Genomic DNA, 72089 nt, shown 5'->3' with positions numbered 1-72089 from the left:
CATCTAAAAATAACATCAACAAACCACACCAAGTTCCTTGCAATTCTTCCATATTACTAACTTTGCCCTGTGGTTAACGACTCCTCTTCCACAACCTGGAGTCATGTTGGTTTGAATAACTGTATTTGAAGCTTGGGTGGGAACTTGGGCGATATTCTTGAACAAAGCAACTCGAAACATCTCGAGAACACAACACTCATGAGCGGAACCGATGAGATGTCCTGCATTAAAAAAAAAAAAAAAAAACCTTCTTTGTTTAATCATCTGTTGATTTTTGACTCACTTTGCTTGTGTGGGTCCAACCGCAAGAAGACATCATCGTGGGAGAAACCGAGGGGGCCTTGGCTACTGATCATGGGTCATAATAGTGTGACTGTTACCGTGGGAACAGGAAGTACAAGTTATTAAGGATACAGTCCATAAGAGGCTAAAATAATGTAATCTTACTGAGAAAGGGGGATTGTGTGTGCGTGTGTGTGTGCATATGAGGCCTTGTTCTATACTGCTGGGGATGTCAGCTTGAATACACACTGACTGACCTCGAGTAGAAGGGGGAGAAAAAAAAAACAGTTCTTCATTTTGAAGATGATTAGTTTTTTGTGAGATTAAGGGTGAGGGTCAGGAATAATATTAGGGAAGTAGTACTTCCAGCTGAGTATCTAGTCTACAGAAAATGAATGCAAGTCAATGTCCCTGAAACGCAGGAAAACATAGCCGCGTGTGTCTGTGCGTGCATGTGTTCATGTATTTATTTATTTTTTTACTCAAATTGGACAAACAGCAAAATCCCTACATATTAGATAAAGACACGTTTGATGGTATGGCCTGTGTATGAAAACACAAAGATCGTGTCCCATGAGAACGATTGTGAATAATCTAAAACACTGGTTTGTTATAATAATTTATTCAGACTTGTGTCATCTGTCTTCATGATGGCAGTGGAAAAAGCTTTCTCTCATACTGACAGCAGTGTTTATTGTGCAGCGTCTCTCCCTTGTTGTTTTGGCACTGTTTGCATGGTTTGAGTAAGCAGCATGGTGGAACTGACTATTTCAAAGTCACTACTCTTATGTAGAGTCGTTCTGTTTATCTGGAATAGAAACTCGTTAAAGATTACTAGGTGCACTTTGCATCCGCGAACATAAACTGTCCTGCTGTCATGGAATCTGAGTCAGAGTAGGTGCCCTCTTATATGCAGGCTGCAGATGAAAAGAAAAACAACACCACAAAACAGGCATCTTTTTTTCCAGAAAATCCTCTCCTGAGAAGGAACAAGTTTCTCATGGTGACCTCATTCTGGATAAGAACGCATAAACAAAGAGCTCCAACAAGAGAGCCATAGCAGTTTGTTAACTCCATGGGGTGCGGTCCTTGTCCAGATTGAGGATTTAACAGAGTGTCCTTTATAGATTGTGCAACTTTTTAGTCAAATTTCTGGTTTGTAATGAAATGACTTCCATTTCAGAAGACTTGTCTCCAAAGACATATCTTAACACTGTACAATATGACATCCCATCATCCTGCTGAAGCCGTAATTTCATCAAATTAGAAGAAAAGTATTACAATTTCTGATAAAAAAAGGTCTTTAAATTTGGGTCGACTCAAGCAACTAAATCCAGTTTATCTCCCGGTGCCTCAATGGCAGACACTATGGGCAAAGACCTGGAAAGGTGGCAACATCAGCTGGAATCAATTTGTAAACTTTGGCCCAAGCACAAGTCCCATAAACCTACAACCATCTGCACCTGAGCACATTCTCACACTTCTGCAGTCTTGAGCTGTGTACAGGAATGCCCACAGACACAGATAAACCCCAGACTCTAACAGCCATGGAGAAGATTTCAGCTGCACACATTGTCAACTTTTTGTTTGTTTCTGTATCACGGCTCTCCTCTGTGGTTGTTTCAAAATCGTACAACTAAGACCCTTTTTTTCCACATGAATGAAAAAGCAACTGCGGCGGTTCGATTTCACTCGGCTGGCTTTTGAGATGCACGGTTCCTGTGAGCCGAGGTCAAAGGGTTCTCACACAGAAAACTTAAGTATTTTACCACCACTCAGCACCGTTTCTACAAAAACAGGAATTTGGGACAATGAAGAGGCTCTAAAACGTTTGCCTTTTTGAATTCATCACAATCTGCAATGCTTGACATTCACCAAGTTCTTGAATCTTGGACGTATCAGGAGGATGGAGAAACATAATATTTATCCGCTTGTCTTGTTGTTTATGAGCAATGATGTTGGACCAGCCCTTGCGAGGGCCAAGATAGTGACGTATTTCACCCACCCACCCTGAGTTCTGCTTAACATATGCTGCACTGGCATTGATTCCTCCAGGAGAGAATCAGAAACAAAACAAAACAAAAAAAGTGTTGTCCTTGGACACTGTTGCCACAGCAGCATCAGCAGGAAATGCTTGAGTCGAGGAGTCAGGAGATGAGGGGCCAGGAGCCGTTTCATCAGATGATGGGAAGGATTTCAGAGTACTTGTGTTTCTGCTTTGTGTTTCTGTGCATTTCGTTTCCGAGCCGAACCTCTTAACATCTACCTCGGTGCGCCGGCATGCGTCCGCAGATCCTCGTCACACTTTATAATTGGGGCTGAACGTCTGCTTTTCCTCACTCTTTACTTCTGTAATCCACTGCGACACAACCGGAGCTCTGATCAAATATGTGGAAAATGTGCACATCTGGTGGGAAAAGTGCCTCATTTGGAGAAAAGAAAAAAAAATAATTTTATAAAACAGTTTGGACTTGCAAAGCATAGTTAACCTTGAAAATAAATAGAACACTTTATACATTTTTTCCTGTATAGTTTTGCTATGCTATAATTACAGAACCTATCTTCACAGGTTTGCACTCTGTCCTCACGGTGAGGTGTTCCCCATGGGTGCAGGCGTCGGGGCTTTTCTCTGTGGAGTTGCTGTTCCACAGCCCAACGAGATGAGGCAAATTGATGACTCTAAATTTAAGCATGAACACGGGCGTGGCTGTATCTCTCAGTGTTTGTCTTGTGAAGGACTGGTGGCTTATCCAGGCTGAACCCTATAGTCTTTATCTAAACTTTCTTTTTTTAAATTTCATAGCTGTTTAACAAGGATCATCTCCAACCACTGTCGTTGGATGAAATGTGACAGGAGATAGAGGAATAGAATATTAGACAGGTAAACCGGGATCAAAAACAAAACTAACATAAAAATAACAGTTTATCTCCAAGTCATTTCATGAAGGCGACATGGAGTAGCTACACTGATGCCTAAAAAGAGGGGCGCAGCTCCAAAATCGCCAATTGCAGATCTCTGCTCCAATTTGAGAAGCATGACTGCTTCATGGAGTGCAAACTGGATAAGATTACCACGGTTAAATATTTATCTTCCCTCGCAGTCTCCTACGCATTTATAGTGCAATAAGATGCAAGACACCTCTTCATCAGGAAACTGTTTGACATTCCAGCCCACTCGGGAGGCATCCAGGTCAGAGAAATCTTCAAACCCGAGAGAGAGAGGAAAAAAAAAAAAAGCTCATCAGCAGACTGCAGGAAGGATGTGAGGCATCTTATACCCACAAATCTTGTTAACAGTCCTCACTGGCAGTCATGTTCCAAACAGTAAGGTGCAAAAGCTGCTAAAATAGTGACGCACCAAGAGATTGGTTCAAGACAGAGACTAAACAGTAACTGTGAGTGCTCTCACCTTAGTCAGAGTTGCACAGTGAGTGTGTGAAATGGGGCCCTCAGCTGGAGGAACTACAGCAGTCAGCCAGTATTTCTCACTCAGGATCAATGACACAGGATAAAGCACTGCAGTGCCTTTGCAGCAGGGCTTCCTGCCTTTGCCTGTAATTAATCAGTAAATTAGCATTTGATGGTGCTGACTTGTGGCAAGCCAGAGGCCACAAAAGCTGAACATTTCTCGAGGAAGACGCAACAATCACACAGAAATTTCATCAGCTTTTTTTGTTTTTTGTCGATTCCACACTTATTCTTCTTATAAGTAAGCATGCCTTGAGGAATGACTTGATAAATTAGATAAGTTGTGGTTGTCAAAGGTATGACATGCAGCAGCTGAGGTTTTTACACCACACGCTCCTCGAAACGTTCACCTGTTTCTTGCAACCAATTAAAAAAAAAAAAAAGCCAAATAATCAACAAACAATCGACATGGAAATTAATTCTAACTTGCGGCCTTGCGCTGCGTTCAAATTAGCATATACTGTACAGTCAAACCAAAAAACGTCCAGTTAAAAGATTCAATGTCGAAAAACGAGTTACCAAGTTTAATAACTATATTTCACCCCACTTACTCACAGTTACTTCATTACTCCATTAGTCCAGCAAACGGCGCCAGATCCCACACGTGTGTCCGAACGCGAGGCCTGCGTGCAGCCACAGTGCAGAGGCTGCTTGTGCTGCGTTCAAAGACCGTCGTATCTCTCTAAACCCTGCATGAAGGCCGAAGCAACAAGAGACGAAACAACCGCCAATAATATTTTTAATCTATTGCGTCAATCAGACAGAGACCGACTGTCGCATACACTCACATTCACACACGGGTAATTTTGAATAAACAATTAACTTCAAATATGACACACTGTGTGACAACTTTGCTCAGCCCATCGTAGGAACATTCAGAATATAAGTTTTTAAAAAGTTTCACAATTAGGACCGAAGCTTACTACTACGCCAACATAAATCTGGATAAAGAGCTATGGTTTCTCTGCAATTTTTTCCCCAATTAGCTTGGCTATATATAAATAAATGTATTTAATATAATATAATTTTATGTATTAATATAAATAAATAAAGAGAGAGAGCGAGAGAGAGAGAGAGAGAGAGAGAGAGAGAGAGAGAGAGAGAGAGAGAGAGAGAGAGAGAGAGAGAGAGAGAGAGAGAGAGAGAGAGAGAGAGAGAGAGAATATCACCTATATCTATTCTATTGTGTTCAATAGTTAACATAACTCTGACGGTCCCTGAAGGCAGCACACAATGTTATCTTCTTCCGCCTTTACCTGTAGTCAAGGACTTTTTACTAAATGGGCGTTTTCGCCTAAAATTAAAAGCGCCGAAGCGGTTTACAACCATATGTTTGACTTTTATCACTCGTGGGGAGAGAAAAAGTAGGGAAAGGGACATGAATCAAAGAAACTGAAGAAGTTTTATAAAGTTGAAAGCATTTTAAAGTTTAGTTTTCGTTGAAGCGGCGTCTCGTGGTCCACAATAATGGGATGTTGTAGCAGCTCAGAGGTAAGTTTACTCGACTGGACACGTAATAAAAGCTGATTTAAAGTATGAAGGAACACGGATTAGCTGCGGATATTAGTCGGATTTTGTGCAGACAGTGAGCAGTGTTCACGTCGCCTCCTCTGGAGGAGCAGCTCCTGTTATTGTTTTACGCACAGCGGATAGTTTTTCGCGCTGGCTGAGGAACCGAGAGAGAGAGACAGAGAGCGAGAGAGAGAGAGAGAGAGTACTCATCCAACAAAAGAGTTTTGGGAGATTCACTGATCCTTTATCATTTATGCCTTGGCAGAGCAAACGTGACTGGAAACCTCTGGAGGAGCGCAGCTGCACAGACATCCCATGGCTCATCATCTACATTCTGTTCTGCGTCGGGATGGTGAGTACTCGGATACTTGCACAAGACAAGAGGCTTCATCAAAGTTTGATTACGTCGTTTGGCTGCAGATGCTTCAGTTGTGTGTTTACTCAACCTCGCGGTCACGTTTGGAACACGTTTCCCGGAGAGATGTTTAAAGATTTCCTCCCACTCCTCTGCATTTGCTTTTCTTGCAGCTTTTCTTGTAGTCTTCTGCAACAGCATGAATACACGTTAGAAATCAGTTTTCAAAACTTCCCCGAGCCTTGAACTCTCCCATTTTCTCCCTTCTACATGCATTATTATCTGTAATGTGCTCGGGATCTGTTCCGACCAAGTAGTCTTGCAAAAGAACAGTTTTTTTTTTCAAACAAAATGCTATGGCTTGTCACGTGAGTATCTCTGTTATGCAGCATTTAGTCACCTGTCATTGGTGTTAATAGCTTGGACCCTTAGTTCACTTGTGGCTGCTGCAAAATAGAAAAGAACACTACTACAAATTAAAACTTCCAGAGCCGGTATGAAGTTTTATAGGGATCATTGGGTTTTGCAGGTTGTAGTATTGTCATTTTTTTTCCTTTGTTGCTGTGCCATGTGATCTTAATTTACAATTTGATGTTGTTCGCAGGCCTGTATTTGTGGCTTCGCCATCGCCACAGGCGGTGCCTCCAGGATTATCCAGGGATATGACAGTTATGGCAACACTTGTGGTCGGGACAACGCCAAGATCGAAGGCGTCCCCCTCAGTGGCGGGGACATGACGGAAAACAAGTTAGTCTCATGTGTTACAAAATGATTCAATTCAGTGACATAGAAGTTTGTATTGGCATCACATTCATCACTTTTATTCTAACGCTGATCTGCAGTTGAATCTGTGAATTGTCCCGGAGGACGCTGGCGGCTTATGAGCATTTCTCTCTTTATAACATTGGGATGAAGAAAGTCTAAATTAATGGGGTATTTTTATCATTTGCCTTTGAAGTCTGTGGTGATATTCCTCCTTCTGGGTTGTAGCTTTCCATCAGCATGCAGCCTGCAGGCGGAGTTTTACTGAAACAATGGGTCATGCTTTATTGATGGGCTGATTGCCCGTGGACGCTTTGAATAAAAGGCGTTTGGGCTACAAAGACGGATCTGTCTGACAGGGTAGCAAATGTCACTGTCTTTTATTTCTTTGCCCAGGCGGAGCATTCCCAACTGGCATAATAATAACCAAACATTATAGGGGAAAGTAGCTTCTTAGTTTGAATTGGGGGGGGGTAGGGTTGAATAGAATACTGAACAGATTAAAACAGCAACATATTTTCCTTTTTGTTAGGTATGTTTTCTTTCTAGATCCTTGCAACCTTGACATCATCAACAGAAAGATCAACTCCATCGCGCTGTGTGTTTCAAGATGTCCAGCGACTGAGCTGCAGACTTACAGCGACGTCAAGCAGTTTGCTTTGAATAATGGTGAGAAAATGTACAACGTGAGATAGTTTAGGAAAAATGTGCATGAGTATTTTAGCTACTATTTGCATACGGTTTAATTGCAATTTCCATATTTTAGCAACATGAATACAATGCATGTTTGATTTATTTCAGTTTCTGTGAAGATGACCAATTAAAATGAGCTTTTTGTTGACGTTGTGTTAAGGTTCTCACCTCTGCTCCTATGACATTTCTGCTACAAGATACACAAGCCATTCGGACAGATTTACTAAATGTCCAAAACTCCCCGTTCCACCAAGGTAACTCATTCATATATTCAGCTTCATTCATATAAAGAAATTAGTTTATCGAAAGAAAGTTTTTTTTGTTTGTTTTTTTTCCCTTTAGTATTCTGATTATTATTATATCGTTATTGTTAGAGTTGACAGTATATTACCATGGGCACATTGTTTTGACATTATCGAATTCACTTTACATTCAAGGGCAAAATATCAAAATATGAGAGATGAGTCAGTGCTTGTTTTTCTTGTGAATGTTTTCAGTAAGGCAGTTCCACTCCTCCGCCGCTGCATTCCCGTGGACATCGGCTGCTATGCTGAGTTTGCGCAGGCGTTCATCACATTCGTCAGTGACAACACCGCGCTGCGGCGGGTCATGGCTGGAGTGATGGCCAGCAAGGAGATTATCATGGGCCTTTGTCTGCTGGCCTTGGGTATGACACATATTTACGTCTCGCATTGTCCGTCCATCTATTGAAATATCTATGATGTGTGTGTGTGTGTGTGTGTGTGCGTGTGCGTGTGCGTGTGCGTGTGCGTGTGTGTTTGCTTTGTTATGTGGAGAGGTCACCAGTATTTCTACAGAATAGCTGCACATATAAGGACATTTTAACCGAATAATAGGTTTTTTTTGATTGACTGGGGACCCACTGGTATGTCTTAATTTGTTTTACCGCCTCACTGCGCCGCTCTAATTGCTCCTGAGAATTCAGTCGGAAGAGACCCGTCAAAGAGGGAAGCTATTTTTGCTTTAAAAAAAAACAAAAATCAAAACAAAACAGGAAATGTCTGAGCGCTTACAGTCGTCGTATCTACTGAAGTATCGCCCACAGGCATCCATTTAGGTCTGCTCCGACTCCTCCCAGTGGTGCTACAAAGAGACCAGAGGGCTCCCATGTCTGTTTTAGACGTCTTTCATCCCAGGTTTTTGATCTGCCAGGTTTTAGATGTTGGGATCGCCAGGGGGCAGGATTCATGTGTTACCGTTTGCTTTTGTTGTTTTCAAACTTAACCCACAGTTTCATTTTCAACCTCAAATGTAATTGTCAATGATAACAAGATAGACATAATTCTTCTGACCCATTGACAGAACTGTATTAGGTAGTAAAGATTGAGGCATTTCGTTACTTAATGATTGCGATTATTGTATTTGTCGTGTGCCACCTTGATCAAAAATCTTTTGACAGAGCCACGTTTACGCTTGTGTAACATCCTCTCCTCTTGTAAACGTCAGTGAGGGTGTAAAAGGATGCCGTTTTAGACCCGCATGTTGTGGCAGTTTTCATTGTATAATGCACAAAATGTTTTCTACTGGTCAAAGATCTGGACTGCAGCTTAGCACCCACACTTTTCTACTGCAAAGGTATGCCAATTATGCTGTTGAACGTTGTCTTGCTGAAAAATGCAATGACTTTCTTGAACGAGGCATTACCTGGAGGAAAATATACATTGGTTCAAGTCTTTGGATGTGTTCCCACAACACATCCTACAAGAATGTCATTTTCTTTTCTGCAGAATTGTTTTCCTTTGAGCTTCAGTCACTTTGTAAAAGCTTTAACTGTGTAATAACGCAGTGTTTCAGATTGGCTTCTTCTTTGCCTGATGCTTTAAGTGGCCTTCATGTAATACGCAGCGAATTCCTCGTGAATATCAAAGACGCTTGATATTGTGATGTTGAGAACAGTCTTTTGAACTTTTTCCACTCCCGTTAGACAATTAATTTGCAGATTGGGCCCAGAAAGGGCTGTTTTAATTCTCAGTCATGTTACCAAGTCATAACCAAAATCATCTTTGCGCTGATTGTTGTAAACACTTTTTTCCCCAGCCTTTACCTGTCTTTACTTTTTAAAGATGTGTCGCTGTCATCAAATTCAAAATGAGCTAATTTCACTGATTCAAAAGTCTCACTTCAACGTCTGATATGTTGTCTATGTATCCTAACTTTTTTCCCTATAGTTTTATTTTTTTTTCTTCTTTTTTGCCCCTCAAGTGGATTGTTCTTACACCCTTAACCCCATTTTTCCTCTATTCCAGTTCTCTCCTTGCTCATGATGATTGTAATTCGCTACATCTCCAAGGTTTTGGTGTGGATTCTAACAATTCTGGTAATCATCGGCTCGATAGGTAACTGTTCTGATAATCGCTCTGTTTGCGACACTGAAACCAGACAGCAGGACAGTGTGTTTACTTTATTCTGATGTGGAAATATGGATGTGCTCTTCCACAGGTGGTACAGGCGTCCTTTGGTGGCTGTATGCAGACCACAGACAGGCCCTTAATACAAACACCACAACAGTATTTGGAAGAGAAGTGGCTTCAGACAATGTGAAGGCCTTGCTTATTTATTCAATAGGCGCGACGATTTTCACGGTATGTCTGCACGACTGCACGAGTATATCTGCAAAGGCTTAAGAGATATTGAATTACATTCTAAAGGAGTTTTGAAGAAAATGAAGTAGTTCAGAAAGTACAGAAAGTCTTTATTTTGGGAGAATTTGGAAGGTTTAAAAGTCTCTTTCTGTCCGAATTCCTCCATCAAAGCCTCAAACTGAGCAGCTGCATCGAATGATTGACTGAAGTTCCTGGTGCATCTGTTGTTTGACCTCTCAGGTGATTCTCCTGCTGGTGATGTTCTTCATGAGGAAGCGAGTTGCTCTCACCATCTCCCTCTTTCATGTCGCGGGGAAAGTGTTTATCCATCTTCCCCTGCTGGCCCTGCAGCCTTTCTGGACCTTTCTCTGCCTCATGCTGTTCTGGGTCTACTGGATCGCTGTGCTGCTCTTCCTCGGGACTTCAGGTTAGACTTGTTAAGAATGTGTTTCATGGCCGCGTCCTCTTTAAAACTATATCATTCTATTGTTTAGCGTCAAATATCTCTTGTGTTCTCATTCCCAAACAAAGTGTAGGATGAAGATTGTGACATTTAGTCTTGTTTTGGTGGTGTGACTAAACTCCCACATTCAAGCATCTTGGGCCAGCCTCGTGATGTGGGGAAAGCACAACAACTTCTTTCATCATTTCCCGTTTCTTTTTTGCAGCTGGGTTTTTAAATAGAATATACAAATCTGTTCCCCGCAAAAAAGGTTGCAATGATGTCACAGTATCTGGCATCGTGATCTGTTTTGGGTATTTAGTTGTAATGGGTTTAATATGAAAATATGTCTGATCATAATGTGTGTGTGTGAAAAATCGATGTGCCACGAAGCTTCGCAAACAGGTTTGTGTTGTTGGATCCATTAAATTGAATGTTTTCATTTGATTAAGTTTAATTCTCTTTTGAAATGTCTGGGCGGTTAAAGGATTGTCTTTGCTCTCCCGAAAGGCAAAACAAAGATCACAGTGCAGATGAATTGGTTATTTTTTTAAAGCTGAAGAATTTAATTGGCAGCAACGAGGTAATGAGAAGGAACATTTTAACCATGTTAACCAGGTACCCTTATTGTAAACGTTTCTATTTGTGATGTGGAGGAGTAGAGTAGCAAAGAAAAAAAAAATAGAGAGGGGTTTATTACGGGAGGTTTTATTTTATTTATTTATTTTTTTGTCCTTTAAAATGTTGAATTGGAAATCCTCAATTGTGCTTTATTTCCTGACAGGAACGGCAGTAAAAAACAATTCTACCGGCGTGGTTGAATATCACATGCAGGGGCCTCTTCAGTACATGGTGTGGTATCACGCAGTGGGTCTCATCTGGATCAGCGAGTTCATTCTCGCCTTCCAACAGATGACCATCGCCGGAGCTGTGGTCACCTACTACTTCACAAGGTACCGAAGTAGTAATGATGAATTAAACGCAAACACACTTTAACACCTTTTACATATTGGTTTGAAAAAAAAAAAAACTGGATGACGAAACCCAGGAAATAAAACCATAGGAAAACATGTAAGATCTACATAGAACCATAGATCTATATAGAATCTACATTTCTCCTCTCTGGTCTTATGATGTAACTTTAGGAATAAGTCCCAGATGCCTGCAACACCCCTCCTTTCTTCAATGGCACGCACCATCCGCTACCACCTGGGTACTCTGGCCAAAGGATCCTTCATCATCACACTTGTGAAGATTCCTCGTCTCATCCTGACATACATCCACAGCCAGCTCAAAGGAAAGGTGAGTCAGGACATTTCTCCCACAACTCCATGACAATCTTATAATTATGACCATTTTTAGTACAGTTATAGACGTTTTATTGTTCACTCTGTTAAATTTCTTGTGTTTTCTATCGCATAGGAGAACGCGTGTGCGCGTTGTATGGTGAAAGCCTGCGTTTGCTGTTTGTGGTGTCTTGAGAAGTGCTTGGCGTACTTGAATCAGGTAAGTCGTGTCATGTTGAGTGGAGCAAATGCATTAAGCACAGGATACCAAACATTTACCATGTATACCTTTGAATCGTTTCAGAATGCTTACACTGCGACGGCCATCAACAGCACCAGTTTCTGCACCTCGGCCCGCGACGCCTTCATCATCTTGGTGGAGAACGCGCTCCGAGTGGCAGCCATTAACACTGTGGGCGACTTTGTCCTCTTCTTGGGGAAGGTACGGCAAACAAACATCTCGCCGGGCTTTTCTCTGAAGCTGTTTTCTGTTTTTATTAAAACATAAACAGTGGTTTTGTGTCTCTATTCCATTCCTAATCTATATGCACTGCCCCCTAGTGGTGCAACTGCCACATTTCATCTCACCAGGTCAAACAAATGGTGTTTTTTTTTTCTGACAACCTGTTTTGTTTTGTGTTTTTTTGGGTTGTTTTTTTTTAACAGATTCTTGTGGTGTCCTGCACAGCCTTTGCTGGCGTCCTGGCTCTGAACTACCAGAGGGAATACACTGTGTGGGTGCTGCCTCTCTTCATCGTTTGTATGTTTGCCTTCCTGGTGGCGCATTGTTTTCTCTCGGTGTTCGAGAATGTGGTGGACGTCCTCTTCCTCTGTTTCGCTGTGGACACAAAGTACAACGATGGCAGTTCCGGCCGAGAGTACTACATGGACAAGTCATTAATGGTGAGACGGTGGTTCTTCTTATTGCATTTTATATTGACCTTCTTTATTTAGAGGTTTATTTCTTTTAGAAACAATTCAAAGTATTTATTTATTTTGACCTCATGGCTTATATCTGTTGAATGGTTCCCAATGGATCATGACAATAATATGACCCTGGGTGGCATTTTAAGTCAATTAATAAACATTTTAACATTTGCCCACAGACGTCATAACGTCTTAACAAAAAAGCAAAGTTTTTCATATACTTTCTCTCTCTCTCTCTCACTCTCTCTCTGTCAGGAATTTGTTGAGAACAGTAAGAAAGAAGGTCGGTACAAGCCAGATGACGGAGATGGACGGGAGATGAAACCCATGGTGAGTTAAATAAGTTTTCACCATGTCAGTGACAAATATCAACGAGTTACTGCTGTATATATCTTGCATTTCTGTAACACTCAAGCACATTGCTTTGAGTTTCTGAGAGTGAATGATAAGTGGATGATTTCTTTGTTGCAGGCACGAGGGACTTTAGCTTGAACCAAGTTTCAGATGGACTGCCAAAACCACTAAAAATCCTAATTCAGATGTACCAGCTTAACACTCCAGCAGCTTGATAAGGGTGCACTTTGTACAGAAGCCTGATATGGTTACAACTAAACACACACTGGTTCTTCCTGTTTATTTGTCAGAAAGACGGTTGGTAATTTTAAGGTTTGACACTGACAGAATCTAAAGAAAAACCTATTTCGGGTTTTATTTTGTTACTAAGAAGCTAGTCTTCCGAGTTAGTGGTGATTTAACATGTTTGGTTTTAGGTTTTACATACAGTCAATGGGGTTACCTGTAGTTTAAATTGTTAAGGGTACTTTGAAATGGCTGCATCTTTATGTTTTGTCAAAAACTGTGACCTATTAAATTTTTTTATTATAATGAAAATTATTGTTTGATTATTTTGTCAGTTTAAGACATTTGTCACATGAATTGTCTTCTGCACTGTCATTTCAGATGTTTCACATCCCACAAATCACTGAAATGTGATCAGAAAATACTTGATTATATTGAAATATAAGGCAGCTCAGTGTGGTAGAGATCAACATTCCTGGTTATGGTCTGGGATTGGTGACCTCTGTGGATTCTCCCACTGTGTGTGTCAGTTTGTTTCTGGGCACGCTGCATCTCCACCCACTGTCCAAAAACATGCATTTCAGGTTCATTTTATTGTTGTCTCCAAATTACCCACAGTCTCACTTGTGTGTCCTACGATGTACTGGCAACCTGTCCAGTGTGTGTGTGCGCGCGCATGCACATGCAACTTCATTTCAGCTATCAGACTGTTTTTAGCTTTAACCACCAGGGTGCAGCAATTCCTGTCAAATGGGTAACATTTAAATTGCAAATCTTCAACAAAACTACCCTCTAGTAAGAGTCGGGGCAAAACCTCTTCCATTGAGAGACCCAGTTTCTTTACAAACATATTTCATGACTATATATCACATATTAAATGGAAATCATAGGAGTTTCATCCAAATGTATTCAATTTGCTACTAACTAACAAAACATATCTGCATAATAGTTGTTTTGTCAGTATAGATATTAAAGTAGATATTTCAAATATATTTTTCATAATATATGTATCTATATGATTCATTTCTTCTCCAGTAAATGTAAATAATTCATAGACCATTTATCAGAGACACCTTTCAGATAAGAATTGTTTTCGTTTCCAGTGAAAGTAAACCACCCTGCCTTAAATGTGTTTTCCATGAGTGTGTCCCCTGTGAATTGACATATAGATTTCTGGCTCATCCGCTCCAATCTGGTGTTGAACAGCCAAGAATGAAACCACTAAGCAGTTAAAAGTTATTGATGGGAAAGCTCTCTGTCCACCTCCATAAAACACATGAATCCAGAGCAAAACAGCTCGATGGACGGGGGTGAGTCACACTCAAGTGTTTTCTGTGCCACTCACAGCTGCAGTAACCGTTCCCGGAAGCTCTCTCACCAGATGGGCAAACAAAAGAAATGTTCAGCAATCTGACATGCTGTTACTACTTCTACTACTATTATCTTTATTATGATAGTTTTCAGTTGGAGCGATGAGGCAAGAGGAAGATGGTGGATCGTGAAAGGTGGGGGAAGATGATCCACTGCAGCCACCTTTGAATCTTCAAGACAAAGACAGACCTCTTAAAGACCAATTTTCATCCTTGAAATCAAAAGTATTTCAGCAGGTGTAAGCTTCTTTAAAATACAGGGATTCTTCAAAATGAACACGTTTTGTGTGCAGCACATAGAATCAGTCAGGGATGTTCAATATTTTATAGAGGCTTCTCGGAATGATTTTGGAATGAACGTAGCGAACATGATGTTTTCTGTTTGATTCATCATCATCTGTGTATTGTAATTGATATCTTTATTGTTAATACGATTTGCTTCATTGCAGAAAACTCTAATGATTTCATTTAATATGTAAACACACGGTCCCTCCTGCCTACACAGAGGGGTATTGTTTGCGCTGACTCAGGCTCAGTAACATGAGCCCAGTGTGTGTGTGTGTGTGTTTACACACGTTCATATTGACCAACAGTGACTTCACCATTCCAGTGAGCCATACTGCTTCCTCAGCAGCCTGCACTGATGAGCTCAGCTCAGGATGTTGCTTTACAATGAACGTACATTCAGCACACAAACAAGACTTGAACAATGAAACAAGACCAGGATCATGGAGAAAGGTCAAGGCGCAGGAAAGGAGAATGCCCATACACGTGAATTAGAATATTTGACAAGTTACATTACTGTAATGTTTCATTGTTTTTATAAAGGTATAATGCATAAAAAGAGTACTTTTGGTCATTCGTCGTCTATACGATCTTCTGGAGCTGATCCCAGCTCAGTATGGGTTCGACCCGGGGACTTTCTTGATGTGAGCCAAGCGCTAACCACTACACTTTGACACGACCCCCTTGGGTGTACAAAAATGCAAAATCTGGGCAAAGTGGTGTTAAAAAACAATACCAAGTAGTTCTTCGTTTAGAAAAGTGAATCACTGCATTTTTCATTTGAACCTCCAAAACATGCTAACTAATAGAATATCCCCACTGTGAGAGAAAAGATGCAGGATTATGTGTACATCACCTGGGGGTGCTGTCAAAAAGGACATATTTCTGCCCATATGGTATATAAACATAAAAAAAATATTTCATGATAATGAGCTCTCTTCCTCAGATTACTTCCAACTATGAAGCTAAAGTGTTTGAAGCAAGAAGACCTGCAATTGATCAGTATTATCAGGGGTGTAGCTTCCATGATGGCCATTTTAAATAGTTATTTAGTCATCTTAAATTGCATCTCAAATCCCAAAGGTATTTGAACACACTTTTGTCTGTAAAACCTGCACTAACACATATTTGGTGGCATGATTTTCATGCAAGTTTATTCAGCTGAAACAGAACCACTTGCACACCAGCTGAGAGTATTATGATACCTGAATGAATCAATAATACCGGAATAACACAAACCATCATCTTACCATGGGCCGGGGTGTAAAAGTGATAAAGAAAAAAAGAACGTGCACCACGTAATGTGGCTTATCCAAGAAACCTGATTTCCAGACATCAAAAGTGCTTCCTGCAATTTGAGGCATTTCCCATCAGCCGCAGTCATTCGGTTTCCTCCGTACACAGGCAGATTGCTTTTTATTGTTGAACCGTCTCCAACAGGAGGCTCCAATGTGAGGAAATGAGCCACAGAGATGGTATCTCAGCACATTTCGACGGTCAGCACACGCAGACAGAAGGAGAGTGTGAGAAAATGAACACTAGATATTTACCCAGTGACTTCCCCTATCTGGAGCTACTGACAGAGCCTGCTGCCAACATCAACCCATTGTGCGAGTTCCTGCAGTCTGCGGAGGTGCGCGCGCACACACACACACACACACACACACACACACACACACACACACACACACACACACACACACACACACACACACACACACACACACACACACACACACACACACACACACACACACACGCACACACACATTAAAACTAGGGGAAACAAGCCGTTCCAGGTCAGTGAATGAGCCTTTTTCCTGCACTTTTTTTTTTTTGGTCATTTAGTGGTCCTATTTTGCTCTACATGTACTTACACTTACTTGCATGGACTCCCAAGTATGCATACCGGTACATGCATTGTGTGGGTGTGATGTGACTCATAAAACATTCACCTGTTTTTCTCCTCCATAATGCAGTAATGTGCCTGCACACAGAACTCACCACTGCTGACAAACTGGCCAAGTTTGTCACACCTGAGCACTGTCGGCTTTTGCTCCTGCTTAATTTATGCCAACGCATAAACGCTTTCACCTATGGCAAATGTCATGTCATTTGAAAAAAAAAAAAAATGAAATGAAAATAAGAGGCTGACGGGGAATGTTACCAGTTCAAACTGAAAATCCCCAACTTTTATAGCAAATGTCATCGTCATTTGTGTCACTTTCCAAATAAATACACTTAAATAAAGAACTGAAACGCCACCGTGAGGAAATGAGAGTACACCACTTGTTTTCGTGTCTGTCCTCAAAGTAAAAAAAGCAAACAAAAAAAAAAAAAAACCTGTGGAGAGTCCCATGTTGGTCAATATAGCTTTTATTTCAGCAAATCATACATACACTGTAAAAAAATGCATCTGTATCATAACCTTTAAACACTATCAGAGCTGTGATGACAGTGTGTGATTGGTTGAGAGTGGCTACAGTGTCTGAGGTCATCAAAATGATTTGCATGTCATCACACTCATGAAACAGCACACTTTGCGACTGAAAGGATTTTCAGTTCGTAAAGTTACAAAGAATGAGGGGAGCGAAAAATAAAGCAGAGGAAGAAAAACAAATAAACAAAAATATATCTATTGGACATTTTGATGGCACTTTTAAGGTCTTAACATGAAATATCAACAGATATTCGATTCAAAATGAAGCCCAGTGGCAGATTAATTACTGAGAATTAACACAGGAGCTCAGCTGATCCCAAGTTTGTGTAAACAGTCACCTGACTTAACAGCTATACACACAACTGGGACCAGGTTCAACTATAAATCCTGACAATAACACTATAAGTAGTTCGAACAGAGCAGGTACAAATCAAGCTTCTGAAACAAAGTAAAAGCAAAAACATTTGAAGATGATCTTTTTCTTTTCATATAAAGCTGTCTAAACCAAAGCCTCCTCTATAGCCAGTGTGTAACATATAAAACAGGTTCAAACCCAGCAGGATCTATGTTTTTGTACTCCTTAACGGCTAAGCATCTCTGTGCTTTTCTACATTCTACCTATCCTATGTAACAAATGAAGAGATCAGAAGTATGGCCTAAGGTAACACCACCAGAAGAGAGACCCAAAACACATGCCATACCGAAATCCAAGTAGTAAGCAGGCTTAACAGTGAAGCCACTCTTATGCAGTGTAATGACAAGTTTAAGTCGGTCCAGTAGGCATGTCGTCCCCCCCCCCCCCCCCCCCCCAAGTCACCCCCATCTGTCCTCACTGGTAAAAGGCACACCTCTCCCTATCGCCCCTGCCCAATATTTTTCAACAGGTCTGCATGGCTCTGTGGCTTTATTACTGTGCAAGAGATCTGTTCTGTTAGACTGCATGTCTGAGAATCATATCTGAAAATTGAAAAACATTGACACCATACTCTATGATAAACTTTTGTCGGAGCTCGGTGACCCATTAAAAGTCAGCAAATTTTTTATTTTTTTTTATTAACAGATTTGTGGCTCAAGCACTTGATAGCTATGCAAGTGTAGTTTCATCCGTTCAGGAATTTCTTCACCTGAAGCTCCATTATATTCTGCCGCACCGCAAAGGTTTAGCCTCTGGTTCTACAGATGGAAACAACATAACGCAGTATTTGACATGCTAAGACAAATCTGTTTCATCTTCTGTATTCATCCTACAATGGATTAGAAAAATAGATAACAATATCCCCCGCCCTCCCAACACCACCGGCCAAACAGTAATTTGTTTTTCCTTGTTTGTTGCTGCGCCTTTGAATTGATTCAGCCTGATTTGTTTCTCAGTGAAAACAGCTAGCATGCCGGTTCTGATTGTTATCTGACTCACATTGTTTTTTCGCCTCTTTTTTTTTTGTTTGTTATTTTTTGCCTTAATTCTTCTAATGAAGCATGTCTAAGTCTTATCTTGTATTTTTTCCCACACAGTTACAGTCACAGTTACAAATCAAGATCAAAAGAAAACCTCAAGAGTGCAATATTTTCTTAACTACATCATCCCACCTATACACAGGAACATTTGATAAGGAGTACAGCGGTGGGGAGAGAGGAGAGGAGGAAGATAAAGGAAAGAAGAGGGGAAATCTCTTTAAAACATTGCGCCTCAGGCATCAACACACTCAGGCATCAGAGTGCTGCACAAAGACAGGACACACTGGAGGACATAGACTGGTCCAATGAGGGGAAAGGTCTTTGCACATGTGACCAAATCCAAACCATGGGCAGGTCGTCTATGATTCCTTGTCATATTATCTGGTTGGCTGACACACAAGTAAACAAGTGCCATTAACCACTCATATTTTTTTTTTATATCTAAACAGGAAGAGAAATTAAAAAACTTTGTCAGGAATATTTTTTTTTCTTTTTTTTGTAGACTTATGAACAAACAATACACAGAGAGTAGTCCATAGGCTGTTAGTATGATTAAGTATCTGCTTGGGGGATCACCTAAAAACGTGCAGTTTGACCAAACAAACAGTTTTCTGTCTTTTTTTTTGTTTTGTTAAGTTTTTTGTTTGTTTTTATCCAAAAATTACGACAGATATTCATCATTGTCGTCGTCGTCATCCTCATCTTCATCGTCCTCATCATCCATACCAGCCTGGTCATTGAGGTCGAATGAATCTTCATCATCATCTGTAAACAGAGAGTCTCCACTGCCGAGGTCCCCGGAGGACTCCAAAATCACTCCTGAAATAGACAACAAACCCAAAGAGTAATTAAACATTTTGAGTCGTATGCCTGTTCAGTTTTCTGATCAAAATTGAGATGAAATGATGAATACAGCCATATCTACAAAGAACAGGATTGCTCTTCTCATTTAAGTATCAGCAATATAGTGAATACTCATGTTCCATTCACATATCATATCATATTTAATCTGATCAAACAATGATTTGATCAAAATAGCATCATGTAAACACTTCTACCTGATTAGATTGGCCTTATGACCTTAAGTGGTGTAACTCTGTTTATGATTCGAGCAGAATCATTGCAAACTTCACAGCGGATTGCTTCCACTTGTCAGTACTTCACCACGTGAGGCTCGAAACACAGCGGTTGCAAAGCATGGCTGGTTGTTGCAGGAGAAAAAAATAAATAAAAAAAGCTGCCACAACGTGCTGTGCTTGTCAAGAAAACAAATCCAACTTTAATGCGAGCAGGCTTCCAGTTAAAGCTGGACGAGCTATCATAGGCACAGTGAAAGCATTATGGGATTGGTCCAGAGAATGAAACTATTCTATGGTTGCGACCTTGACAGCCTGACCATTCAGACGGAAAGAATCCCGTCTGATTGACAAAGTAGCAACTAGTGTCATGATGTCGATGCACTGGCTCAGCTTTTAAATAATACTTCATCGTCGTGGACATAAAGAAAAGCACATGATTGCGTCATTACAGAGTCGGTGTGACCAGTTCGCTGAACTGTTCAGGTGAAGCTACATCAGCTACCTGCTGTTTAATCTGGATTTGAGTGGGGGTTGTTTTTTTTTTCAAATATGCAAATTTATGGCCCAGAATTTATATTCATGAAGTAATTGTAACAACAAAACAGCTGAGATAAACTACCAACACCCAGACTGCACCAAACAGATCTTACAAAGGCAAGCCGACGCTTATGTTAATGCATAATAGGTGCTGGGGATACTGTACGTTGCTGTCAGATGGTCTGAGATTGATCACAATTAATGAGGTTCTCCTCCTTCAGAATACATTAGATTGTTAACTGTTAACATAAGATGGCAGCAGGTGGCTTAGTTAACATGTAAAGGAAAGACAAAAGCTTTTCTGGGACCATTGAATCCATAAACACTGTGGCATCTCTTTGTTTGGCTCGAGTGCTTTTGCCTACCACAGTCTGCAGGACCATGGGTACGGGAGCTGGCCACCTCGTTGCCATAGCGATCCACACACCAGCACTGCCCGCTGCTGCTGTGGCACTGGTGGGACCTGTAGTAACCATCCTCGTCGCAGGACGGCAGATACTGACCTGCAAATTGAAGCGGAAACGCGCAGATGCCAGACAATGAGGGAGGGCGGCACAATGTTTGGGGAGTGCTTATTTGTTATTCTCTATGTGCGTCTCACCAAGTAGCTTTTTCCCCGCTTGCTTTTTGTTGATACTGGACAGCTCTGCTTTACACGGAGAATCTGAAAGGGAGAGACAAGGGATTTTGGCAACAAACTGCAGAAGTCGGCTTTTTTTTGGGCAAGGCATCTGTTTGTATGAGTCCTGCATTCTCTCCCTCTCTCTCTCTCTCTCTCTGCACTTTTTGCTTTTGTCATGATGTTTGTCTTCTTGCTGCCTTTGCTTTTCCAAGTGCAGCTCCAGTGATTCATCAGAAAATGCTGTCCTTTCATGCCCAGAAAACTATTTTTCATACCAGAGTTTCATACAATAGTACGTTAGGCTATTTATTGCGCTGCATTGTTACATTGTGTTTTAAAGCTTACAGTAATACGGTGCACATATTCAAAAAAATAATACGCTATTCTGACTGAGCAGGAGAAGTAGAAGTTTGTCGGAGAAAAGTTCTGGCTCATTACAATTTGCTTTTGTAGAGGCTTTGGCTATCATGTTACTTGGCTAACCATTGCATTGCGTTCCTCAAAGCAACTACACAAAGCCCAAGAAGAAAAAGTAGAGGGAGGAAACAGACATTAGCAATCAGTCAGACAAATCAACTGAGCCAAATAACAGAACTTAAAACGCTGTTTCCTTATCGTACTCTTGAGGCGCTTCTGCACAGCATGCATCAGACATCTCCCGGCTCCTTCACCGCTGATTCAAATGAATGTGTCATTATCAGGCCTCTACAGAATTTAATAACAACTCATTCATGTAAATTAGGTGCAGTGAAGCAGGAGATCTATGAAAACATGCAGAGCGCTAACTCCCAGGACCGCGGTTGCAAAACACAGATAGAAAGTAGCTGCTTCTTGTGAAGGTAAAGCCGGTTCAAATCTTTAAAATGAATTTGAAAAGGGCGTCCAAAAACCAACCGCTTGAGAAAAGCATGCGACCAGACAAAGTGCAAGCCAGCATTTACAAATACAATATGTGCATAATAATGTTTACAAAAGACAGTTTATATAATAGCCTTCTTTTTCCTTTGTTGTTGGTTTAAAAAAAAAATATATAAATCTAAACATTTTCCATAAACTCTCATTATATACGACTATTATTATTATTGTTATATTTTTTGGGAAAAGGGAATCTGTTGCCCGTGTGCAGTGGCCACTGTTGTGCATTTAAAGGGGTTTATTTTGACAGGCGTCATACCTGTGTATCTCTGAAAGCCTGTGCACCACTCGGAGCTGGTTATGACTTTGTCGGCATGTGTGTCGCAGGATTTGAAGAAAGCGTCAGAGCACGGCTCATTCCTGTCCAGGTAGAGGCTCCTGATCTCCGACTGGTCCAGCTGCATGTCAAAATTGGTGTCCAGGCGAGAGAACATCCAGCCCAGAGGGTCCTTACAAATGGGGGATGCCCCGACCTCGAACTCTGTTGAGCAGAAATGGCAGATGGCAGTAAGTTATAGCTGTGTTCAAAATGAACGTGGGAATGAAAAATGCGCATTTCTTAATTTCTCCACTTTGCTGATTGCCAATGGGACTCACTGTTTTTTTCGGGCTTCTGGATCTTGACTCTCTTGTGGTTGCTGTTCTCATGCAGCACTCTGAACCAGTCTCTCAGGCGACTAACCACCTCCTTCAGATCCGACTCACTGCAAACTGAGGAATATTACGAATGATTAATGACAGAAAGGTGATGCTTCAGTACCACCCCAGCCTCTTTATGGAGATGAGAGTCAGAATGAGCGACGGCGCAGGGGCCTCCAAACCCTTCAAAATGACGGTGTCACAGACACTTACGCAGGGCAGAAACCTCATTGAAACATTGACTTGAGCACAGTGAGAAAGTATTTAAGTGCAATAATTGGTGCGGAGCGGTGTACCTTTCTTCTCCACAGAACTGTGTTCAGGCTGAGAGGGACAAGGACACATGCCAGAGCACTTCACACTGATCTTCTTCCCCGTGATGCACGCCTGGTAGTCTAACTTACACTGATCACCAGCAGCAGAGACAGAAGGGAAGCAAAATTAAGATGTGAGGTTCTTAAGGAGGAATTGAAAAGTCGTGGGTGAAAACTTTTTTTTTTTTACCTTGGTGGAGTAGGTGTGGCCATCAGATCCACAAACAGGCGAGGGGTGAACCACAGGGCAGGGTTTGCACTTAGACCCTGGACTCTGGTACAGATTAGCATCCTTAAAACTGCAGGAGAAATTGAAATAAAATAAGAAAAGACAACAGATTTCAGGTAATGTGTCACGTCCCACAAGTGCACTGTTGCACACAGAATGCGTAACCCCGGCTTCGTCCGAAAACTAATGTTTTCTAACCATTTTGTTGTCCGTGGTGTATTGTCTTGTTCTTACATCAATTTCAGAAATGAGACAAGGATTTAGGATTTGTGTATGATTATTTTCTGATTTGCTTTGACTGTGTAGGGGGAATTGTGTTGGTGCAAAGAATGAGAAATGAGGTCAGTGTGGTGTTACTGTCCTCTGCCCAGTCTGCAGTGTCCCAGACAGAACCGCCGCACATACGCACACACATACAAAAACCCATTCATATCACTTGGCAGGACTTTGCGTCCATTGTAAGGCAGTGCCAGTGCCCTGGTAATTGGACGAAACAGTAATGTCAAACAACAGTCACAAGAGAGCCGGGCAACCAGTAAAGCAGCTGGAAAATAGAAGAAAGAAAAACAGCCGCCCCTTCTGGCGTTGCCGCTTTATTATCATGTTGAATAAATGACCAAGTGAGCAGGGGGAAAAAAATGAAGGGAGAAGCAGGATTGGATGTTATGTTATATCGAGATTTCATTAGGCTCGAATTCTCCGTTTTTTTTAATAAATTTGGTTGGACACAAAAACATATGAATGCAGCGAGAAAAAAAGCAGCCGTGTGTCCTCACCTAACTCTCCTCTGGCTGAGACACGAGGCAGTCTTGTAATCCTCAGCCACACACACCTTGTGGCGACTGCATTTGATCTTCAGGCAGGGATCTTTGGCTGGATCAAGGGCTACAAGCACAGAACAGAGATACTGTAGATCAGGAATGGCTATAATGTGTGTCTATCGGCTGCGTGTGTGTGAGTGTGCAAATAAAGCAGAACCACAAAGTTTCCTCGAAAAACTGAGACAGAATGTGTAAACACAGAGAAAAGCAAAGTTTCTTTTGTTCAAACTCTGATTTCACTGTCAGGAGAGCAGTGGGTAGATTTGAGAGATCTGGCTTTGTTCTTGTCCGTGCGTGTGTTTAAACGTGGTCTCATCGCATCTTCTTCACTCACAGTTTACTGGCATTGACACTCTCACACCTTACTTGAAGCCTTAATACTGTTATGCGTCCTCACAGCTAAAAACAGATGGAAGTGGTTTTAGAGGCTACTTCTGATCTTAGATCAGGCTGCACCGAGTGTCGTTCTCATGCATGTTCCTGCAGAAATCCTCAAACTGACCACATGTCAGATCCCACAGCGAGGAGCCACGTATGGCACTGAAGGTAAGCGCTGATTTTAGATCTGAAAACTCAGGCAGGGGGGCGTGATCGCTGGCAGCGAAGACAAGGTAGCGGCATCTGATCCTGTGTCAGTCACCAGCAAGCCACCTGTGAGCAGGATCCAAGGCCTTTAGCTGTTCTCAGAACAGTTTGTGAATGACCTCTGCTCCAAAGAACCTTAATGTAATCCCTGAGCAGCTTTGGCAGATTATCCTGCCTCCATCCTTGAACGCACTATCTAATGCTATTGTTTCACTAACGTGTGTGCGCGCGTGTGTGTGTGTGTGTGTGTGTGTGTGTGTGTGTGTGTGTGTGTGTGTGTGTGTGTGTGTGTGTGTGTGTGTGTGTGTGTGTGTTTTGGGATAGTCAAGAGTTTGACTGGATATGTTTGCGTCCTGGCGGATCTCGAGCGTAAGAGTTTATCACTGTCATGATACAATGACATACGAGACCATCTAAAAATAGAAAGTTGTGTAGTATGCACTTTAATCAGATGTATTTTTGGTTTATTTTGTTTTTTTCTTTCTTTCTCCTGGTTTGTGTAGTTAATAGAATCTGCAATACCTTGAAAGCAACAGCTGATTAACTTGGCAAATTTATATAAAAATGTGTTTCCACCCCCAAAAAAAAAGAAGCTTCTATTTCATGTTATATAAAGACTGGTACTGACTATTGCTAATGTCAGTACCAACATAAAGCTCTGATTAGATTATAATCTGATGATGAGATCAGCTTCTTTTTACCGTTAGTGTGCTGGTCACACACTGTCCACAGAAGGGAAGGTGACTCACAGGAAAGTGCTCATCACTGTGTTTCAGGAACAGGTGGGACATTTCAGGAAATAAATAAAAGGTAAACAAATAATCTGATCTCACTGGAAATTTAAACAGCATCATAAACTACCAAATCTATGTTCAAATCTTTTAAACACCTTTTTCACATGCAATGAAAACATCTTTACCTTTGATGTGTTTTTTACGGGTTCTAATTTGAACAAATTCTTTGAAACACAAACACATGCTTGATTTATATATATATATATATATATATATATATATATATATATAGTATATATATATACTGGTCATGTCATAATGTGTAATACTTTGTGGAAATTGCTTAAAAAACAAACAATGAACTACTGACCATAAACTTCTATAACTCTCAAACACGAAGCACAGTTAGAATCAAAACATTGTTTTAACCCACATTTTAACAAGTCCTCTCAATTCCAGCGACTTTTCACCTTTTCACGGTGATTCTGTACTGAAATAAGAAATTGTGTCTCATCAGCTCTATTCCATACTCCCATCCTCTATGTACTCTGGCATAGCCCCCAAAATCTATTTCAAAGCTTTCTAATGTTTTCTTTTTCTAAAATAACAAATGTAACAATTTGTACAGGAACAGCCGGCGGCACTTTGGGCACGTTCTGTTTTTTTGTTGTTTTTTGTTGTTTTTTTTGGCTTGTTTTCTCACACAGCCCACAGCAACAGCCACTTCAGGTTTGACTTTCTCCTTCACACCCACCTTGATCGAAGGGCTTGGATGGAGTCCATGTTCCAGGCTCCTGAAAGATGGATAATCAATACAACAAAAATCGTAAAAAAAAAAAACAACAACATTGTTCAAAAGACATCTTGAATAAAATATACATGACAGAATCAAGAATAATGGCTCTCATGCAGAGAGCGCTATTATATGAGTCGTACAAACCTCGACTTCCTTCGGGAGAAAGCATTACAGAGACAGAGAATTAATTTAGATTAGGTTTTTCTGTTTGACTGGAAACTTTGCATAATAAAATGCGCACATGTGAATCAAACACACACAGCCACACCATATACACTCAGGGAACATGCATTTATCATGTAACGTAATATTAATCTTGTGACAGCAGCTTCCTGAAATATTCTGAACACAAGGGGCCTGTTTGTGCATGCGAGTGCATTCATTCATGCGTTTGGCTTTAGTACATACAAATCTTTTGTGTGTGTGTTTTTTTGTGTTTTTTTAAGAGAAGTGGACCAAACTGAAGGGAAAAAAAACCTTTGATACAAATGTGTGAATAATGTCATTTCATTAAAATGTGTTGGCTACAGAGAACAATTTAGACCCACACAGTGTGAAGTCCAGGTTAAAAGATAAATGTAATTAGTTCAATGTATTGTTGTTTTTTTTTATATATATATATTTTATAATGTGCCTTGACAATAATCTTGCCAGAAAGCTGTCCTACATGCCGTCCATTGCCGGTGAACGTGTTCCCTTGGGCTAAATAAGCCCTGCACAGAGCGCAAAGGTGAGTGATCGCGAGCGTTTAGTAGAAGGACAGAGAAGGAGACACACCCAGCAGGTGCAGGCTTAGGATGCAATGATAAAAGGGTAAATGGCGCTAAGACAAAGAAGCATATCGTGAGTTGTATTTACGTTGTCTGACATCGGAGATCCAATTTAATTCATACTTCCACTGATTCTTACTTTTTTTTTCTCCAATCTGTTTTATCTATCAAGCACCAGCCTTTCATAATGTGTTTAAACTCTCATTTCTAGTCTGACATAAATATAAATGCAACAAAAACATGATGGACTCTGCCTTTAGTCCACCTGGAATAAACATCAGCCCCCCCCCCCCCCCCCCCCCATGAGCATAGTCTGGATCAAGCAGTTGTAGTTGATCGGTCATTTGTGAGCTGTGAATTAATTTATCCTTATTATATTAGCTGTATTTCACATGACTTCCATGACTTTGGTGACAAAACATAATGTTTCCTTTATATCGATTCTGAAAATATATACATAATTTAAGCTAATACATTAGAATTGTGTATATCATCTAGGAATTAAGTCAAGTCACACGCGTACAGTTAAAAAGTAGATCATTCCAAGCACACCTTCAAAGCACACCAATGAGGAAATCTCACATGCCGGGTCAAATTCCCCAATGCTACGTCTAAAAATAGTCGAAGAACAAAATGGTTTTCCCCAGGAAGATTTCCAACTTCAGGGGTCAGAAGAAGCTGTTCCTGGAAAAGTGCTGGTACTCTCAGCAACAGCGGGAGAATTGAAAGAAAGAAGTGTCACAATCCTCAAATCCCCCCCCCCCCAAAAAAATTGCTGGGTGTTCAAAGAGCTTTTAGTTTGCTGAAAAACTCAAGAAATGTCTTTTGATTGATATTCTGTGGCTTTGAACAACGATCACAGCGCAGTGACTGCGGGCATGTGACTGTGATCAGAGACAACTACGCTGACTTGGATTTGGTTAATGTCACTCTGGGAGAGCTTAGAACTGGCTTTGTGTCAAAAAGGACAGCAGTGGCATGGCGTGTGTCATACTATAACGAGATATACTGAGGAATCTGGAAAATGTACATATTTGACATCTGAAGATGACAAAAGTTAAAAGAGGAACAGATATGTCTTTGTTGGGTGTGTGTTAGTGTGGGTTTATCTGTATATACGGTATAAGAGGGGAAGACCAGAGTGAAACTCAATATACAGAAGTTATTTGTTTGTGTTGCAACAGACAAACCAAAGAATCACAAGGCCAAATGTTCTTCGAAAAAAAAGAGAAAAAAAAACACTTTACAAATTTTGGAGAAGAGGAAAGTATTGTACAGTCTAATCTATAAAAAGTTGTAACTGGCAGCTGCAGTAACAACATTTCCACTGCTTTGTATGCCTTTGTGTCCAGATGTTGCGGATGTTGTATTACAGAGTACTGTATTTCAGAATGTTGGTTTGTTTCGTCACAGAGGGGTTTTTTTTGTTGGGTTTTTTTTCAGATCACATCGTCCATCCATCCACCTTCAATGCCGTATCCTCAGACAAAAACTCAAACTCCAGCCAAACCAAGGTGACAGTGTGTGAAACGGGGTACACGCCGCACTGGCTGCCACTCCATCACAGGGCAAAAACAGCCGCACAGACAATTGAGAGTTAACTTGGGGACACAACATGCAAACTCTGCCTAAAAAAACTAAACAAAAACAAAAAAAACCCTCCAAGTCCAAACTGAAACTGGGGATATTCTCGCTGTGCCATGCAAAGAGGCTTTTTTTTTTTTTGCATGCCACAGCTTTAGTTTGGACTCGTGGTTTGATGGGGAATCTGCTCTCAGACGTAATTTGTGGAAGTGTTTCTCAGCTCGTGCTGGGGGTTGAAGTATACAAACCTGAAGATCACGAGCCACAGAGACTGACCTTAGGCTTAGTGCAGTGCATAGAGAGATTTTTCGATCTCATCTCGATGTAAGATTTTAACCACCTTTATTAATTATACATTTTTATGAATTTCTTTCACTGTTATTAACAGATTGGTGACCCTTCTTTTTTTTACTCACCCTCCCATTGATGGCTCTTTCTTACCGAGTCATGTTACTGACTTGCTGTTAATCCACCTCATTCATGGCAAAATGGTCTCGCAAATGTTTTCCATAACTTTTTCAGACTTTTGTTACCAATGTCTAAACTTTATTGAAGTGTCTCACGATAATTATATTTAAAAAAGTATTTTTTTTCTGAGATGGTATAATTACTTACTCTCATCTGATATGTTTTATAAATTCCATTTTTGATAAAGTATGGGCTTTGTTTCTATTTGTTTTGTATTCAATGTAACCCACCTTTAGAGAGTTGAACTATATGCCATATTGATTTGGAAGGTGCAGTTTCAATCATGTGTCTCACGTTCAGGCATCCACATTTAATAGACTGACATGTGCTTTGATTCCAATAAGTCCATTTAAATGTTGTATTGCAACCAGAGTAATATTTCTGACTCCGACACATCCTTATTGTTTCAAATGTCAGGGTTTCTTCCATCTTGTCCTTTGACCCGGATACCTGTGACTCTTTGCATCTGCAGAACAGATTTCGCCATACTCATGATACACCTCTCTCTACAGTTCACTTTTGAAAAGCAAAGATAACATTTGCCTTGTTGTATTACTTTGAATTAAATATATATGAATTAAAAAAAAACCCACATAGAGAAAGCTTAAGCAAAGATAATGGTAAAGTGAGGTATTTGTCTCTGTTCAGGATCGGTCCCTTCTCGCTCTGCAGCCGGTAGAGACTGAATAATGAGAACATTGCATTATGGGGGCCCAAGCCCTCTGGACCAGTCAAGACAACAAAAGTGCTTGCGGTCTGATTCCTTAATGGAATCAACACACACGCACTCATGCACACGCACACACGCACACACACGCACGCACGCACGCACGCACGCACGCACGCACGCACGCACGCACGCACGCACGCACGCACGCACACACACACACACACACACACACACACACACACACACACACACACACACACAGCTTCTGTAAACAAACAAACTTACCATCACGGCACTGACTTTAGTGCCAGAATCTGTCAGCACTACAAAACATCAAATAACCGGATGAATGCACTTCACTGCACATGCAACCAGCCACTTCTCTAAAAAACACAGAAAACCTAAAATTCGACAGTCGGTCTAATGGTCTCCTGAGTGCACTCTAAAATAGCAACTTTTCAATTTATCGCTTCTTTCTTTTTCCTGCCCCCCCCCGACACACACACACACACACACACACACACACACACACACACACACACACACACACACACACACACACACACACACACACACACACACACACACACACACACAGTCGTCGCAGCCTTTTCTTTTGCACAAATAAACACAGTGAATTGGCCACTCTTGGCTTGTTAGCCTAATTTGCTGCTGTGCTCATTGATTTTATGTGAGTTTATCCACATGCCCAAGGAAAAAAAAAAGAAACTATTTTTTAATATGTTGTTTTTGATAACCACTTTTCTCACTTTGGATTTTCACAGATCTCATTCGCACTGTCCTAATTGCTTCTTAATCGCTTTCCTTCCTTCCAGTGCGATCCACACTGCCTTCACGCTGAACGTCCAACAAGAGAAATATGTACATGCTTCCCTGTGCTTGTCTTGCTGAAGCTTGTCGCATGCATGCATGCACGCACAAACACACACAAATCCACACTAAGGTGCTTTGAAGTGGAAAAGGCCTCAAGCTCTGTACCTTCCCTACATCATTCACACTCCACAACACAAACAACACACGACAGACACGCACAATAAAAACACACAAAGCGAGAGGAGAGGAAAGAAGAGTGGGACTGATGAAATGGTATAATCTGCTTTAATAAGCGTGGTCTGCAAAAGCTGCTATTTTTCCTCCAACCCTGTGTCATAACGAGGTGTTTTGTCTATCTATTATGTTTTTCCTATCATTGTCAGACTTCTCTCTGGGTGTATCTCCTTCCTCTGTGCCAGTGCTGTAAGCTCACCGAGGTCCAGCAAGAGGGGCAGAACGTCAAAAAACAGAGATGGCACCAACACAGATAAAAGCGCCCTGGGCTTTTTAGCTATCCTAACAGGACTTACAGTACATCAGTGGCCAAGATGTTATCTCGTGCACATAGCAGGGGACCCACTTATGGCTCTTGCTTGAAAGAAGAAAGTAAAAGTACATGCTGAACATATAATATTTAAGTCAGAGTGTAACAACATTTCGCCCCAAATCACAGTGGATTCTTGGATGCATTGCTGCAGAGTACCGATATAATAATGAATGTTGTGCTTATTGGATGTGGGATGAGCCTGTCATATTTCAGGACAGGAGTCATTTTAAACAAGAGACCAGGATTGTTCCAGCTGTTTGAAAATAGGTGCTGTCTGCTTGTTGTATTACATTGTATTGTATTGTATTGTAAATCAAGTGTTAAATGTGACTGTGAAGTCCTTCCCAACTTAAAAAAATATATATTTTAAAAATATCAAGCAATTTAACGTGTTTTACTGTCATGCACTCATATTTAATATTTTCAATTGTGATAAAACTACATTCACAATATTATTTATCAGAACTTTATGGTGTCGCAACCATCGTGTTCATGTTTTGTTGTCAATTTGCTATCAATCAAAGTTTTATTTAATGATGCAAATGTGACCTTTACACCCTCGTCACTAATGCACACATACAACAGTAAGTCAGTAAGTATGTAGGAAAGTGCACAAAAGAAAAGTAACACGCGGAAGCCAAAGACTTTGTGCTTCTTTTGATATTTCTTCTTTTTTTGTAATGAGTCGCTAATGAATCATGATATCACATTTAAAAGTAATTTCCTAATAAAGCAGCTTGATCTTTTCTCTTCCTGAAAAGAGTCAGTATGTAGGCCATGTACCTCCGAAGCGCACTTGTCATCGTCTGACAGTTCACACGCTGTGTGCCGCGTGTCATGGCAATCAGCCATAGCTCTCCCATGCTAACTGGCCCCTCGAGCTGTAACCTCCATAAAATGTACACAGCATTGTGCCAGTAAGAAGTAGCATGCGTTTCGAATTGTCATGGCTGCTTCAATCACATTGGCATGATCTCTAACTCCAGTGTATCTAGAATAATCCAGAAATAGAGTTTACTGTACCACAGTCCAGTCTGTTTTATTCAGATTTTAGAGAACTGCTCCACAAAGTCAAATATCATAATATAAAACCCAAATGAATCTTAGCTATGTTTACAAAGATGAACAGAAGGAACAAATCTGTAGGAAACAACGTGAAGGATTTTTTACATCCTTTAATTGTGGAGGGACTTAATAGGTTTAGAAAAGACTTACAAATAAAAGATGAATACGTTTGGCAAGGCTTCAACTCGATTAATTGTTATTGAGAAGAATACCTCAGTAAACACACACATGCAAACACACACAATCGAGGACATAGCTTGAAAAACAGGAAATGAACGCCACGCATGTACGTATATACAGAGCACATAAAGCCTTCATCACTCCCCCTCCACTGCTAATGCCTGAGCTTCAAGGTTAAAGCAGACCTGAATACACGCTGTGTCTTTCGCTCTCAGTCAATCATTTCACATTCTTTCATCTTTCTGTGTCACTTCAATACACCATCAACCTATCTACCCATCTTAGTCTCCATCACTGGGTATTTACTCGGAGATGATACCTTCATTTCCCCTAGTATTAAACTAGATCATAACCAAAATCAAATTCTACATTAAAAAAAAATGTCTCTACCATCAAATGATATTTACAAAACTAGAATGACTTTTGTTCACATAAAAAATAACACATCTCCATTAATTGTTATACATATATATGTCTCCACACACACACCCAAGCACATACTCGCGCGCGCACACACACACACACACACACACACACACACACACACACACACACACACACACACACACACACACACACACACACACACACACACACACACACGCGATCTTTGGCTCTGCGCAGCAGAAATAGCGGCCAGGTACAATCCTAAGTAACACAGCATATTGCCAACTGGCTAATCACAGTTCCTCTTTAACGTTTGGTCCTAACACCCCATTTGCATAATCCAAATCCTGTTCAATAGTTGGACTTCAAGAGTGTCACATGGGTCCACCTGAGTCGGTGGGTTCACGCGATCACATGTGAGTCACATAGAAAGTAAGAGGAAGAATTCAGTTACCTATGAAAACAAAAACTAAGACAGAACTCGATCTGATTTTTAAAAAATCAAACAAGTGTCACTGCTCTCTGTGAATCGCTCTTATTCTCTGATAGCTAATATATCAAGGACACATAGTCAGAAAAGATTTTGACTATTCAGTTTGAAGGTACAACTACTCATCAAAGTAGGAGAATATTTTTTACACAGGGCATGAACCCTGTTGTTTCTTTCAGCATCACCAAAGCACAAATCCTTTACAAAAAGCCAATTTCTAATCTTTTAAGTGTGTGTGTGTGTGTGTGTGTGTGTGTGTGTGTGTGTGTGTGTGTGTGTGTGTGTGTGTGTGTGTGTGTGTGTGTTGTGTGTGTGTGTGTGTGTGTGTGTGTGTGTGTGTGTGTGTGTGTGTGTGTGTGAGTACAAGTTCAAGCGTGCTCAATTCAGTTCCAGTTGTGTGGAACGATTTAATCTGTAGCTCGAGGCAAGATATCTTTTGAGCAAATACACACCACTCGAAGACGGCACTGCATTAGAAGAGAATTTCCACAGACTTTTATCTGTTAAATATAGCTGATACAAAGAAGTGATTACTCGCTAAAGCATCTTAAAGCACTGATTAAAGCCCAAATATGTGCCGTAAGGTTGCTGACACCACCATGAACACAAGCACTTTACCAGTTAAATATAACTGTCTGATTTACATAAAGATCCAATGTGTCACTGCAAAGCATGGAAGCAATAATCATTTGCAGCAACTTGGCAGTCGGGCCACATGATCAGAGGATGTACAGTATGTGACAGGACAACGTGCATTCAGTGGCCTCTATAGGAAAATAAACATGTCATGGTAATAGTGACAGACAGCATCTTGCAGAAGTCTGCTGGAGCAAAAGAGTCTTATCATCTGATCAGTTCAAACTAAACCCACATTAAACTGATGAAAGAAGGGACCACTGGGAGACACAAATGTGGGACACGTATGCTGTGAAACCTCTTGTATGATTCTTTTAATAATCCCATCGGGTGTCTGTGGGTTTAAACGGGCTTGTTGTACTTCACACTATCATTTGGGACGAATTAACATGATGTTACAGAGGCAGAGAGACACACAATACAACGTTATAAAAAGAATACCCTGGCTTAAATGTGCCCGGGCTTTGCCTCTGCCTCATGGCAGGTGTTTATTCTCACCACTCAGGACGTGGTAGGCCTATCGCTGGTATACCTGCCAGTAATTAGGGCCCCTTTCGGGGGACTCGGCGGTCTCTCAGCCTCGGCACAGTGCCATTGTGTACCGAAGAGGCCTCGGCTATCTCCGTGGAGCAGAAACTGCTATCGCAAAAAAAAAAAAAAAAAAAAACAACAACAACACACTCACAGGCATGGATTGTCCCCTGTCGTTATTGGTGTATTTACAGTCTCAGTGGAGCGAGTGATGAACGTGTGATAAAACCACCACAACGGGCCGCGTGACGCGCCGCTCGGACACGACAAAACGAGGAGCGCATGATCACAAACCAATGAGGGGGGAGAGAAGAGGGGGTGTAAGCGAGTTAATGTGGAGGGGGTTAGGGGAGGGATAACAGGGGGGGGGGGGGGGGGGGGGGGGGGGGGGGTGGGGGGAATTAAATAATAATACCAACTCGGATTGTTACTCACGTCTCTGAATTTATCCCATCTCTCAGTGAGCCACTTATCATCCAAAAAATTGCCGCTGTCGGAGCGAGCGGAGACGCGTCCGAAGGCGACGGCGCACACACACAGCAAGGCGACGCTCAGCATCTGCGGACACACAACAACAGCGCGGGGAGAGGACATTGGATCGGGCTGTAGGACACCGCAGCCGCGCTGAAAACAAGGAGCGCTTCAATCTGCATGCTACCAGCGATGAACGTCAACATGCGTTACAATACCACGGCCGGCTTTCACCCACCCACCCCCTACCTTATCGCATCAGCTGCTCTCCAGACTGTATGTGGTCGCTGCCGTTTTCTGTCACTAGTAATAGCAGCAGCAGCAGCAGCCCTCTCCTCCCTCTCTGTCTGTCTCTGACACTCCGCACCGGTTGTCTGTGCGCAGCACAATTCAGGAGCGCGCATGGCACCGTGCGCGCCGCCCCGCGCTCTGTCGGGCTTTTCTTTTTTTTTTTTTTATTCACCCTCTCGTCAACATGATCGGAGATCTTCTCTGTATAGCAGCTCTCTGTAACTTTTACTACATTGTATGTAACTAAACGTCAGGGGATTAGATACGTATTACGTCTTCCTACCCCTTTTCAGGCATTTAACTGGATATAGTATGAATTAATGTATGTTTATTAGTATGTATGTATGTATGTATGTATGTATGTATGTATGTATGTATGTATGTATGTATGTATGTATGCGTCTATGGAATGTATAGATATAGCTATGTCAATGTACATATGTGACTGGATGTCAAATTCATGAAATGAATTCATGATTTAATAGAAACCACCAAAAGTTTACTGTATTTTTAATTCTGTTGCTGTACAAGAAGTCATTTCTTGTTTGAGTTGAAAAATGTAAATAAAATAGTGGCAGTAGTTTGTCAACTGAAGCTGTTTCAGGGGGTGAGTCTTTTCTGTTCCCAGTTCTCTCAGTGAGCTAATGCTGAATGGTTTCAAAAACACTTTGGAGGCAAATAGATTTCAAATTGTGCCGTTTACGCAACTGTATGTTTGATATGGGCGAACAAAGCACCACAATCAAAACTAAAATACCCACAATAAGCTAAAAGGGTTCAAATCAAATGAAAGCTTACCTGAAACCATTAAAACATGCTGTGAAAGGGCACTAAAAGGCTGAAACTACATATTAAAAAGGCAGAATTTGCTACAATAGGTTAAAAGAGAAAACTAAAACAAACAAGACAATAAAACCATCAAAACATCTTTGACAGCTTTAAAGCTGCTAAACTAGTCAAAATGGTTAAACTGTTTAAAAGCTTTGAAAAAACAAAACAGTTATTGTGACAAAAATAGCTGAAGATTATTAAATGTGCCAAAAATACACAATAGAAACACAGATAAAGCAGTCAAATTTGCTAAAAACAGGTAATACCTGCAAAGAAACAGCCTGGTTGACTAAAAGCAGCTCAAATGGCTAAAATAGCTACAAATAAACAAATAAACAAAAAAAATCTGATAAAATGATCCAAACAAGTAGGACAGATAAAAGCTGCTACAATACTCAAAATATCTCTTTTAAAAAAAAAGCTGAAACCTTGTCAAAATGACCAAGATCGCTGAAAGTGTCCTTAACAGTCAAAATGGCTAAAACACCCAAAAGAACAGGTAGAAGCCATCGCTTGAATAGCTATAATGGCACAAACAAACAAAACAAACAAACAAACACAAAGAAAACAACAAAATAAGCCCCAGTTTTGGAATCGCAAAACACTTGTTTTGATAGGGAACTGTTTTGAAGCCTCCTTATCTTCATTTCACAAGTTGAACATGTTTTGCAGACCCAAACTGGAACATGAAAAAAAAGAACCACCTTAGGCATAAAGGTTGCCGTTGAAAAATCTTATTATTTTCTGGATGTTGATCTGATCTGTTGTGAAACATTGTATATCCCCTCAGTGTTTTTTTTTACTGCAATTAGAGCTCTGATCAGGCTTGTTTTTACAGTAGTGACTCATGTGAGGGCTTCACTCACATTCCAGGCTGAGGTTAGTTGAGGACTGTAGATTGATGTTACAAGATAACACGGTTATGAACACTTAATGGCCACTCTGGGTGTGGGTGGAACCGTCATCTGTTATCCCTGGAAAACCCAAAAAATTCCTCAGTGTGTGTGTGTGTGTGTGTGTGTGTGTGTGTGTGTGTGTGTGTGTGTGTGTGTGTGTGTGTGTGTGTGTGTGTGTGTGTGTGTGTGTGGAATGTATAGATGTCAGAGGGGAAAATTTGTAGTTTGGTTTTGTGACTACAGGGTTTGCAGACAGATGTGTACGCTGGTGATAAATCACAGCAAACAGCAACAAAACAAGTTGTCATAGTAATGAACTGAAAGAATTAGTCTTTGGACGAATGGAAACAATGTTGCACAAAGACATGCTCATGTGGTGTGAAATATCAGTTCAATCTCTTCATAAAATCTGCAACTTCATAGAAATCTAAGGAATTCAATTATTAGGGTCCGAGCCTGAGCAGAGTTGGACGAGAAGCTATTGGAATGGGAGAAATTATTATTTTTACTTTCTTCTTCTACTGCTGAAGGCCTAAATGCACGCAAACTGTTGTGAACATTTGAACAAGTCAGAAAAAACGAACCATTTTAAATGTTTAGTCATTGCACGTGTGTGGCATAAAGGCTCCATAGTGCCCCGACATTGTTTTTACATTTGTGACATCTAAAATGGGCATCATGATTAACACCTTTCACCTATGTCTAAGAAAAATGGTGGATGCGCCGAGCCACACAAAAATGCCATTGTCACTACCCCCAACACGAAGTCTACCATTTTGCTTTATGCTTGAATCACAATCCTCCCAGGGTGTCCTAAAGGCCTTACATTTGGCCAATATACACTGGTCAAAGGGAACACTAAAATGACACATCCTAGATCTCAATTAATGAAATATTGCAGTTGAAAGTCTTTGTTCAATATATAGTAGAGTGTGTTGAGAACAAAATAATGTAAAAATGACCAATGTAAATCAAAATCATTATCCCATGGAGGTCTGCCTCCCAGACTTGGATCAAAGCATCAGTAACTCCTGAACAGTCAGTGGATCAATGAATGATTGGTAGATGGAGCCAGACATGATGTCCCAGATGTGCTCAATTGGATTCAGGTCTGGGTAACAGGCTGGCCAGTCTATAGCATCAACACATTCATCATGGAAGAACTGTTGACACACTTCAGCCACATGAGGCCTGGTATTGTCCTGCATCAGAAGGAACCCAGGGCCCACAGCACCAGCATCTGGTCTCACAATGGGTCTGAGGATCTCATCCCGATACCCAGTGGCACCGCCAGGATTCAATTCCACAGTAATCCATGCTCTGGACACTGTGCTGGGAGACACAGCAAGCCTTCTTGCCACAGCTTGCATTGATGTGCCATCTTGGATGAGCTGCACAACCTGAGCAACTTGCATTGGTTGTAGACACGCCTCATGCTCCCTCAAGGACTGAGAACACTGATACACTTCAAAAGTGACCAAAAGATCAGTCACAAACGAGGAGGACAGCGGAATGGCTTGTGGCCACCACCGGCAGAACCACTCCTTTATAGGATTTGTCTTGCTAATTGCCTCTCATTTCCACCTGCTGTCTGTTTCAACAGGTGAAATTGATTCACAATTAGTGTTGCCGCCTCACTGGACAGGTTGATTTCACATGAGTGTGACATAGTTGGAGTTATATTGTGTTGTTAACACTCCGACATGCACCAAATCTCAATTTTATTTGTTCCATCACCTGTTGTACCCTGTCATGGAACCATGTCTTTTCTTATGCTTGCTACAAAATATTCAGGTGCGAATGAGACATTTATAGTCAATATTTAGTGAAAGGGGAATAAAGGTGTACACAAGAGAATTAACAGAATAGAAAAAAAGAAAAGAAAACCTTGCAAATCGGGTTGAGAGGAGAGAGGCCTGGTGGTCAGAATCACGAGGGTCGTGGTATCATTATGCAGTGTTGCTGTAGAAACCAGCCTTGACCTCTGCGTTACATCCTCATTTTCATAAGAGGCAGAGGAAAACTTAAATGTTTGCGTGCCAAATTTGTGTGTGTGTGTGTGTGTGTGTGTGTGTGTGTGTGTGTGTGTGTGTGTGTGTGTGTGTGTGTGTGTGTGTGTGTGTGTGTGTGTGTGTGTGTGTGTAAAAGATGACAGAGTGCATGTATTTGAAAGTCAAATTAGGACTATGAAGCATGCATGACTGCATTTAGAAGACACTCAAGAGTGTATCATGTGGCCTACATGCAAGTTGAGAAGATATTGGTCGACTGCATGAGCCCACAAAGGTACGGACAAGTAAAGTAAAGATGTTTAAAGTGAACTTGGAGCTTATTCTGACAGGAAGTTTGAAGCAAACAGGATGCTGATTGTAGCGAAGCCATTGTGGTTAGATGTGCAGGAGGCATGGGGACTACTATAAACGCTTCTTTGTTGTCTTTCTTCTTTGATCAACACACACTGATACAATCTTGGTTGGGAAAAAAAATAGTGTTTGTAAAATTTATGGTCTACTATCCCCCTAGCACTCAATGTCATTTGTACAAATGAAGGCTGTAAAAGAGGCGTGTGTGTGTGTGTGTGTGTGTGTGTGTGTGTGTGTGTGTGTGTGTGTGTGTGTGTGTGTGTGTGTGTGTGTGTGTGTGCGTGCACATATGCGAGTTTGCATCTTCAAGAGGAGGTTCATACATTATTCAAACTCAGACATTAAAGATGTAGATGTGGTCAGACACATGCAGGAGCGTCACACAGGGTGCTCTCGAGCTGTCTCTCTCTCTCTCTCTCTCACACACTCACACTCACACAAACACACACACACACACACACACACACACACACACACACACACACACACACACACACACACACACACACACGCACACAAACAAACAAACCTGTTGTTGCCTAAAAACATTTTTCATTCCTTTTGGTCTTGATTTTCACGTTTTGTCCTCTCAGTGAAGTCATACAAATCAAACAGCGTTGCCTCCGATTTTGTGAAGAACTATAAGAAAGAAAACACAGAGTAGTGAATGGACAGAAAACCAAAGGATGGACCAAAATAAGATCAAATCCAGGCGTGTGAAGGTCTGTGTGCTCGTATGAGGGCAGAAGAGGCATGCAACTTGTCTCCAGGAGCAGAGATTTCACAGCTCAGTGACCCTGCCACCGAGCACCTGCTCACTGAGACGGTCGGAGGGAGAGAATGAAGAGCACAGAGGAGAAGTGAGAAGGTTTGAAGTGAAGATAAATTCATTGTAGCTGGATCATAGTAGCAGGACCTTTTGAATAATCATATTAATTTGATTAACTCCTTCTTCCTTTCCTGCTTTAAAAATGACCTGCTTTCTGTCAGTCTCTGCAAGCCGGATATTTTTCTTCACTGGGACCTGTACAAGTATTTGGCTTCTTGTGTTTTTTGACCCATCTTTGGATTTGCTTTTGCTTTAATCAATAATTAAAAAAAAAAATCACATGTTGGAAATAAAAGTTTATCACTGCCTATGACAGTGAGAAATGGACTGCTTTGTGAAAAAAAAAAAAATAAAAAAATAAAAAAATAAAACCAGACTGCTGTTCCTCAAAATATTAGTAAAATATTAGTTTTGTCAGGGACTGAGGTGAACTCAGGTGCAGATCCGGATTGAGAGTGTACAGAGTTTATTTCAGTAAAGGGTGTACAAATCCAGGCGATCCAGAGACGAGCAGTCGAAGAACCAGGAAGAAGTCCAAAAACACAGAGAACTCCACAAGAAAACACAAGGGACGGGCTGGAGTCACGAGACGAGCAACTATGACGACAGAGCCCACAAGGGAAGGGAGGACACAGGTGCTACAAATCCACACTAATCAGACACACACAGAACAAGGGTTGGGGTAAGTGACAGCAGACGCAGACAAAGATAAGACAAAGACTTCAAAATAAAACAGGAAGAGACAAACAGGTAAGAGCCTTGAAGTCCTTGAAAACATCTGTCGATCAAACATGCATAGACATTGTGCTTAAGGTTATCCACATGCTTTTGTTTATTTATGACAAAACTTTTTTTTTTTTTTTAACTGCATCTCAGTTTAATACCCTTCACTACGTGGGTGTCACTTATCGTCTTATGAATGATTACATTACAGTCTCAGTGACATCAGTGTATAATGACAGAAATACTTTTTCTTTCTTGTATCCTCTGTCTCTTTGAATCATGATGGGAGTGGGAAAGTAATAAGAATCCACTGCTGTGGAGAGAGAGAGAGAGATGCAGGTGTGTCTAAATCTTTAATTGGATTTTATGTAATCACTTTACCTCTGTGAAATGAAAGCTGTGTGTGTGTGTGTGTGTGTGTGTGTGTGTGTGTGTGTGTGTGTGTGTGTGTGTGTGTGTGTGTGTGTGTGTGTGTGTGTGTGTGTGCGCGCGTGTGATTTCGCCACCACAGTTTCATGGTCTTTGTTATCATCACCGCCAACAGGATGGGTGAGAAGGTTGTAATTTTGGCTGCATGTATTTATTTATTTATTGCTTTGTGTGCATGTATTTTACCAACTTTTTACAAAAACTACTCACCCAAATTGCATTTTCAGAAAGAATTTCCCACACAAAGCAGATGTGAGAGGCACCCCATGGAGGAGGTCAAAGAAGATCAGCCTCTGTTGCCATGGAGATGCTCCCTACTCACAGTGATGTTGCTAACTGACCTACCCAGCTAGCGTCGATATGAGCTAACTGCTATCATGTGAGTGAGGATAACTCAGTTCGGAAAACAAATGTGGTGTTAGCGAAGGTCTGCGCTCTACCGAGTGCCTGTTCTAGTTTACAATGAAAACACTGACTGTGTTGTACCTGTATGTCAATCTGTTTTCTGAGCAGGATGTTATTTTTGTGGGTGTTCACATAATGACATTGGTGTTTGTTACTGTCTGTTTATGGGCTTAAAACAGAAAGATGGAAACAACACATATAGTGTGGTGGGGCGACAGCAGCTGGGAAGTGGGGTGGTGGTGAAGTTTTGCTTGTGGAGTGAAGTGGTGGTAGTGGAGAGAGAGAGAGAGAGAGAGAGAGAGAGAGAGAGAGAGAGAGAGAGAGAGAGAGAGAGAGAGAGCTACATGATATCTGGCAAAGCAGACGCTTTGAGCATCGCTGTGACTATAAGGTCAATGTTTTAGCCCCAGGATGAGAAGCTAATAGCAGAGTAATGACAGAGAGGGAAACTGCAAACAGGAGATAAGGCATACAGAAGCAAAATGGCCAGAGCTGGGAAGGCTGATTATAGAGCCAGAGAGAGGGTTGGTGGTGGTTGGAGGGGGGGGCAGGGAGGGGTGTGAGAAAGAACAAGAAGTGATACAGTCAGTATACGGATGTTTTGACCTCTGGACTGTTTTTGCTTTCATGGATGATTTCATGAAGAGAACACACAGTTACGTTAACCCCAGGAACAACATAATGAATCTGTTACTTTTGTCATGTGAAAGTTTCATCTAGCCATTAATTTTGTATAACTCTCATCCCATCCCACTCAGGGACCAAAATCATACACACTGGCATTCACACTTATTGGAAATGTTTGCCACCAAACTGTGTTTTAATTCTGTCCGTCAGTGCGTATTATTATTATTATTATTATTATTATTATTATTATTGTTATTATTATTATTATTATTATTATTATTATTATTATTATTATTATTATTATTATTATTATTAATAATAATAATAATAATAATAACAAGAATAATCATCATCATCATCATCATCATCGAGTCATTGTCAATGATTGAACAGTAGCAGACTGCAGGATTTGTTATTATGGTGTAAGCTCGCCCCCTGGTGGTGATTATTATACATCACGAGAGATGCACATTGCACGTTCAGTGGCGGCTGGTGATGGATATCTTACCCCCCCCCCCCCCCCCCCCCCCCCACACACACACACACACACCACGCGCGTTAGTTTGTTGGCATAAACACATTTCGACAGTATTACAGTTTATTCAAACTACAAACCTGAGGAAGATACTGAGAAAACTCACGATTTGCCATGTAAACTAACTGTTGATTAATGTGTGTACTTGAATATTTACATCATGTAGCTGTTTCTTGCAAAAACTTTAATAGGAAGATGATAATACAGTACAACCTACCACACTTGCTGATATAGACACCGAGTAGCTCGCCGGTATCTCAGCACTGTCTGCTGTATCCGAAATTCAACAAAACAAAAATGTGTGGGGAAGATATAAATACTCAGTCATGTTCACACCAGTAGTAAGTGTTCTTTTAATATCCTCTGGGTAAAATGAAGAGTCTCTCAGAAATAATAATGTGCAGCAATTCAGAAATCTTCAGAAAAAAAATGGTCAAAAATGTAATTCTTCTCAGGGCCAAAGCATGAATAACATAATATGCGGGGAATCCAGACTTGTTCTAATAAGAAAGTTCGCTAGTTATCAGTTGAAAAGCCAGCAAGAATAAGGTTGTATGAGTAAGTACAGCATGTGCAACCAACACAAAGTCAACAGAACAGCTGATCAATATTTTGGTGGTTCAAAACATCAATTCTAACCCTCCTGTCAAGGTAAAGTTTATTTTAGGACGATGATGAAACACATATTACTTGTTAGTTGTTTTTTTTTTTTTTTTGTCTTTGTCTTTTTTTTCTTCCACTGAAGTTTGTATGCTCTTCCTGAACTTGTTTCCATCTGGTATATCAGGTCTCACAGTGAAAAACATTTATTTTAGCTTCTAACTCTGTTGAGGTACTCCAGCTTATCCCCACAGTACGAAGCTGTTTGTGTGATTGTGTCTCTCAGTGTTCGCCCAACAACAGTCTGGTACACCATCTCCATGGTGCACGCTGCCTTTTCCCCTGTGCGAGCTGGGACCATCTGGAGACCATATAGAGGCATATAGTCTGTAGGGGCAGAAGAAATAGAATAAATGGACAAATAGAATTGCGAGACTGTCAGCCTCTCAGCGTTGTTCTACTATTTTCTCTCTGAGCTTGCAATTGACAGAGGCTTATTGTGAAAGCTTTTCATTCTTGCAATTCATTTAAATTCTCCTTCATAATTACACATGCGGTTTCTGGAAAGCAACCACAAGAATGCATAAAGTAGCCTCTTTAAATCTCACTTATATCATTTATGAATTGTTGCATTAGGTTGTTTTCTGTCTTCTGTCGCTGTTTTTTTTTTTTTTTTCGTTAAATGTACATTGTTGTATCGCATTCATATATGGGATTCTGACAAGCAGCTCATCCAGTTTTTCTGTTCGCAATCAGAGTGCCCACCATTTTTGTAGCTCTTCCATCTGTGTATTCTGACATCAAATTCAAAAACTTGAGCACTCAAGGCTGAGAGGATCTGGCTCTGCAAAGCTCCAGGCCATGCTCCAGGAGCTAAATATGAGCCAGTATATTTATGCACTGCCAGAACCAGATGCTTGGCTGCCCTCCCTCCGTACTGACCAGGTCATCACTTCCGCACAGTTGTGTCTTCTGGCTCCAGGCTTACCAACTAAAAATGACCTTCCCTATGCAGGCAGAGCACAATCTGTCAGACAAATCTCATCTTCTACAAGTAGCTCTTCATCCTAAAACCTTTTAGCTCGCGGCTGTGATCGTCACTTTTTTTTTTAACGTGCGTGTGCATGTATATGTGTTTTCTATTGACGCACTCGTGTACAAAGTTTACTTAACAAACCAAATTGATATAATCTAATAAAAAAAAGACATATTGATTAATTATTTTTATTACATTAACAAAACAGTGGAGTCAGCACATGAATACAATCAGTTTTAACATATGTATATTGTTTGTGGTGTGTGTGTGAGTGTGTTGTATCTTATTAGCCTGCACATGAGCGTCAATAAGCAAACACCTTGCTGAGGATAATATAGGTGTGTTAATTACATTTCTCCATGCTTATGTCACACGGCTAAAACAAACTCCATGTCTATCCATTTACTCAACTTTGATTGAGCAGAGAGCTGGATCCCATCCCAGCTGAGATTGGATGCAAGCAGGTTACATTCTGAACTGGATGCCGGTCCATTAATAAATAAACTCAGAGAGATAAATAGTCACACGCACTCTCATTCACCCGTAAGGACAACATCGTCACATATTGGCCTCAAATGTCTGTTTGGGTTTGTGGTAGAAATCAATGCACCCAAAGAAAACATGCAAACTCAACACAGAAAGGCCCACAATCAGACTTAAACTGGGGACGTCGTTGCCATTAGGCAAGAAGAGAATATTAACCGCAGTGCCAACCACCACCATCTGCTTTAAACCGGAAAACATTGACTCATCTTCCAGTCAGAGAATAGATCAAGTATATAAGATCACTTTATTGTGATACATTGCAGTGCCTGCCCTACAGGCTTAGAATCAGCCTTATCATAAAAACATGATCCAATTTCCTGACACATTTTAACTGTCGAAACGCAATAAAGACGTAATCGACTACAGTTAAATAGAACCAGATTTCAGATATTAAAGATTGATCAACCATAACATTATGACCACCAACCAATGAAGATTGTCTCTCTATCACAGCGCTTGTCATTCGGCAGCAAGTAAACATATTCTCATCAGGATGACATGTTAGGAGCAGGAAAATAAAACTGTGAGGTTTGACCAATTTGTAATGGTGACACGACTGAGCAAAGCGCGTGTGGTCAAAGGTCATTGATGCACATGGTCGCATGAAAGCCCCCACATCTAAACTTGTAGGAAGTGTTATTGAGTCCATGGCTCCGTAGGTCAGAACTTTTTTGATTGAGGAACCAGAATAAAGAGCTCCCTGTTGTGAAATAACAACAAGTTCATGTTTGGAAGCTGAAATAGGATATTTAAAGAGGAATAATGAACAATCGTACAATTTAGGGTAAACAGAGTAATGTGACTGAATGTGGGAGAGACTGGTGTTTTGATGTATATTTCCTTTCCAAGGGAAGCACGGAAAACCCCTGATGTTTTGAATGAGTGGGGTACTGCTGATCTTCTTCCTCAGTTGGAGAGTGTAAATATCTCTAAGTGGGTATTTATCTATTCATGATGCTCCCTTTACCACCTGCCCCAGGTCTTCCCTATTCTCCCCTGTACATCTGGAGAACCACACAGTGCAGAAGCGGGTCAAAAGACATGTAAAAGCAAGATTTAAACAAAAACTAAACAGATGGTCACACTCGTTATTTATGAATGTTACGCTTAATATTTCACATTTGAAAGCGGCCGTGATGTGGTTTAGTTCATAAAGTAGTTCACCCTCCTGTCACCTTTCAATCACACGATTGTGGGTCTGACCCCCCCCCCCCCCCCCATCGTGTCCTTGAGCAAGGCTGAATAACACAACGCTCACTATAATCATTGAGTGCCTTACACGGTACACATTTGTGTCTCTGTGTTTGTGAATTGATAAATGTGGGAAAAAAATGGAAAGAAACTTCCGTTTGCTTAGACATCAAAATAGAAAAGTGAAGTCCATTTGCAGGATTTGGTATTTCTGCAAATGCCTCTATAACATCACCATCTATTAAAACAAGATGAATCTGAGTCAACGATATTGATTTTCTCAATTTGTCCAAGTATAGTGACTTTTTATGTGCTTCAATGAAATATATTTATAAAATACAGGTTACTGTAGTTGTTTTCTTTTCCTCTAACACTCATGCGTTTCCGCTAGAGGGCAGTACAGGACACGGATTATAACCACTACAAATTCACCTCCGTTTTGCAGGTTAAAATAAGTAGGTAATATAACATCCAATATATTGCCGCCCTTCGTATTCCAACTTTGACTCTGATTTAACTCGGAGCTTTTCTCAAACTGGCTCTGCGTTCTTCCATACAGGAAGCACAAAGGACAGCTCCAAATAAGCATGTATTTGTTTAGCTTGTCTCCAGTCAGGACACTCATATGCATAATTCAAATCTTTGCTCTAGGTATCTTTTTATTGGTCAGTCTTGTACCACTGAAACTCCTTCTGTTCCTCCATTGTTTCCCATTTGTCTGCCTCTTGTCTGTCTCTTTGTTTGCAGTGTCCATGTTCACTCTGCCCCCTGCTCTCTCAGCAGCTTTTTACTTCAATCAGAATTATCTGAGTCCTTGAAGCCCTGCTCTTCACCACCACCACTCTTTCCTCTCCTTTTTGTCACACACAGACACACACCATGTTTACCACAACTCTCCATGGGAGACTTCTGCCATGTAGATTGGGTGTCCCAGAGTGATTAACTATTGATATAGAGCTCAGGTAGCACACCTGATATCTGGATGGGGTGCAGGTAGAAAGGGAATGAGGGAGGGGGAGGGGGCAGGCAGAAAGACAATAGCGTTGGCAGAGTGGGGGGGGGGGGGGGGGGGGGGGGGGGGGTAGGGTAGGGAGAGAGAGTGAAACAGAGAGATATGTTGCATCGATGCCAGATAGAAAAGACATGTAGAGTGAAAGTGAAGGCAGGATCTGGTTCGGACGGAAATGGTGAGTGAGCAGTTGCATAAACTGAAAACATATTAACACGCCCAAACTTGAAAGGCAGGCTGAGCGGATGCTCGAACCCTATAGCCAGTGGCTGTGGTGATTCAGGGCATAGCTGAGGAAATGGAATGGAGAGGGCAGTGAACGTATCGAAAGAGAGCAGTGTGTGAGCAGAGCCGTGTAAAACAATGGATCACTGTTTGAGAAGAAACATCGTTTTGTCTTGAACTACACCCTCCAACACCCCCATCCCTACCTCAAAATTACATTGCATCTCCCTCTGTTTTATTGACTTTGCATGCATGTGTTTACCATGTACACAGACATAGGCCTTTGTGTGGCAGTGAAGGTCTGCTGTCAGCAAAATCACAATCGACTCAGCCTTTAAATTCTCTATCCCACACCTCTTTTCTGTCTGATAAAGATCTGCCATATCTCAACATGTTCCCAATTGGGGAGTTGACCAAGCCCCCCACAACAGTGAAATGCTTACGGGGTCCAGACATATCACATTGTGTATCAAAAACATCCTGTAAACTATAAACACATTATTACACACACACACACACACACACACACACACACACACACACACACACACACACACACACACACACACACACACACACACACACACACACACACACACACACACACACACACACACACACACACACACACACACACACACCGTTTAGAAACAGGATGTGAGTGAAGTCACAGAAGGGAACTCCAAGTGGTTTATGTGCACACAGGAAGATTTCTTAGGAGGGACTTCTGAGTTGGGCCGGAGAGCAGTCAGTGACTAAGGCCTTGCTCAGAGACCTACTACTGCAGTCCATTGATGTTGGGATTCAAACTAGCAAACTGGCAGTATCGCCAACATGTCAGCTAACAGCTGAAAAGCTTTATGTTTTAATAGACTCGCACTAAAACTTTTTATGACTTTTAATTATCTTACAATATGGCTCCTTGGTGGCACAGAGGTTAGCACACTTGCCTCTGGGTTCAACTACTAACCTTTCTGTGTGGACTTTGCATGTTCGCACCGTCTGTGTGTGGGTTTCCTCCTCATATTCCCACAGTTCAGAAACATGTATGTGAGGTTAATTGGTGACCCTAAATTGCCTCGAGATGTGAGTGTGAGTGTGTGGTTGTGTGTATGTGTTTACGCTGTGATGGCCTGGCAGCCTGTCCAGGGTGTATTGTATATATTGCCCACAGTTTGTTGGGATTGGCTGGAATATGGTGAAGTGCTGCAAAATACTTATATGAAAGCACTCTTAACTAGTCAAAATGTATGATTTATTTATTTATTTTTAACCCTATTTGATTTGCGTTGGCAATATCGGGCACTCAATTTGATTTGCCTGCATTATGAACAAGAGTATCTTCAATCATTCTGTTTGAAAAATCATTCTATATTTGAACAGGGACTTTCTGATGTTAAATAAGTAACTGTAATGGCAACAAAAATGATGATATCCAAACACGGGCAGCTCAGGAGAGACTTTAAAAGTAGTGAAATACTTTTCATTTATAAACATTTATAATTATCCAGGAATACTGCCTACCTACAGTAATTGGTTCATTACTTCAACATCTGAGAATGTGAAATCGTTTGTAGTGTTTGTTGCTAAATAAAGCAGCACAATTAACTGGGCTATTATTTAGAAGAAGATGGCACACAGGGTGAGACAGTTGTTTTTTGCCTTCCACTCACTGCAAACTAACTTGTGACCTCTAAACTCACCCTGAAATTGACAGTATCAACACAGATGGAGTTACCTGCATCAGTCAGAGTACCTGCATGAGCTCTTCTGTGCACTCCACCCTTATTTAACTTAACCCCCCCACCCCCTTCCCTCTCTCTCTCTCGCCATGTCTCTTTCCGCCACTCCCTTCTCTTCATTTTTGCAACGCAGCAAGTCCCGCCTTCCACCTCCCAGGACTCAGAAAGGGACTGCGAGGTTAGCGCTCCTTCCGCCCGTGTTCGATGCCCGGGGATCCGTCGAACTCTGCAGCCCTTTTATTTTTGCCCGAGTACTCTCCACTCCTCTTGTCGCCTCTCCCTCCCCCGCCGTTTGAAAGTTGTGTTGAGGGGAACCGGGGCTGCAGCAGGTTCACCTCTGCCCACTGAGCGACAGTCAAGTCTCAAGGTAAGGCCAAAAGAATCTCAGGTGCAACAGGTGCGCCGTCAAACGCGGCGCGCGCGCGCGCGCGCTACGCAACAACGAAACGCCAGGTTTCTGTCCTCCAGGTTGCGCATGTAGCACGAAGTTATCGTTGGTATCAGCAACACTTTTTTATTTGATTTTTTTTTATTTTTTTTTAATTCTGATTACTTTTGTTATCACTGGAGGTGATCGTGTGCGGCAGCCGAAACTCTTCCTCTCGCGGTTGCAGGTGCAGTCGTTTTGCTGCTTTATCATCACAAAGCGATTGCTGAAAGTGACACAGTGACGTGCGGTGTGAGGTTCATGGCTGGTGAGGCACTGACTCCTCTGGATTCAGATTTACAATTGTAAGAACTGAAAAGAGCGTCTTATTTCACGATTCATCCAACAGCATCAACTGGCTATGCTTCATATCCCATCATCAGCATTCCTCTTTCAATTACACTTAGACCAACACAAACATATACACAGGAACATATTTGTCCCAGAAAGAAAGTGTCTTTTATAGAAATGGATAGAGCACCCAGTCTTATGGCCAAGCACGTCATATTTACTGTAAATAAATTGAAGTGTCGAGATGTGTGCAGCACAAATTTAATTTTGACCTTCAGTAAAAATTTCGGTTGATTTTCAAACTTTAAATTCTTGTGCTTTAATCAATTTTAACAAAGGTTGTCTATCAAAGCGATAAGAAAAAAATATTTTAGGCCAAAGGTTTTGTTATCACATACTTTGCTTGAATTTGTTTCGACTTCCTCCTATCTTATAATAAAACAAAACAATAAAAAAATAAAAAACTCGGTATCAATGGAGATTATGACCAAAGTTCAGTTCACGTATGCCCCCTTGAGGTGAGGCTGGGTAACCTGCGTGCCTCACTGGCTTTATTGTTACGATCAGCGGTAACAATTATCTCACACATATATTAAAGACATTACACATACTGTAGAGAGTCACGCTGTATAACAAATATTTCTCTAAAGTTCATATTGGTGATATGCTGAGGAACAGAAACGGGCAACATCATGTGACCCCGTTTGTATTGGATCGCAGTCAGACATGAGGCACAGCTCTCCACTGTGGATTTGGTCTCCAAATACTCAAATTCTGCGCCTTTTACTTAATAAAATATCAAAACTGTGTAGAGTCGTACTGAAAATGCATCTTTAACACAAATCAATGGAAAATATTAATATTTGTTTTATGTACGTTTTTCTTTTTTTTTCTTTTTTCTTATTTCATGATGGCAGGTGAGGCACTGCCTCACCTACCTCCCCTGGCCGCACTTCACTGTTGTCATATTGCCAATTGTAAAATTTTGACATGACTATATAATCACGCTGATACATTTTTGGAGCGCATCTTTATTCTACCCATCTGCATCTACTTCGGGGAAAAAAAGTCACTTTTCTCTCTGAATTTATCACAACTGATTTGAAGCTCTTTTCACATATGACACAGATTCTCAACAGAAGCAAAAACAAAAACCACCCCACATTATTTGTCACTATCTGGTGTTTTGAGTTACTTGTCAGAGTGGTGTGAAATCACCCCCACCTGACGGTGAACCACACTGGCTTGTCCTCCTCAGTCTGAAAGCCAATGGTATTTCAAAATCTATTGTGCACGTGCTGAGCCTTTAACACTCGCTCAGCCAGTCATGTTGCCCAATACTAACCAATCACCTGATGCTTATTCAGAAAATCCCCTGCTTTGAAACTGCGATCAAAGGCGAGGATAGTCTTGGTCAAGGCACACAGAGTAACATCTTGAAATTAAATACACCCTAAAAAAAATTCTTCATGGTAAAGTTGTACCACTTAGGACTACATGTGTGCCACAATGAGGTGTGTCTTCAAGTAAAGTTACAAAATAAGACCACCTACGCTTACCCAGCATACCATAGCTGTATTCTTTTGTATGAAGTCTGTGAGCTGTAATGGAGCAATAAGTATCACAGGACTTATCACAGGTTGTGTGTACCCACGCTACAACAACTGCAATTTTTAGTTTGGTATATTAATAAGGCCATGAATAGCTACAGGAGTCACATTTTCATGTTTACTTGTGATGCCATCTACTAACTCTTGGTCACAAAGATCCTGTCGAACCAGTTTCTTTTGTGTCAATTCTTGTCTGGGAGTGTGGAGGCTCACAGCACTTTTGGATTGTTGGGGAAGTGGTGTCGGGAAATGTTTGCTGAAGGCAAATGGAGAATAGAGTGTTGCATTAGCTTAATATGTTTCTGTCACATTAAAGTCCACACTGAATGAATCATATGAGTGAATCGAATGATCAAGGCCTGGTATTTCATTCTTCCATGAACTTTTCTTTTGATATATATCCATCTATCTGTCAAAAGCTGATGAATAGATACGGGTATAAAGACAGACCATGTTTCCCTTGTAAACATCATGTGATATGGCATGTTTTTTTTTTTTTTCTTCCTTCATTTAGTTTTCACTAAAATCTCCTCACCATATCTGTGTCGTCGTCCCTCACGTTGAAGTTGCAAGTCAATATATTGCCCTCGGTACACGAGTGCCTACGGTGCCGCATTTCATTCCTACCTTTTCCAAAGACATTCCCTAAGGTCAACATTGACATGCAGCGACTAAGCACACTGCACATGCTGGCATGTGAGAATTCATTATCAGGGTTTGACTTGTGATGTGTTAAGCATTGCATGCCATAAGTTAATGATTTCATCACTTTTTACAGCTTTTGGCAGTTTTCAAGTCGTTCCCCAATCTGTAGTCATCATGGGTTGAGCAAATATCACTTGAAAGCTAAAGTGATATATGTGTCCGAGAATATTTCGCCTGTGTGCCATGTTCCAGATTTAAAAATATGTGATCATTTAATAAAAAAAAAAAGTCAAGTGGAACTAACAGAAACTGCCTTTCACTTTTCACTTTTTTGCAACAAATAAGCTTCAGATTGTTTTATCTTGCTCCGTTTGAAAGCAAATATGCCAGAGTAGTAGTTTCTTTCAAATTTGTTATTCTTGAATGTGAGATCTTGGATGCCATATCTCCCCTCTCAACAGGCTGCAATGAGCTAATGAACCCCTGCTGAGTTTGCAGCGTGTCTGCTCCTCCTGCTGCGCTAAATCAAGAAAAATGTTCATCTAGATTAGGGCATTAGAGATTGTTAATCACTGTGTAATTACCATCTTGTGTGACTGAATGGATAAATAATTCTTGCAGCCAAAGCTGTAATTGGTTTGAATATTAGAGAAATATCTGAGAAAGATGTAATATAAACCATTTAATTATCTAAGATGATTACAGTGGTATTGTTGCTGTTTATTGTTGTTAAAATTTTATTCGTCAGAGTCAAAGTGGTGCTCACACGAACCACTGGCGGCTACAAAGAAACTATTTGTGCATAGTTCACAGGTCTGTGGCAGTTTTTAATGTAATAATTTACCTCATTACAAGGAATTCAAAAACTACCTGTGCTTAGCTCCTGTGGATAGAAAGCAGGTCAATGTGGTAAAAAGATTTAGAGCAAATCTTCAAATAGTCTTGTCTTTGTTTATCTCTTGCTACATTTAATAATTCATAGGTTCATCTGAAACATTTTGTTGTCAGATTAATTGTATGATTTAGGGAAAATATGAATACAGTGGGTAAAATAATGTTTACGCTGGACAAATGTAAGATTTATGTGTAGATAATAATGCATGCATGTTCTGTCATTGTTTTTAAAATTTGCTGAGCTGCGACTTTCCATGTTTATATAATTTAAATTTCTTTTTTATTAGCTGGGTGGTGAATCAAAGCATTTAACCATATCAACATCATAGGTGTATAGCTCCAAGCTCTCCTGGTGATGATATACTTTACTCCATATGATATACTTTAAAATGTTCTCCAGAAAAAGACTTTCCTAACTTTGACGTTCTTGCATTTTGTGCTTTTTTTCTACTTTACTTTAAGTCGCCCATCTCTTCATTTCGAACCTGCTAATTCTCTTAATCCAGATCACTTCCTCACCTGTCCCCGTGTGCGCGGTAACCAGACTCCATTGTTGGTAACCTAAGTCGTGACGCATTACAGTTGTCGGTAGACAGTGGCTGGTTTCTATAGTTGCCGTCAGCAGTCTGGATCGGGAGGTATTTGTAACGGTACATGAAGGACAATGCGAAAGAAAATGGTGGTTGCCTTGAGTCCACTTTGCATCGGGCCTCTGCTGAGCTCAGCAAGAAACTCCATACTGTGTGTAAACAGATGGCTGATGTGCTTCATACTCTTATTCAGATGCTATTGGGAGATGGTCAATGGAAGCAACAAAGACCACGCCATTCAATATAGATTCAAACATAATGGCAATGCAATCAAGAGATATTACTCGGGCAACGATGACTTGTAATATGAGTGCTATCTTGTGTGGTGTGAAGAAATGACCACTTAGGCTCCATTTGTTTAGGTCAGTGCTTTATGCCCATTGTAAAATGTATAGTCGCATTCAAACGGCTTATACCTGCAGGCAGTCGGACACACCCAGGCCTGCTGCCACACATACGCTGCGTCCCCTTCAGAGCTGCATACGGTATATAATGTTTGTGATGCCATATTAGTCAAGACCTGTTCCAGATAAATGGCACCTTTATGAGCTGAAGTACACGTGGGGGGTGGGGGGTAAAATCAAGTTGAATCCAAGTTTGAGGGAAAGTGTCTATACAAATGTTGTGAACAATCACGCAAATGTTGTCTTACTCCTTAAAAAGCATATAAATAAATATATATATATATATAGTATATCACAAAATGTTTTATTTTCTATGATATAATATAGAACGAAGCCCTGAAAAAAAAAAAAAAAAAAACCTCAAATAATCAATGGCTCTCCATCAGTAAGTTTCCACTGTTGATGATTAATCCAAGTGAGAAGGGAAGCGAGTGTAGGCATATAGGCCCAGGCTATGCCATAGAGGCCCCATAATGGCTCTTTGTGTTTGTGAATAGAACGACTGGAGGTTTAGAATGACGTTGGTGCTGCCCACGCCATGTCAGTGACGGCTGTGCACAGAGTGAGCGGGATGAAAGGGTGAAGCTGAACTATGTTAAAAGACAAGAAGAGGTTTATGAGGGAAGGTTAAATATTGACGGAGAACTGCACAAACATGCAAACACTGAAATGTTCTATTGTCTTAGTATATGTACCATGAGCTGATTGAAACTAAGCTGGAACTCTGGCACAAATGAATTTATTTTTCCACATTTGATGTGTAGGACGTTTGATTTGTTGGTTATGTGAGGCTACTGCCTACAAGTAATGTGGCTTATTGATGGAAGTGAAGCTGGAGAAAGTGTTAACGGCTCAAACTTGATGAGTTTTCTATCCTAATTTTTCTTTTGATCGTTTATGTCATGTCAGGCTGATCTTGGTAAAGTTCTGAAGTACTCACACAGGTGGAATTGAAGTTCTGATTCAATGCACAGGTGGCTAACGTGCGCTCCACGGGCCATAAGAGGCTCCACAGAGGCTCTAATGTCACACACAGGATGACATTGCAAAGACATTAACTTTCCATTTTGGGTATATTTATTGGTTAAGTGCACTTCTTCTGTAAGAGTAGCAGACGTACCACAACACTGATGGCAGGGCCAACAGATGGTTATTTCAGATCTTCCTGTAGACTTGGCACATTACACATGAGGTTTGTAGCATTTTCTTTGGATGCAACAAAATTCCAAAACTCAGAACACATGATTTTAATTTGGAAATTGTTAAAAATGTCAAAATTATGAACATTGAACTCATTAAAATTTTTAGTGCTAATTAATATGAGGTGTCCATATTGTACTTACGCCTCTTTGCAGAAATATTTATAGTTGTCAATCTTCATAATTTATTCTGCTGTCGTTTGACTGATTTTGACCCACTCTGTATCTAATTGGCATGTCTGTGCCCCTTGATTTAGAGTGTATGATATAAGCCTGATTGATTCTCTTCCTGTGGTATCACTATATCGTGATGTCTGAAGTATGATATTGTGATGCTTGTACTGTGCACATGCTTTGCTCTTATACAAGACTAACATGATTTGTTTTCTCCTTTTTTCAGCCATGCTACTACCCCCATCACTACTCCTCCTTGGCCTCATCATCTTGAGTGCCAGTGCAACACAGGCCGCAAAGGTGATCGTGGTCCCACCCATCATGTTCGAATCCCACCTCTACATCTTCAAGACTTTGGCCACGGCGTTGCACAAGGAGGGCCATGAGACCCATTTTCTAATTTCCGAGGGTCGCGAGGTCCCGCCCTCCCCTCACTACCACTTACAACAATACCCGGGGATCTTTAACAGCAGCACTGCTGACAATTTCCTCCAATCCAAAGTCACTAATATCTTCTCAGGCCGCCTGACGTTTCTGGAACTGTTTGACATTCTTGACCACTACTCTCAGAACTGTGACGCTGTCGTTGGCAGCGTTGAAGTAATGAACCGCCTGAAAGATGCCAAGTTCGACCTGCTGCTCGTGGACCCCAATGAGATGTGTGGCTTCGTGATCGCTCACATCCTGGGTGTGCAATATGCCGTGTTTAGCACCGGCTTGTGGTACCCGGCGGAAGTTGGAGCCCCGGCCCCGTTGTCATACGTACCCGAGTTCAACTCTTTGATGACAGATCGCATGTCCTTGATGCAGAGAATCGCGAACACAGTTGTCTACCTGGTGCAGCGCTTTGGAGTCCATTATATTGCATTGCCAAAGTATGACCGCATTATGAAGAAACATGGAGTAAAACCGGAAGTGGCCATGGCCGACTTGGTGCAGGGGAGCCGGCTGTGGATGCTCTGCACTGATATGGCTCTGGAGTTCCCCAGACCCACTCTTCCACACGTGGTGTACATCGGGGGCATCCTCACTAAGCCCCCCAGCCCACTGCCAGAGGTGAGTACCCAGAGAGGATGCAAAAAATTAAACACTGTGAGGCAGGTAGCAATGGAGAGCAAGATTGTCAGGGGCAGATCTGTGGTTTCATGCACAAGAGCATTTCGGCAATATGTTTTTTTGGGTTAAAGCAGCAGATTGAACACCTTCAACACGAAGGTACTTTATCACCCTAATTTAAAAGTCACTGTAGCCATAAATCAGCCCAGTTGCCTTTTGCCTCTCTGACCTAATCCAGAAATGTTAAGGTTATAGTTATGGCTCGGTCAACTATAGTTCGAAATCTCTTGTGGTTGACGAAGTTTCAAGTGTCATATCTCACTATTTAATGTGCAGAACGGTTATCTATTATGAGCCTGCCACAAAGTCATTTACTTTTTATTCTCAGATGGTTTAATTCATTTATAGATGCACAGCCGAAATAAGAAATGTCACAAATGTGTCACGCCCGCTCAGACCACACTGAGAGCCCAAGCTTGACGTGAGCGGTTGTTGACAGAGACACTGCAGCATCATTGCTAATTTAGGGTGGAATAGTTTGACTTTGCCATCATGCAAATGTTGGATTCAGAGGCAGGATGCAGACTTATTGTTACTTAGGCCCTTATTTGACTAAGAAGACACGCAACCTTTCTTACTTGCGTGTAAGACAAGTAGTTGATTTTTGAACTTTTTCTTTATTTCAGAGCACTCGTAGATGTTTCCTTGCATACATTTTCAGATATTTTGGACCGTCATGCTCGGGATGTATGAGTTCTCTCTGTAAGATACACCGTGACATAACAAGATTTCATTCAGTTTGACACATGTTTATGTTTTCTGATAGGTACAGCAGTCAAATCTTTTTAACGGCTGTCATCAATGATTGAAGTTCTACCATACGTTGTAATTTGTGGTTCTGTTAATTGCAAGAATTAATACATCTAATCAATGAGTTTATTTTTTATATTTTGGGAAACGGGTGTTAATACCTTTTGCAATTTACAACGTTTAGTTGTTTGAAGATGAGTGCTCAATGTGGAGGTTCCGCACTTCTCTTGTTAAAACATTTCTTAAATGGTCATATTAGCTGTCGAGTGTCGAGAATTTCCCCTTGAGATTAATAAAGTATTTTCTATTGTATGTTCTTATCACTTCCTGCGACAAAGACCAGCTTTTCTGGATGAGCCTGGGTCGAGGGTGGGTTTGGGTTGAACGGACATGGTTGATTTTGAGCAGCATGGGAGGGGAGTCATGGAGAGCAGAGGCGGGTAGTGACGGGGGTTAGTCCAGCGTTTGGACACTGTGAGCGCGGGCCGTCGGTATCTGCTGCCGGGGGGGTTTGGAATGCCGTTCCAGCCAATAGGGGACATTGTGCTGCGTTGTGTGGAGGGAGTTAGAATGGAAATGGAAGGAGAACGAGGTCATTGTTCTGGGCCGAACTCTAGGGACACTGAGACTCTTTTATGGGGTCACTAAGGCTGCGTTGTAGGGACAGTAGGGCTGTGCTGCTGGGACACAGAGCCCAGTGTGTCCTGTCGCTGCTCTGTGCCAGGGCCGGCCTGGGCTGCTGCAGCTGGACCATTGGCCTCCCTCCCTCTGCTCGCTTTAGTGTAGAATTTAATTTGAATATGATCCCAAGAATGAAGACGGGGGTTACAAGGACTTGCTGCAGTCTCCCTCATCAGATTTGGCCAACTTTGTTAAGGAAATTAGGTCATAAAAGGTAAAGAGATAGTGATCGTCTCCTTGAGATATTGAGATATTTATTGACCTGCCAGTTTTAGGATTGTGAATGCTGTTTAAAGTCAGCATCAATGAATTGTCAAATCAAATGTCTTGGTTTCATAAAAAACTAAAATGACTGAACTGAGATGACAACATACCTGCATGCCCCAACATATGAGTTGACTGATAATGCAAATGTGTTATAATGTATAGAAGGGTAAGTGTTAAAATTGTGGGTGTTTTTGAAATTGTTATTCTATATTTATGTCTGTGCAAAGCTGATATACTGACCTCTTTTAAAATGTAGTCTTAGTGATGTTTTGTTAATTATTTAGAATTAGACATGCTTTAAATCAGATGGTAGAGTCACTTTATTTCATTTCACATATAACTCGATTCATTTTGATCATAAAGGCATTTAATTATCCTCAGCGATTCTCTTGTAATCACCAGTTACTTAAAATTAAAATCAGATAATTGGAAATTACGGTCACAGACCTCAATTATTTTATTTACAGCATTCAGGTTCATTCGATCTCAGTGAGGCTTCAGTAAAAACTCGTATGCGAGTTACACATGCACCAATGTAGTCCAAGTACATAATATTTTGTCATGAACTAAATATGAACAACCTGCAATCTCTTGAGAAAGATGATTGCAATTTAATTTCCCAGTCTGTGTTATGTTATATTACCCCAAGTTACTTTTACTGTGAGACCAAAAGACCATTTGGCAGGTCGAATTTGGCCCAGAAACCTCATGTTTAACACCTTTTAATATCAGTGAAGGACAATTCACTCTGAATGTAGCTATGAGGTAAGCACAGATGAATTGGAGCAAGCATCTTGTTTGAAATGAAAAGGATCAGATAGTGGCAGCGCCTGTGATATTTTAAGACTCCAAATAAAAAGAAATCAAGTGTTGTTAAAGATGAGTACATTGTGAGTAATACAGCTTTATGTAAATAATAAGCAAATATTGAGTTTCTTTTTTAATCATTCAATTATTACAGGTTATGTTTTGTAAGCCAACCACCTGAGTAATGTATTTGTAATGTATCCCCCCCCCCCCCCCCCTCATGTTTGCACAGGATTTTGAGGCATGGGTGAATGACACAGCGGAGCATGGCTTTGTGGTCGTGTCGTTTGGCGCAGGAGTGAAGTACCTTTCCCACGACATAGCTCACAAACTGGCGGGAGCCCTCGCCAGGCTGCCCCAGCGTGTCATCTGGAGGTAAAGAAAATCTGCTCATGCACAGCTGTTACTGCGACAGATGTGAGCAGCACTCTGCAGCAGTCTGACCCGATTCGACAACAACGTTCGGCTCGGCACTCGGGCAGGCTGTGAACCACAGAGGAATTGGCTTGTATATATTTACTGTTCATGCAGGACCCCCCCACCGTCTGCTGTACTGCGACTCATTGTAAAGCGAGGACAACACATTGTCTCTCTCCATCGGGGGCTGCCTTTTGAGGTCACAGTCCAACCCCTCCTCTTAGCCTTCAGGCAGTTATCTGAGGTCATCTAGCTGATCAAACACAACTGAGTACTCTACTCTGACCTTACCTGAAGACAACGTTTTTTCCCCAAGGACAGCATACATTTATTACGGTGGGGTTTGCCTTGATTTTGGAAAACCCATAACAATTAAGTAATCCAGGAGGTTTGCATGCTTGGCTGACGCCTTAGTTTTCTCTGTAGACGTTAGTTTGATTGAACTTTTCAGCAGAGGACAGATGAGGTAGAAACTTGTGTGCAAGTTATTGTAATAGTTTGTGTTTTTCCAACAAAAGGGTAGTTGTGATTGAAGTCTCGTCTTCTCTTGAACATTTAATCACATGGTAAAACGTGCATTTGGTTCATCACGCTCTCGATTCCTCTCTCTCTGTGACTCATTAACAGTACTCTGCCACATCGTTTTGTGCATTTCTGATCCAACAAACGGGAGAAAACGTTTGAGCATCAATATCACAAGTGCTGAAATGGCCTAGTAACCTTTAACTGTGGTGTGTCTTTACCAGTGTAAATACTCCTGAAAGCATGCGCCTAGTCTATGGTTTTTAGGTTTAACTTTTGATTTGTTTTAGGTGCACCTTTTCAGGATTCTCTTGAAATTTTAATAGTTTGAATTTGTGAACGAAGTGATGCCATTTTCATTTCACTTAAAAAATGTTCTTTTCTGGTAGTTGAGATGTTATTATAATTTGCCGCTGGCAATAATATCACATTGTGCCGGAATATCTGATAGTATCTACAGGGAAGAGTAATGAGAGCATATTTCTAAACCTAATGATGATGAATAACAAAACAGCAAGAACTGAATGACTAAAGGTCTGAGATAAGTCATTCTGCAAACAACAAGCCACTCCTTACACAAAAGGTGTGTTTTTCTTTCAGATGGTATCTATAATATAATATTGTCACAGTCAGCAATATCAACGCTCAGTGTGGAATTTTTTTATTTTTTTTTTAAATGAGCATTTAATTTGCTTCCTTGGAAAGACTATTTATTCTTTATCTTTGAGTTGACATATTCATGTTGCTACGCCTTCATCATCATAAGCGTTTGCTGATGATGTGTTGGTGTTTATTTTAAAAAGGATAGATGAAGTGCAACGAAAGAACAAACATTAGAATTCTCACTAAAGTTTCTTATTTCATTTAATTCCCTGTTTTGTTTGTACTTTTTTTTAAAAACAAAAAAATCCTTGAAATACAGAATAGACGCCTATAAAGAAGGGCTACAACACTTAAATAATACCTAAATTGAATTCACCAAATAGGAATGAGGTCCTATCGCATAATTATGGTGCAGTTTCAGAGTCTGGGTCAAAGTGTTGGAGAGAGACAAAAAAATGAAAAGCACTCACTTTACTTCAGTTTGGGAACACAGTGGAGTTAAAACGTTTTACCCAAAGACATGAACAAAACATATTCTGGAAATTAATTTGGACGTATTTGCTGCCACATCAAGAACATGTAAAATGTTTAAAGAATTCAAAACCTGCATAAGACCTACGCTTCAAGATTCTCTTTCTTTTGTACGCAGCACTAACAAATTGATGCATGCAATAAACCAGTATTTAAATTTTTTATTTTACTTGCGTGTCAAACCTGAATACAGACATAAGAGAACAGGCTGGGAGGAGAGCGCGGGGAGACCTGAACACTGTAGTTTCACCTGTCAGAAAGCTTGCTGTGCTTTCCGGCAACCCGAGCAGAATTTTGGTGTATGAAGATTTAAAGGAAGTGATGCAACCACAATTTTTACTGTGACTTATCTGCCATTCAAGGAAGTCAAAGTGAAACACATAACCATCTTGTAACTCTCAAGGGTCGCAGTGTAGCCTTGTATGATACAGCCGCTTTCAGTGCCTCCTCCAAACTGAGGGCACAGAAAAGGAAGAGGGCTGATTAGAGGAACAGGGTCCCAGCCAAATGAATCGTGTCATTGATAATTGGCTCCGTGAATGTTGGCTTTGATTGGCAGGACAATGAATCGACGCTTTGTTCAAGAATGAAAAAGAGATGAAAGAGTTTGGGCTTTGGGATGGAAGCAGACAGAGATGGACAGATGGGGGTCAGAATGTTGCATTCATATGCTGTGTGTGTGGAACTGCTTCCTCACACACAACGGCGGCCTCCAACAAACATGCATATAATACCGCACATACTCATCATAACCGGTATACTGCAATGAGTCCAAATGCAAGTGCCTGTGCATTTTGTTCAGGGACAATCGGATGAGATACTGAAGTTGTTCAATTGAGTTGTTTAATTTAGCCATTTTCACAAACGGGTATCTCAGTTGGCGAGTATTAACACAATGCATCCCCCCCCCTGTGCACTGCAGTGCTGCACAATAACGGATAACAAGAGGTTGACTTAAGAAAATTCAATGAAAGGATTCAAAGATATAATATATAATAATCGGTTGCTCGATGAAATGTTTTCTTTCCAATTGTTATACAAAAGGGCTGAGAAGATGACGTACTGCTCACATTTTCCCCTCGAATCTTATATTGACTATGAAGTTGCCAGACAAACGGCCAACGACCAGAATTATTGGAGGAAACTGATGAAATGCTTGAATTGGAGCAGTTTATATTCTGCTTATGGAGAAACCTTCATTAAAGAAAATGCTTAAGTTGTGTAAATTGTACAGCTACGTGAACGTGTGGACACGTGTTGGTGGCCTAGTTTCTCGAGACTTCCATTGTGCAAATGGCTATAAATATTTAGTTAGCTACTTCACTTGTGAAGGTGTTGTCCCCATCCCCGCTTTCCGTGTGCTCTGCTGGACTGCTGGCAGGAGCGTCACTTGCTGCACAGAAACAGGCCACTGGCCATTTCGTTGAAACTTTTTTTTTTTTTTTTTTTTTTTTTTAATCTAAATTGGGTAACGATATTATCAAGAATGTCAAACACAATCTCTTTGCCAGTAGAAAGTACTTGAAGTCAACGATTTTGGCAACGCTTGTTCAGAAACGCTGCTGTGTCATTACAACTTTGATGTCCCGCTTTGGACATTTCCACATTATCAGCTTCCAGCTACTTTTGGCTCACTCAGTAGCTCAATAATGCAAAATGGAGATGATTAATTAGTAACTGTCCTAAAAGTTGTCTCTGTCTGCTCACTACTTGTGAGTGACTACAGGAGTGATTATAGGCGTCGCTGTAGGCGTTTCGCATATCGCTGTAGGCGTTTCGCATATTGTAAAAAATAGTAATGAATGAACACAGAAGTTCAATCCAGCGAAAGTTGGTTGGACTTTAACTACCTTTTCCACTCGAGTGTGTCCATAACGACAATAGGTTCAATAGAGACTCGTTCAGGAATTTACCTTTTTTAAAATAGTTTTCATACATTTATTGGATCAGTGCATTCGGTTAATACATAACACATTCGGTTCTGGTCATCTGCATTTTGATAAAGTAGTTCATAGTTTTGCCTTCCATTCATTTCATTTTAATGTTCATCTAATTTAAAGACGAAAATCATGTAGCAAAAGGCTCACTTTGAAAATGACTGTTTTTCTATAAATATTTTTGGTATTATACACTATGTGTTAAAGCACTTCATGTCAGATATGACCAAGCTGAGAAACACAGTCAGAGAGAAACCATCTGCAGAGTGTGATGTTTACATCTTAACCTGTTAATCAGTAAAAAAAGCCTCTGCGGGAGGGGGGGGGGGGGGGGGGGGGGGTGTTGTAATAATCATATCATATGTGTGCTTGACCTCTTCTGGTTGAACATCAAGATTTTCTAAGTGTTTGCACATGAAGACGATAACATACTGTGCTCAAAAAGCAAGATAAACTACATTGGTGCTGTTTGCCGTTTTCGATCCCAATTTCTTTGTTATTTCTTTATAGATTTTCTGGTGTTCCACCCAGTAACCTTGGCAACAACACTAAGCTTGTTGACTGGATGCCTCAAAACGACTTACTAGGTAGGTACATCTGGAAGAAAACACATGCCTCCCTCATAATGTCTCTATAACAGTCTGATTAGTGAAATGAAGAGTGTTTGGCTTTGCGTTATTGGAATTTATCGTACTCAATAGAATTTACAAAACCCTCCAGTTATTTTTCTCTCTTCAAGCATTTGATTTTGCTTGTTGCAAGGCACATTGTGACACATACATAGCTGATCCTTCATTAGTTTTTAAACACACTCTTTTCCAAGTGCAAGGTGTGGCTCATTTAGCTTTGAGTGACCTGCTCACTTGCCAACCACAATAGCAAGAAGAATTTGATGGCGTAAGCCATCAGGAATGAAGAATATGAGCGAGTATTGTGTTGTGCAAGAGTGCAAAACTGTAACGTCATTCTTGTTTAACTTGATGCTGAATCATTGACAGGTATTTAATACAATGAATCCAAAAGCAACATTTTTGTTTGGTCTTTTATCGGTTGTTAAGCCTCTTAATACTGGCTGTGATCTCTCTTTTGATCATGATTCAATTTATTGGTCATTATTAGACAGTAAATCTAAAATCAATTTGTCAAACTTGACTCAGGACGTCCAGCTTCAGTGCTTCTGAGAATGTCCATATGGGTCTACAACATACTGAACAGAAAAGACAAGACTGAAAAGAACAATACTTCAGTCTTTGCGGTGAACTGTACTTTTCTTTTTATTCCATAGAAGTAAAGTGATGAAAACTCTGTGTGTGTGTGTGTGTGTGTGTGTGTGTGTGTGTGTGTGTGTGTGTGTGTGTGTGTGTGTGTGTGTGTGTGTGTGTGTGTGTGTGTGTGTGTGTGTGTGTGTGTGTGTGTGTGTGTGTGTGTGTGTGTGTGTGTGTGTGTGTGTGTGTGTGTGTGTGTATAAATTGTAACAAACCTATAAAATGTAATCCACCCAGTCAAAAATGACTAACGGACTTTTTAACACTGAGCATGTAAGAACTTACCTCCTGCTTCATGTCTTTTAGGCCACGCTAACACAAGGGCCTTCTTGAGTCATGGGGGCCTGAACAGTATCTACGAGGCCATGTATCATGGCGTTCCGGTGGTAGGTGTGCCCCTGTTTGGAGACCACTATGACACCATGACTCGGGTGTCAGCCAAGGGGATGGGTATCATGCTACACTGGAAATACATGACAGAGGAAGACCTATTCACTGCCCTGACCAACATCATCACAGACAGCAGGTAAGACAATGCTTTGTGTGTTGAAGTTATTGTTCATTAGTGCCATCTTGTGACAAGTTCTGGAATCACTTCTATTTACAATCACTTTCCTTTTCATAATCAGGTTCAACCTGATGTCTGTGCCTGCGATATCCAATGGAATGTCTTCTTGTTTCTTTAATGTTTTCTCATCACCTGGTTCCCTTATTTTTCTAGATACCGCCACCAGGCACGTCTGCTCTCCAACATTCACAAAGATCAGCCAGGCCATCCAGTGGAAAGGGCTGTCTACTGGATCGGCTACATCCTCCGTCATTATGGTGCTAACCACCTGCGCTCAGCTGTATATGAGGTGTCCCTCTACCAGTACTTTTTGCTGGATGTGATCTTTACTGTCGGGGCAGCCTTGGCTCTCGCGGGTCTTGCCCTGCGGCGGCTGGCGCGATTGCTCAGGGGAAACGTCGGGGACCACAGAGTCGTCGACGGCCACATCAGGGATGATGGCAACATCGCCAATGGACATTGTCATAGCGAGAGCGTGGCCAATGGGCAACACAAACGCAACGGCGCCTTGAAAACCGAGAAAAAGATGAATTAACGTTTTGGATGTCAAACAGACGAGGAAGAAGTTGCCCTGAGGACACAGCCCTAGGTCTGCTTCACCGGTTTCATAAAAAGCTCACAAAGAAAGCTGTACTTAGGTCTGTGTCAATAGGCAACTGCTACTTGGAAGCAAGCAAGAGGCCGTAGGAGGATACACAATGCATCGTGTGAGGACAGAGCAAAACATCGAGTGCTCAAAATATGTGTGTGCATGTGTGTGGGTGAATATGTAAGTGTGCAATGAGGCAAATTTAACCCACTTTTAACTTCAGCGGCTACAGCGATACACCACTAAATTGGAAAGCAGTGGAGGATGAACCACAGAAAAGACGTACTGGCGGGTGTTGGGTCTACGCATGCGTCTTCACTCCTGCAGAATCTCTGTTGGCTTCCCGCCTTCCTCAAATGCGGAAGGATAGTGAAGAGGGGAAATCCCGAGCGCCAGCCCTTCATCCTCAGAACAAAAGCATAAAAGCAAATAGATGAAGAAAATCTAAAGTTTATTTTATTTAACTGCAAGCTCCATGTGTCTGGGTCAACTGTAAATAGAGGATACATCTATTTATTACTGTACAAAGGCATTTTGATGTTCAACCTTTTTAACATGGTCTTATTTTTAATTTATTTCTTATAACAAAAAGGGGTAAAACTGACTGATGTCGACTCTCTTGTCTCGGCTCGTCGACAACACTGCAACACTGTCAGAATCTGAAACAAAAGGAATAATATTTGCAGTAATCCGCAGGTCTGTGCTTTCTTCTCGTGCTTCATCCACAGTATCCGCTGTGGTTTTTCTGAGCAATCAGTGTGGAAAATACACCATGTTCCCTTTTCACAGAGTAGTGCCAACTTGTGACTGCGCTTATTTGGTCCCATTGTATCTCAACTGACTTTTGTTCTGCGGGAGAATAACTCTGCTGAACTGTTTGGCTAGTCTGTGTGAATAGGTGATTATTTTATTACAGAAACACACATTAATGATCACCACTGAGGATACTGTGGACAGGCAGACTCCCAATACTTATTTTGTCAAACCTATATTGTAATTGTGAACCCCTTATTTATTTATTATTTTCATACACATCCACCTCTTGATTGCCATTTTCAGTGCTGCGCTTGACTTTGTGCATTATCTACAATTTACTTGGTTAATTATCTGTTGATGAATGTATTTGGTCTTGCGTGTAGCAAATGCTAGTTTTAAACGATTCAGGTAGAAATGTCCATTTAATGCTTATTTTCTCTAAAGTGTCTGTAAGGCATTACAGTTGAGGTTTGTGTACAAACTAGACAAACTAGATCTTTTGTAATATTAACTGAAGAGTGTGAGTGGTTCACATTCTGTACGGGGCAGTTCATTATGCAAACGTGTGTATGCAGTATGCTTGAATGCTTGAGGGGTTTAAATGAATATCCAGCATTGGTCTGTGTGTGCGTGAAACAAAACGGATATGTAGTATCGTTTAGCCCATTGAGTCATGCAAAAAGAAAAAGTCTGAAGTTGGCTATATGCCCAAAATATGCAAAACGATCTTAATTTTTTTTTTTTTAATTCGTTTCTTTCTGTAATTTATCTATCATTATGTTTTATCTTGTTTCTTGGCCTTCATTCACTCACCATGTATGTTCTTTTTAAATGCCGAACGAAGGAGAGTGTAATGAGGAAAGATGTCCAGAATTCAGTTAATAAAGGTGAACCCCACTGATTTTACCCTGCTTAGCAATGTGTCAAAGTGACACCAATCCCCCACATTGAAATTCCCTTTTCTTAAACCCCCGTCAGCAGGATCACAGTACAAGACGAGCTGGAAGAGTATCATTTGAGTTTGTGGGGATTCAGTATCTCTCTAATGGATATTTCAGAAGGGCAGGTGCTCACCAGCCACAGAAACTCTGTTGGTGTCTTTGTTTTTGCAACACAGAACACACCTATACGTGCTGTATCATAGCAAGGAGCTTCATTTTCCAATTCAACAAAGCCGCCCACGGCCACGTATAGGAGACAAGAATAAGAATAAAGTTATCTTAACCTGCTCCAAATGTTGACAGAGTAACATGTTCACAAATGCTCTTATGTCATAATGTCACCATCTTCTGTTCCCTGTGAGCTACAACTGTACTTGTGCAGCCCCATCAAGCCGCGCTGAAAACAGACTTCTACTTGAATTGTCATCATCTGAAACATCGACTGTTTGGTTTGGGTGGTGGTCGTGCCCATGCTACACAAGCTATGAACAGGGTCTGAGGAGAGAAAGTTGTTCGTTAATGTTTTCTTTTCTTGTTATTTTACAGTATTAATAAAATTGGAGCCTGCCTAGATTGATACCCATCCTTTAATTGTCCTGCTCGTGCACATACTCTGCCGTCTGACGTGTCCTCTGTTCTAGTGATGCCTGTGTTTCCTCAGTATGAATCATTTTGTCTTCAAGTAGTGCCCTTGTCTCTTCCTTTTGTCTGTCCCTTTGTCGGATACCTCGCGTCCGTGCGTACCTCACAGTCTCTGTCGTGTTGTCTTTGTCTTCTTCCATCCACATCAGTAGCAGCTATCCCCGCTCTCTCGTTTATTTAAATGCAATTTGATTTTTAAGAAACATTATTCCCTTCTTTCTGTCATGTGTGTCTATGTTGTAAATAGATTGTAAACAAAAGACTAATGCTGAATAAAAAAAGAAATGCATATTTTGTTTGCAAGGACGACTGAGACTTTCTTGTACATGCATTTCTATGATTGATAACAAGACTTTTAATTTCATAGAATTTCTGAAATGTCATTTGAGCCGAAAAGAACCACATCTAATGCAATTTCTCGAACATGGTTTAATGTTCCAGGAGCTTTTTTCGCTTCTTCCACTACACAGCTGGTACACCTGGGCAACAATTTTGAGCAGATATTTGTGTGCGGTTTGTGCACAACAAGGCTGAAGTTGATTACAGGAGCCGACGATGTCCGTCTCAGTTTGATAAGTGATGTATAGGCTTTCTGTTGTTACCAAGCAGCAAGAGGGTTTTTTTTGTGTGTGTAGGTATCAAATGGTAGAGTCATCTAAAGTAGCCAACTGTGCACGCACACAAGCACCCACAGTCGGTCGGATAGATCGGGTTTTCTAATGCTGTATGCTTGTGTTGAGTGAGGCCGGGGTAACGAAACACCCAGACTGGTACCCTGCCTTGCTCAGTGGCCCTGTTAATTATTCACTTGCCTGCAGGGGCCTGTACACACACACACACACACACACACACACACACACACACACACACACACACACACACCACAGTCACAAGCATCTGCAGGTATGTTTAATTTACGTTCTCGAAGTTGTTTTCTTTTGTTGTTGCTGGTGGCCAAATCGGGCACTGTTCTGTTAACTGAGACAGGAAGGGGGGGGGGGAGAAATGGAGGTCTAGGGGGGGGGGGGCGATCTGATATCACAGACGACACAGTGAGCATCATTCAAGACATCCCTATTCATTCTGTGCTGCACCTCCCTGCTCAGACCTTGTAAGTGCCTATTATCTACCTTTAGTCTTCACCTCAAAGAACAGTCATCAGGAGCAATTAAACACTTTATGCTGGACTAAGTGGGCTTAGCAAACAGAGCTCAGCGCCCTGCCTCTTTACACAAGATCTAAGTGATGGATTTGCCAACAGTCTGACAACCGGGTGTGCTCTAATCTTGTGCACACTGAAATTCAGGGCCTTTATGTGAGAATATGAATGAAACATGACTCAGGTCACGTGTGTGTGTGTGTGTGTGTGTGTGTGTGTGTGTGTGTGTGTGTGTGTGTGTGTGTGTGTGTGTGTGTGTGTGTGTGTGTGTGTGTGTTCATTTCAAAATTGTTGACTTAGCTTGTGTAAGCCTAAATGAGTGATGGCTTTCCTTGAGTTGTTTATTCATCTCTGTCACAGCATATTCCAAGAGCACTACCTATGGATCTGCCCTGGAGCAAATAATATTTCTTTGTAAATGGTTTGACAGGATTGCAAGACTTTACCCAACACTAAATCAACCTGAAGCTAAACTAACCATGACAAGATATGTAATAGAAACATTGAGAAAGATCCATGAAGCCCAATTATTTCGCTGAAAAATAATTAAGCTTGTTGATTTCACCAGAAAATATTTTCTTTTTTTATTTGTACCTTAATGAAATGTTTTATACCATAATCAAGCGAAATGGTCATCTAAATTGTTTTGATTGAGATCTGTAGGCTTAACAGAGAAATCACTTTTACTGAGTCTGCTCTTCAAACTGCATGGACGTGTCACAGTAATGTGAGTCAATATCAAGGTACACAGAATACTTTTATAGCTATAAATATGAGTATTTCTTAAATTAATTCTGCTCACTCACTTAATGAACCGACTTGTCTTCGAAAAGTCAATCATGAGCTTAAACTGAAGTCCTTGATTTGGACCTGGATTTGATTGTTTTTTTTTTTTTAAGTGCAGTTAGAAGCAGATGTGTCTAATGAGTTGTGGTCTTTTGGTTTTCTAAATGTTGTATCAATACATCAAATTACTCCAGCAAGGGAAAAAAACAGGTCAGTCTGACGAGTACCAATAAATGGAGTAATCTACATGAAAATATCAAACATAGATTTAAGGGCGCATTTTTGCAGGTTAGTCCAGTGTCCAGTAGAGGGCAGTAGTATTCCATAACTACTTCCATGATTCTCTTGCATTGAGTCTGTCAGTGTTAATTTCTTACTTCTCTTCTGCTTTGGCCAGCAGTTGGTAGACCTGTTGACTAAAGTTTCAACTTTATTAAGCTTCTGATGCAAAGATCTTGCAAGAGCTGTCTTGTGTGTGCGTGTGTGTGCGTGTGCGTGTGCGTGTGTGTAGGTGTAGTGTCATTTGTGAAAGTGGGCCGCTATTGTCACTATGCTCCAGTAGTAAGTCCCCATTAAATCGCCTCCTATGAAAATCTCTGGACCAGAATTTTGCATGACAGATGTGGCCATCAGTGGGTGAACATCAGAGGCCTTCAAGTGCTGCCTGGTGTGTGTGTGTGTGTGTGTGTGTGTGTGTGTGTGTGTGTGTGTGTGTGTGTGTGTGTGTGTGTGTGTGTGTGTAAGATTTCAAATGAAAGTTAAATGATCCATGTGGAGTCACAGTGTCCCACAGCAGCAGCTTCAAATATAAAATGAAGCCAAATGGAGGTTAAGGCTGATAGCAACAACAAAAAACACAAAATAAACCAAACCCAAAAAGTAAAAAAAAAAAAAATCAAAAACAAAAAAACGGCACGAACTCAACGTGATGCATGCATATACATGTGCATGTGCGTTCTTTCACATTTGTTTGAGTGTGTGTGTGTGTGTGTGTGTGTGCGTGTGTGTGCATGTTTGTATGAGGGTGTTTGGGATAGATGGAGCCCTGTCACGGTGTCACCATGGAGATAAGAGAAGCCTGACAGCAAGGGAGAGAGACTGACAGCTTTTATATCAATCATACTGACTTATAACTGCGTGTCGTGTGTGTGTCTGCACAAGTGTGCCTGCACGTTAAAGGGTTAGGAAGGGGTATTAAGCTGGAATAAAAAATAAAAAAAAATCAATGTCATGTGATTTGTATGTCAGCAGCTGTTGTCAGTTTGGCCTTACCTCTTGCTGTAATCTCTAAACTCCAGTGACCACACACACACACACACACACACACACACACACACACACACACACACACACACACACACACACACACACACACACACACACACACACACACACACACACACACACACACACACACACACACACACACACACAGATGCCAGTATGTGTCACCCATCTAAGTGTCTGGACAACGCCCAGAAGGACGGGTTTGGCCAAATGTTTCCCTGGCACAAAAATCGACATGTTTCAGCTTCTCTGTGATCTAATTCACTTCATCTAAATTACTTTCTGCTTGTCTCTGTTACTCAGCCACTCTTCTTTTTTTTTCAATTTCTCTCTATTTATTTTTTTCTATGGTCCCGCTCTCGTTTTCACTCTTGCTCTTCGTCTCCAAACATCGTCCAACCCGGAGCCTCGGTGCTTCTGTAAGCTGATGCAGCGTATCTGTGAGGAATTGGGAATTCAATTGTAGAAAATCAGGCTTTTGAGTTTTCAGCCAGATATTTAATTATGGGAGTGAATTATGGCTGTGTCACTGCAGGGGCACAGTGGAGAGGTAATGTGACTAAGTAAACAATAAATAAGCTCCAAATAAACATAGAGTCAATGCCATGCTTGATTAGAAACAAAACACCTACTGCTGGCCAAGCTTAACCACCACCCTTCCCCTGTTTGCTTATTTTGGCCCCAAAAAAGCCAGTAACGTTTAGGAAAATAATTTCTTTGCAATTTATAAAGATACATTTTGTACATTTTTGGAAGCGTTTAATCTCTCCTCCTGTGCTGGATCTCAGATCTCAGACAGTCGCTCAGAGGCCAGGAACCGAATAGAAAGACAGAGTCAGGGAGAGCCTGAGAAGAAGGAAAAGATAGAAATCTCACCTCCACTGTGATTAGGGAATGACCTCATAGCCCTCTTGTCTGCTATGATAAAGAATCATTAGGACACACATGCACCCACAGTCATTCCCCCCTTTATTTTCAATATTTAATTTAATTTAATTTGTCTTCTGTGGTTTTTCTTGCTTGGTTATCCCCTTTTATATTTCTATCCACTCTAAAAATAAAGACAAATCTTGTTATGATCCGTCTTTGAACAAGTTATTGAGATTGTCACACTATTATTTGACGTTTTATCTTAGACTGTGGTGGTGAAGTCGTTGGCACTTCTCCTTCATTGTGAGAACACCAACAGTTGGAGTTGGAGTTTGGCTTGGAGGCCTTTCTGTGCAGAGTTTGCGTGGTCTTCCCAGCAGTACGCCAATTTCCTCCTATGGTCCAAAATCATGCATTACATGTGAATTGGTGACTCTAAATTCATCATAGACATGAATGAGGGTGTCTGTGTGTGACTGTTTCTTTGTGTTTGGCCTGTGATAGACTGACCTGTTCAGGGAGTACCCTGCCTTCACCTGTGGGATTGACTTCAGCCCCCATCCTGACCCAAAGCTTGATGATGCAGCATGGAAAAGGAAAGATGTTAAAGTGAAAGTTCAAATAGGGTGAACTTCCCAGGCCCTGCTTGTTTCACCCATTTGGGTCTAAAAATACAGTGAGTTTGCTGATGAGGCACATGCTGAAAAGATCAAGAACTCA

General features: G+C 41.0%; 3 protein-coding genes across 4 annotated transcripts; 2 read left to right on the top strand and 1 right to left on the bottom strand.

Annotated features, from left to right (window-relative positions):
- Positions 1-5000: 5000 nt before the first annotated feature.
- Positions 5001-13214, top strand: LOC308149035 (choline transporter-like protein 1). Its single transcript, XM_080520671.1, has 16 exons — positions 5001-5241; positions 5528-5614; positions 6222-6364; positions 6912-7048; positions 7233-7326; positions 7570-7739; positions 9340-9429; positions 9533-9675; positions 9916-10102; positions 10902-11070; positions 11263-11419; positions 11540-11623; positions 11708-11845; positions 12070-12306; positions 12586-12660; positions 12802-13214. Exons 1-16 carry the CDS (start codon positions 5218-5220, stop codon positions 12820-12822), a joined length of 1956 nt encoding a protein of 651 aa, XP_080376797.1. The 5' UTR covers positions 5001-5217; the 3' UTR covers positions 12823-13214.
- A 4623-nt stretch (positions 13215-17837) lies between these two features.
- On the bottom strand, positions 17838-34719 carry spock3 (SPARC (osteonectin), cwcv and kazal like domains proteoglycan 3). Of its 2 annotated transcripts, XM_080520275.1 has the most exons (11): positions 34613-34719; positions 34328-34450; positions 25689-25728; positions 23571-23679; positions 22756-22864; positions 22548-22656; positions 22210-22323; positions 21872-22093; positions 20677-20739; positions 20441-20578; positions 17838-19278 (listed from the first exon to the last, which is right to left on the bottom strand). In XM_080520275.1, the coding sequence occupies exons 2-11, from the start codon at positions 34448-34450 to the stop codon at positions 19121-19123; spliced, it is 1185 nt and encodes a 394-aa protein (XP_080376401.1). In that variant the 5' UTR covers positions 34613-34719; the 3' UTR covers positions 17838-19120. The 2 variants fall into 2 exon arrangements, with proteins under 2 accessions (XP_080376401.1, XP_080376400.1); XM_080520274.1 differs by lacking the exon at positions 34613-34719 and having other exon boundaries at positions 34328-34559.
- A 14136-nt stretch (positions 34720-48855) lies between these two features.
- ugt8 (UDP glycosyltransferase 8) lies at positions 48856-67497 on the top strand. The gene is made up of 6 exons (XM_080515456.1): positions 48856-49008; positions 55102-55931; positions 58729-58871; positions 63017-63093; positions 64078-64297; positions 64493-67497. The coding sequence occupies exons 2-6, from the start codon at positions 55104-55106 to the stop codon at positions 64872-64874; spliced, it is 1650 nt and encodes a 549-aa protein (XP_080371582.1). The 5' UTR covers positions 48856-49008; positions 55102-55103; the 3' UTR covers positions 64875-67497.
- Positions 67498-72089: the final 4592 nt, after the last annotated feature.

This window comes from Blennius ocellaris, assembly GCF_963422515.1.
Source record: "Blennius ocellaris genome assembly, chromosome: 3".
NCBI classification, from domain to species: domain Eukaryota; kingdom Metazoa; phylum Chordata; class Actinopteri; order Blenniiformes; family Blenniidae; genus Blennius; species Blennius ocellaris.
The sequence above is the reverse complement of the archived record's forward strand: the minus strand, read 5'-3'. Positions and strand labels throughout refer to the sequence as shown.

Excerpts from the sequence above, each read along its gene's own strand:
- LOC308149035 (XM_080520671.1), top strand. The coding sequence starts at position 5,218 with ATGGGATGTTGTAGCAGCTCAGAG. Across the intron at positions 5,615-6,221 it reads TTCTGTTCTGCGTCGGGATG|GCCTGTATTTGTGGCTTCGC; the intron begins GTGAGTACTCGG and ends TGTTGTTCGCAG. Across the intron at positions 12,307-12,585 it reads ACATGGACAAGTCATTAATG|GAATTTGTTGAGAACAGTAA; the intron begins GTGAGACGGTGG and ends TCTCTCTGTCAG.
- spock3 (XM_080520274.1), bottom strand. The coding sequence starts at position 34,486 with ATGTCCTCTCCCCGCGCTGTTGTTGTGTGTCCGCAGATGCTGAGCGTC. Across the intron at positions 22,324-22,547 it reads CAGTTCTGTGGAGAAGAAAG|TTTGCAGTGAGTCGGATCTG; the intron begins GTACACCGCTCC and ends AATATTCCTCAG. Across the intron at positions 22,094-22,209 it reads CCAGAAGCCCGAAAAAAACA|AGTTCGAGGTCGGGGCATCC; the intron begins GTGAGTCCCATT and ends TCTGCTCAACAG.
- ugt8 (XM_080515456.1), top strand. The coding sequence starts at position 55,104 with ATGCTACTACCCCCATCACTACTCCTCCTTGGCCTCATCATCTTGAGT. Across the intron at positions 55,932-58,728 it reads CCCCCAGCCCACTGCCAGAG|GATTTTGAGGCATGGGTGAA; the intron begins GTGAGTACCCAG and ends ATGTTTGCACAG. Across the intron at positions 63,094-64,077 it reads GCCTCAAAACGACTTACTAG|GCCACGCTAACACAAGGGCC; the intron begins GTAGGTACATCT and ends CATGTCTTTTAG.